This window comes from Adiantum capillus-veneris, chromosome 21, assembly GCF_014529385.1.
Source record: "Adiantum capillus-veneris isolate H3 chromosome 21, ASM1452938v2, whole genome shotgun sequence".
Taxonomy (NCBI): Eukaryota; Viridiplantae; Streptophyta; class Polypodiopsida; order Polypodiales; family Pteridaceae; genus Adiantum; species Adiantum capillus-veneris.
The window spans coordinates 34301071-34373159 of NC_140951.1; the positions used below are offsets into that span (position 1 = coordinate 34301071).

General features: G+C 43.5%; 1 protein-coding gene across 1 annotated transcript; it reads left to right on the forward strand.

Moving 5' to 3' along the window:
* Positions 1–6905: 6905 nt before the first annotated feature.
* Positions 6906–39772, forward strand: LOC147430761 (uncharacterized). The gene is made up of 9 exons (XM_086493327.1): positions 6906–7251; positions 7747–7914; positions 8226–8795; positions 9857–10012; positions 36305–36805; positions 36937–37161; positions 37373–37405; positions 37523–38484; positions 39357–39772. Exons 1-9 carry the CDS (start codon positions 6906–6908, stop codon positions 39567–39569), a joined length of 3174 nt encoding a protein of 1057 aa, XP_086349453.1. The 3' UTR covers positions 39570–39772.
* The last annotated feature ends 32317 nt before the right edge of the window (positions 39773–72089 follow it).

Sequence of the window (72089 nt, forward strand, 5' to 3'; positions counted from 1 at the left end):
GAATCTCTCTCCCTTTATGAGTCCTCTCTCTCTCTCTCTCTCTCTCTACTTGTCTATGTTTTCTTCTCCATTCATTCAATATTAAGATTAAATATTCATGTGTTTAATGCAGGTATGGATGATGATGAGTTTCTTTCTTCTTTGTCACCCCAACAGAGACAGTGGTACGAGGATCGTCATCGCTTTGGAGCACCATCACGCGTTCCTACTCCTTTAGCGTCTCCCTCTGTTTCGGAGCATTCACCATGCTCCGAAGCTTCGCTATCGACGAGATGATCTTCACACTCATCTAGGCACCAACGCTCTAGTGGTGGCAACGGCGGTTGTTGTGGGGATGCCACCGCCGATACCTCGACACTGCCTTGTGTTCGACAAAGCTCTTTACCCTCTCCTTCTTTGCCTGTCCCCACACCAGCCACGGCATCGCCATCTATGCCAGGTTTTGCATGGTTGACGGACGTTCCTAGCAGCTACACACCACTACCTACTCCTCCGAGAGTCACCCAATCGACACTCCTCGCTTCGAGATCCAAACTCCGGTGGAGACACCTCACGTTCGTACCCCCATCGACATGCCTCTAGAGATCCCTGTCGGGACACCTAGGTTTACGCGTCACCGGCAAGAGGGCTTGCCTTACTCCATCAACTTCAGCGACGGCATCATCTTGGATGATGAAGTCAAGAAGGTGATCTCGCGCATACACGGTCTTTGCACTCAAGTATTTAGACACTACATACTAAACATTTGGAGTGAAGTACCAAGTGATTTAAAGACAGAGTCATCAACGTGCTGCATGACGAGTTTCTCGTTTCAACACGGGATGACTGCTTCAGTGAAGACCTGATGAAGGTTTGAATGTGCGAATACTGCAAGCACAGGCGTTCTGAAGTGCAAAAAGCAATAAAGCATGGGTGGAACATAGTAGATTGGCTATGGTTGAGCAAGAATCAACCTACTGTGGCCACTTCGAGTTGTGAGGCTGAGTACAGGGCAGTCTTCACAGCTACGGTTGAGTGTGTATGGCTCAGACGCCTTATGGCTGATTTGGGTGTTGGACAGGACACTACCAACACTATCTACACTGATAGTCAGAGCGCATTGGCAGTTGTGAGGAACCCAGTTTTTCATGCTCGCACAAAGCACATTGAGGTGAATTACCATTATGTCAGGGAGAGGCTCTCAGTAGGAGAGATCAGCTTGGCTTATGTGCCAACACAGGACAACCTTGCAGATCTTTTCACAAAGGCATTGTCTCGTGAGAAGCTTGAAGCTTTCCGCAAAGCTTTGGGCTTACTCCCCTTTGTGGACTGATCATGTCCTTAGGGCACGGCACTTCCCTTTACTCATGTGCCAACTCTCGTTCACCGCATCACTCCAGGGGGGATTTGTTACCATATACATGTGGTAGTGATGTGTGTGAACACACTAGGACCGCAGGGGCATTTTTTCCCTCTTTAGGAGGTTTTTTCCCCCGAGCATTATATATACGCCCATCACTCGAGGGCTATCCATCTTTCCATTGCTCACTAAGTTATACACTCTCTATTGTGTGCCTTGAGCTTCCTTCGTCTTCTCCAAGCTGTGTGTGTTTCTCTACAACCCTAATTCCGCTATCCATCTTTCCATTGCTCACTAAGTTATACACTCTCTATTGTGTGCCTTGAGCTTCCTTCGTCTTCTCCAAGCTGTGTGTGTTTCTCTGCAACCCTAATTCCAACAAGAGAGAGAGAGAGAGTATTAGAGAGTATTTAGTAGCGTACTTGAACACAAAGAGGATACAATCGAATGTAAACAAAATAGTTAGCTCAATGCAAATGGATGGGAATGAGCGGGAAAACCATGAATCTTGCATATCAAAAAAATATGTTTGCATTGAGTGTAATTTATGGCACGTTTGCTTTACATTAGATTTTGAGAGAAGGAAGATTCAAGAAAATCACAATGTATATTATTATTAAAGTTTTTAAAGCAACGATAATTTGTGTGCTAAAAATGCAAAAGAAATAATAAAAATAAGAGCTACTATTGCAGTAGTCTGCCATCCATTGATTGGACAACATTCTCTCTCTAATGCCAAAAAAAATCAAATTTGAATCCAAAAATTCCCTAATTTGTTTAGTAACTCGCCTGATATGATACACGTTTCGAAAAGTGACCACCCTAATGTCTAGATAATCAGCCACATATTTGCATTATGAGAAAACTGACAAATGACCACCTTCTGTTTATTAGAAATGGAGGAAGGACATATTCCTCTATGATGATTTATTTTGGGGGAGGATTGTGCCAACTCTCCCCCATAATTTATATGATCTTTGTCTGTTTTCTTTAATATTCAACCACACACACACACAAAAGGCACGATGTAGAAAACTTGGATATGCTTATCATGTTCTCTGTGACTTTCTCTTATACATCCACAAAAACCTGATCAAACTCTTGACACAGAAGTTCATCAAGCATTTTACTAGCTAATTGTTAAAGTTAGTACCTTTTTGAGAACATATTCTAACTAAAGTTTCATTTTACATTTCCAAAGTGCATTATTAGTTTAGCAAAAAACAATCCAAGCAACATGTTACACAAGGCCACCCAAGTTCCCACATACTAGTTTGGGTCCCAATTGACAACCTATTGGTTCAATCATAGCTTTTAAGTGGGGGAAAATGGTTCAAGCCATAACTCATACGGGGATGGCGAGATGGGATCAAGGGCTTGAATGCATCTAGGGCATCGACATCAATCGGGAACCATAGATCTTGTGGTGAAAGTAATCTCGAGGACTTTCTCTTCGCAACATATTCGCATGCAAAAACTGACATGGATGCCTACATTTCATAAAGATGTGCGCGGGAGACGCGGTTAGGGCACAAGTGGGGGTCAATCCTTGGAGGTGGTGGCAAAGTAATCTTGGGTATCTTGAATTATCTTGCACAAGATCTATGGTGTTCATTCATCCCAATGTAGATCCCATGCGTACATGCCCATAGAAGATATAGTGGTGGGGGTTGAAACTTGAGGGCTGGCCAAACTTAAGTCGGCCCCCTTTTTTTTCCTGAGCGATAGTTTTTGACGCCCTTCTGCCCTTCAAATGGCTTTTAACCCTGCGTACGAAGGGTTGAGTCGTGAAGAACCCTGCATTTGAAGGGATTGAATTAAAGTTGCCCTTCAATTGCGAAGAAGGAAAATTGCTATGATCTGTCATTAGAAGGGCCGGCCATCGAATTGCCCTTCAAAAATCGATTTCAAATTTTACAAGTTTTTTAGACCAGGTTTAGTGATGGGTTGCAATTTCATGCTATTGTGACTCGTGAGCAGTTGCCTTCAACTTGCCAGTTGTTGGCAGTGAGCAATTTCCAATGAGTCATGAGTTTGCACTTATTTTTAATTTTGGCCATGTGAACACTAAAGGTGTGAACACATGTACATTGTACAAAGCACAAATTCCTAAATATTTCGTTATCTACTCTCAAAAGTTAGTACTCCATTGCTCACGATGCGCAGTGCGTAGGTTTTGTTTTTGACCCCCTGCCCTCGTCCAAGGCTTGAGCAGTCGAGCTGCTGCAGCCTGCCGCCGTCTAGACTCCCCACCCTGCTATGTCAACCTGCTCAATGCTGCGTCAACGAGTCTCCGACCTGCTGCGAGCTGCATTCTGCGACCTGCAGACCTGCGAGGATAGAGAGTTGTTGTGTCTCCGACCTGCGGTGGCTGCGTGAGCTCACACATCCAGCGCCCACCTACCCAGTGCCTTCATCTCGACGAATCTCAACCTGCGCGCTTGACAGAAAGCGTAAGAATTGAAAGAGTTTTTTTTTTTGGGACTTGTCTTTAAATTGATTATTGGGGTAGACTACTGGTCTTTAGAGTTTAAACAGTGCACTATAGTTAGTTTGAAGGGTGGTGCACAATGCACATTACACATTGCTGCAGCTTGCAGGGATTGCCAACATCATTTTTAATTCTTAACTAAAGAAAATAGGGGCGAACAATCAACTTGAAACTATTCGGGTTTTTACATCATAATTTGAAGCATTTGTTGGCGATAAATTTAAATCTTGCTATATTTTGTCGTCTTTTTTCAAGGCAAGTTTCGACTCAAAAGTTAAAATGTGCATCCCACGTTTAAAGTGTTTTTATGCGTTAAGTCTTAAACTGTTTCAATCTTTTTTTTTCATACTCACAATTTTCAGTGATAGTGTGGTTTTAACTCAATAAAGAATGTATATTAAGTCTCAAGCCGGGGGTGTGACGTCGTAGGTTTCTATCAAAGACTTTGAGATTTCTTTCTTTTCAAGTTTTTTTGAAGTAGCAAAAGTGGTCAGTCTGTAAGCGTTTCTTCTTGTAAAGATTTGCTTAAGATTTTAGCAATAATTATTAATCGTATACATATATGTAGGTATTGGGACAATCCAAAATTGAAATAGACTTATGTAGAAGAAATTAGAATAGTTTCAATTTGCCACATGGTCATATGGTTTGACCGGGTGTGTTATCTTGAGCTATCCATTCTTACCAAATGATACTTTGTGCCTCTTTTTCCTATTGTTAATTACTTTTCTATGCAGTAACAAATTCTATAGTCTCAATTTTCCACATGGTCATATGGCTTGACCGGGTGTGTTATCTTGAGCTTTAGCTTCTTACGAAAAGATAGATTATGTCTCTTCTTACAATAACAAGGGTAGCAGACACCTTGGGAGTGTGTGTTACACATACACAATGTCTTTATTTTGTATATAATTACAAATATAGTCTTAATTTGTCACATGGTCATATGGCTTGATCGGGTGTGCCATCTTGAGCTATCGAATTTTGCCTTTAGTTCTTCTATGCAGTTACAAATTCTATAGTCTCAATTTTCCACATGGTCATATGGCTTGACCGGGTGTGTTATCTTGAGCTTTAGTTTCTTACGAAAACATAGATTATGTCTCTTCTTACAATAAAAAGGGTAGCAGACACCTTGGGAGTGTGTATTACACATACACAATGTCTTTATTTCGTATATAATTACAAATATAGTCTCAATTCGTCACATGGTCATATGGCTTGATCGGGTGTGCCATCTTGAACTATCAAATTTTGCCTTTAGTTCTTCTACCATTCAAAGTGATTTATGGTATACCATTGTGTCACATTAGATCAAGGTAGAAGCATTAATGTGATTGTTTAAGGTACACTCGAAAACATCTACACATATGTAGGTTGACTTCTCTTCTCTCTTTCTTTATAGGACATCTATATATAGTCACTATGGAAGAAGGTAAGAAGAAGGCATTTCTTCAATCTCTAAGGTCAACTCTCTGCAAGACGATACGTGACTTATCGGAGAAGCAAGTGCAGAGTATTGTGCAGAATGAGACGCTTATATCAAAAATGCTTGAAAAAGCAATTGTAAGCATGGTCTCCAAGGAAACCTTTGTTATAAGTAAAGACAAAGCTCACCAGTCTGCTTATAGCATCATTGGTAATATGGAAAAGTGCACTTGTGATTTATATGAAGCTCTTCCCGAAGGCGTTCAATTGATAAAGCTCAAGGCTTGGGATTTGGCTTGGCGTGCTGAAAGAGAGAAGAGTAAGCATGCCAAAGATATAGATACACAGTATGTGCTATCTAAAAAGCTACGAAGGGAGCAAGTCAACCATGCGGAAGAGAAGATGGAGTTAAAGATAGATTGCCATGGGCATCCATTTGGGAACCCTCTGCAGAGATCTGCGAGGAACTCGGAGTGTACCATGACTCTTGGAATACCACATGATGCCATCAACTATTTACAGAACTTGGGTGTCGGCTCCTTTGGTACATGCTTCCAAGTAAGAATTGATGGTATTTCGTACCTTCCAAGTGAAAATACTTATGCGGCAAATCAGTATCGAGGAATGCTAGGACAGAAATTAAAATCCTTCAAGGACGAGTTCAGCTTTGATCTTCGACACAGGGGGATTGTGCGTAGTATTGCACATACTTGCTATGAGCCTTTGATAGCTATTTTTCCATACTTCAATGGAGGAAGCATTGGAAAAATGATGCATAGTCTATCTTTTGAGAAAGGTACCTTCAGCAAAATTGTGAAAAAAGAAGAGAAAGATGGTGCAGGTTCAAGTAAAGGCAAGGCAGCTAACTCGAGTAAAGGCCTAACTCGAGTCGTGGCTTTTGCGAATAGTCTTCCAAATATTATAGCTGCTTTAATACACACAATGGCCTATACCCATCAAGTAGGTGTTGTTCATTGTGATCTGCATCCTTTCAATATTATGTTGGATTTTACAAGGGATTCAGATCTTCGAGTAGGCATCATTGATTGGGGATTAGCGATGAGGCGTGAATCAGAGAGACGTCAATCACTCAATTGTTGTCAAAGCAAAGCCCATAAGCATAAACCTTGGATTGCTCCAGAGCTATTGAAGGACACACATAATGACCATGTGTATACCAGAGAGGTTGATGTATATGCATTAGCTTGGCTTATTGATCAAATGGTCATCTTCTGTAGGGAGTTTTCTATGGAATACAGAACCGACTGGCTAGCATCTCGTTCAGCAAGTGAAGCATACCATATTCAGGAGATTATAAAAGTTGGGTATCTTCTACAGGACAAGAGTAGAAAGTCATTTGAAGGATTTCATGTAGACTTAAGCCACATGCAATTGGATGACCAAATGTCTACGGCCATTGATAGAAATGATGCCAGCCTTTTATTGAGTTAAAGTGAAATTTCCTTGTAATAGGATATTGGCTATCGAAGATGTAACTTTCTTTTGGACACCAAATGTTGGCCCTCAAAGATGTATTTCTTTTGTTTTCAATCAATGTATCTCAAGTGTTTTTATTTTGTATATTTTAAATATATCTTTTGTAGTCGCAAAGATAGTTTATGCTATGTTTTTGAAATTTATTGATAGATGGCTCCTCTTGGACGACCTAAGAAAAATAAAAAGCAGAGGACCATTCAAGAAGTCCTTGGCTTGCATGATCCTCAACTCTCTCTTGACAAAGAGGCTGGTGAGGCGGCTACTACAGCTTTAGGTAACACTGAAGCTGAAGGTAGCTCAAGCAAAAAGAAGTATGCTCAACGATGGATAGAAAGCTGGAGGATACCTCATCCTTGGGCTTTTCCAACAGTTGATCATGATGGAAAAGCGAGAGTCAAATGTAGGTGGTGCATCTTTGCACATAAAAAGACTCAATTTAGTGGAGAAGGATCTTCAACCTTGCAAAGGTTTTCATTAGATGAGCATGCGACGTCAGGTCTGCATTCAGATGCGAAGGCAATATGGAATTCTCACACTAAAAAAACCACAATTCCCATAGAGAAACACATTGAAGTGCTAACAGATGAGGAGAGAGAAAGAATCATCTCAGTCATGCAAACTTTGTGGTTTGTGGTTCATAGAAATTTGCCTTTTTATGAGTTTTCAAAGCTTTGCAATTTCCAACGTTTCATGCGGACACCAAATATGCCAATTGCAAGTGAATATTCAGTTTATATGAGCACAAGTGCAGGAAAAGAGTTTGCAAATGCCATCAAACAAGCCTATTGAGAGAGACTAAAAGAGGAAATTGTTGCTAGTCCCTTTTATTCTTTGCAGATTGATGAGAGTACAAATGTAAGCACTCAACAATACATGATTCTTTATGTTACTTATACGCGGGAAAATGGCAATGGCTGAATATGCACGTCATTTGTGGATTTGTTGCATGTCAAAAATGCTGAAGCTGAAAGCTTGTATTCTACCTTGATAGAATTTCTGGACAAAATGAAGCTGCCATTGCATAAAATGATAGGCATTGCAACTGATGGTGCCAGTGTTATGATAGGTGCTAATAATGGTGTGGTTTCGAGATTGAAGAAGGTTGTGCCGCATCTTTTGAGTTTTCATTGTGTTGCACATAGGGAGTCTTTAGCTGCAGGTGATGCATTCAAACTATAGAAGGAATTCAAATTTGTGGACAAAGTGGCCAGAAAGTTATATGAATGGCTTCCAGATTCGCAAAGCGACATCTATCATTGGCAGAAGTTGTAAAGGACTTCAATCTTGGTCGCAATGGAAAACTGAAGTTGTTAAAAATACATGAGGTTCGATCGCTCTCAAAAGGGCAAGTTATGATAAGGGTAGTGCACTTAATGCCAGCTTTATTAACTGTCTTGAAGGCAGAAGAAGCGGACTTGTATGCATACCTCACAAACTACAAAATATAGTTCCTTTTACACTTCTTTGCAGATGTCCTTGGAGAGCTCAATGTCTTGAGTTGTAAACTTCAAGAGGATCACATTGATATTTCTGCTATTGGTAACCATTTGAAGGCTTCTATAAAGTCTTTGCAAATGGCTTTTCTAGGGAATGTATTTGGGTGTGAGGCTATGTACACTCAACTTTTTTTGACAAAGGTGATAAATCAACATGGCATCATTGATTACATTGATTCCTCAGGAAATTCACATTCTCATCAACTTCATCTTGGCTTTATGTGTGACGAGGATGTTCTTGATCCACATGAAACTTTGCACGGGGTGGTGAATAATCTGGCTTACATGGCAATTATGTACATCAAAGGCTTGGTGGATTCATTGTCAAATCGTTTTAAGGTTGATTTTGATCTCTTTGAAGCGGCAAAGTACTTTAGCCCGAAGGATTATGATCAAGACTTGCAGAAACTAGATTTCTTTACGATAAGGTGGCTAGATGTATTGTGTAAACAGTTTGGAAAAGGAGCCAACTCTTTCATTAATGAAGAAGAATGCAAAGGAGAATGCATATCTTTTATCACACGAATTCGTAATTGCTTCAAAGGTAAGAGTATGCATTCAGCTTGGCAAGATTGTTGCAACCATGAAGAATGGGAGGTTTCTTTTCCATGGACCATGAAATTATGGAGAGCTCTACTTTTACTTCCACTTTCATCAGTTGCCTGTGAAAGAGGCTTCTAAAAAATGAATAAGATAAAAAACAAGTCTCGTAATAGATTGTCTCTTCCATCATTGGTCTTAGCAATGTTTGTTGGACTCAATACTCTGAAGGCTTCATGTCCTCAAGATGTATTGTGGGAAGAATGCTTTGATATGTGGAAATCTATGAGGAAGCGAAAGATAGCAAGCTTGGAAACAAATTGATTGTTACTATGGAATTTTATTTGCTTAGATATTCAGCCAAGCGATATGATTTTCTATCGAGGACTCTTTTGCATTGTATTGGTATTGAAGGACTTTTAATTTTATTTCAAGACAGTTTTTATTCTCCAATTTTGTACTTTAATGATAAAAGTGAATTCATATTCATTATGTCATTGGTTTCATTTGCTCTATTTCTATGTAATTTTAAAAATTTATCAAGTTGTGGTCCGTGGACTGTGGTTTGAGAATACGTTGTTCAAATAATGAACTTTGTCAAAGTTATACTAAAAGAATGGTTAAAATGCATAGAAGAGTGTGAGATAAGTGAAATATTAATGTATGAGAATATACAATAAGTGAACTATTAATTTTCTTGAAATTTTGATAAAGAAAGGTGCAAAATTTTCCTTTTGTTCATTAAAAGAGCAAATGAAAAATTTGCCCTTCATTGTAAAAGGGCATAAGCTTCACATGCCGGTTAGTAGGTAGCCCTTCAACGGGCAGTATGAACGCTCCTTCGTAAATTCAATACCATTTTTTTCCGCTCTAAAACAATACACGCAACGAGAACGTGAAAACCTCCACGACGTCAACAGTCTCTCTCTCTCTCTCTCTCTCTCTCTCTCACACACACACACACACACACACACGATTGGTACATGGATACGGCAGCAACAGCTGGTTGGAAATGTGCCTTGATGGCGGGATTTCTGTACTGGCTGGTGAGTGCGCAAGTCGCAGGGGATAATCAGGGCAGTAGTGATGAGAGGGTGTCCGAAACGTACGAGGTGGGGGGAGCGGACGTGTTATGGGCATCACCCGTGGAGAAGCAGTTGCCCTCTTCCTTCTACCAGGACTGGGCCAACGCTCGCACTTTCTTTATCAATGACTCCCTCTGTAAGTTCTCTCTCTCTCTCTCTCTCTCTCTCTCTCTCTCTCTCTCTCTCTCGTGGTGCAGTGTTTCGGAGTAAGAGGATAATTGTAGAAGTGGGTGAGCATGGTACATTCAATTTTAAAAGAAGAATTAGGTCTCCACAATTTCGGAAAAATAAAAATCCTTTACCTGAGTAGTAGTCTCGGTGAAGCGAGCTTGACTCGAGAATAATTTCCAAAATACGGCGGTTGGTTCCCCCCTTGGGTATAATAATGTTGTGGAGCAGGAAGAATGGGGTTGAAAATGTTGCTGCTGATGACTTCGTTGTTTAGGTGCTTTGAAGACGAGATTGAGAGAGTCTCCTTCTCCTGATCCTTTGCAATCTGTGCCTGCATACTAGAAAAAAGTCGCAACAACTCTTTCATGCGTTGGTTGCTCATCTCTTTTCTTGCTTTGTTCTTGCAATCAAATTCTGCTTGTCTTTCTTTGTTTTCGCGATCAAATTCTTCTCGTCTTTTTTCGCGCTCACGATCCAATTTGGCTTTTCTTACTGTGGCTTCCAAGCGTGCTTGCTCGTGCTCACGCACTATGGCTGCCATTCTTTCTTCATATTTGCGCTCTATGGCGGCTATTCTTTCTTCGCTTTCTAACTTCCTGCTTATCATCATCTTGTCGAAAGCCTCCATAGAAGTTAGTGCAATCCTTGGCGTAGATGGGGAAGGGGGAGGGTCGGAAAAACCTCCTGGTGGGGAAAATTCTTCTTCACCTTCTTCATGCTCATCACCTTCATGCCAAGTATCCATTCCGTTTCGGGTGATGACCATACACTAAGATCTTTGGTTCTTAAGTTCTCGAGGAACTTGGGTTCTTGTGGGTCTTGGGTTCTTGTGGGTCTTGGGTTCTCGAGGTTCTTGTTGGAAAACGCTAGGGCTCCTGCTGAGGTGTTGTCTGCGTGCCTCCTTGTGTCCCTGCTTCTTCTGCTTTTCCTGAGTGCCCAATGGGTTTCTTTTATAGATCTTTAGCAATTTGCCCTACCTACTTCTCCAACAAACTTATAAAAAGAATTCCAAAAGTCACTTTCAATCAAATGACTTATAAGAGGTGGCTCACGCATTGAAATTCCTGCATGATGAAATGAATGTTCTTGTGCAAGAGAGGGTATGCAAGTGTGACCAGCATGGACATGTACGTCCTGCTAGAGGCTCACAAAGGTGCCAGGCTCAGTCCTAAGCTAAGACTCATGCTAGACTATGGTAGAAGCGTGTCCACGTGGCGCAAGTGAAGTGCGTACGTGACATTCCCCCCCCGTTAAAAGTGAGGCACAGCTGTCGAACTTCTGTCTGTACTTCTGATGCTGACTAATGAATGCTTCTAATGTTGTGGATGCATCAACAATGAAAATGCCTCCGAAACCAAGGACTATGGTACTGCAAGTGCTGTGGGTATTGCTTGCGATGCAAACATCGTGTAAGGGTCACTGTCCAGACTTACTACGATTGCCAAATATCAGCCTGGGCTCTACACCAGATAGTGCTGACTCTGCCTGCTGTAGCAAGAGCTGTTCCCCGAACACTAACTGTGGTGAAAACATTACCGGTGTTGATGGACTGAGGTTTGGTTTCGGAGTCCTTTTCAAAGGTTCAATGACGAGGGAAATGGATGCACGCTACATGCGAATGCGAATACAGAAGAGGCTAGGGAACCTGTCTCCAACTCCTTCCATATCCGCATACAAAGCTAGGAGATCTTGGTACTCAAGATTTGGGTTTTCGTGGATCCGACGTCGACCCTCCTTCAAAGACATGACAATGAAGATGGGATCCGGTAAGTCCATGGTCGGGACTCAAAGATTCTTCAAGAAAAAAAACTGGGAGAGGTTCTTTGGTTCAACTAAAGTTCTTGATGGTTCTTGGTTCTTGAGGTTCTTGATTCTTCTGGGGTTCTTCTTTAGGTTCCTCCCTTGAGTTCGTGAAGCCGAAGCACGCATAGAGCTCTGATACCAATGTCAGATGTAGCGGAAGTGAATGTTGAACTTTGCTCAAGATGAGTGCTCCGAATTGTGCTCAAGGGTTCTTTTTACTTACGGAAGGGAGAGCCTTCCGTTCCTTTAGTGAGAGAGTGCAAATGATCACAAACAAAGTGGTAAACACTGTGAATGAAGGTGCATGAGATTGAGAGATAGAGGGAGAAGAATACGACACCAGAATGTTGTCAAACCCTCCTCTAAAAGGCCCCACTCTCTATGGCGACAGCAATCTACTATTGATTGCACAAATCTCTACAATGCTTTAGACTTGCCGACGATGTCGACGACGAGACAGGCTGAAATCTGAAAACGCTAATGGCTGAAATCTGCAAATCTTTATCTGTTGAATTTTGACTCTATGTTGATGACGACGATGCAACGACGCCGCGCTGAAAATGCAGATGCTGAAATCTGCGTTTTCCGGGCTGAAACTGCAAACTTCGGTGGATCTGACCATGCGGCAAGGATTTGCTGCGGGAAGGTGAGATCTGCGAGGTTTGGGGGTTCTACTGTGAGTCTTGATGCTGAAAACTGGAAACGTGATGCTATCCGAGGACTTGTGGAGATGAATCTGCAAAACGCTAGATGGTTATGCTGATGCAAAAACGCTAGTTTTGAAAACTGTCCTACTGTGGAGAACTGCTAACGCTAGGGCTGATCTGCTGTTCTGCAACTGCCGGGGCTGATTTGCTATGCAAAACGCCAAGGCTGGTTTGTTATGCAAAATCGCTAGGCCTTGCTGCTGATGCAGAAAACGCAAGGGTCTCTTGTGGGGGTTCCTGTTGAGAAGGTGTCTGTTGAACGCGAAGTTCCTGCTGCCTCTTCTGCCAGATTTGCTAGCGTTAGGTTTTCTTATATACTTCACTTGCTAATTTGCCCTACCTAGTTCCCAACAAAAGTCACTTAAAATTAATAACTGAAAAATGTCAAAAATAGGGAAAATATGTCTATGCACGGTAAAAATGCTCTTGATAGGTTCTGACTGAAATCTGATGGTCATGCTATGTGCAACCAGAGGATATGCATCTAATCTAAGTGTCTGGACATGCACGGTCTGCAAATAGACTCACAAAAGTGCCGGAACACTTCCTAATCTAACTAAACTGAACCCATGTCATGAAGTAGCTTGTCCACGTACACATAGGGTTAGATGTGCACGTGACCCAATAATCTAGGAAAAGTAGATCCCATTGAACTAGAGTAGGTGCCTCTAAAGTCGGCGACGTAATTGAAATAAATTAAATGTGAAATCTAAGTCGATCTAATCTTCCAGTACAATTCAACACACAAGACCTTTACAATCAATCAAGTAAGGTTGCAAAATTACACCAAAACCCAAATGGATCACCAAAACTAGATAAATCAACACTTTTGCTTAAGTAGAACAATCATCACTAAACCCTTTATTTGCCTCTATATATTCAGAACTGTTGACTTTGGCTTGCAGCACTCACAACTCTAGACCAAGTGCTCAAGGTACAATGAGGATGTTGAGGCTTAGACCATGCAAAGAGAGTGTTGTGTGCTCAATGACTAGACTCTAGGCAAGATACTCGTCCCAAATTAATACCAGACTTACCATATATACAATGGTTATACATCATCCATAACTCAAGCAAGTATCTTTGAAGAGAGAGAGTGACAGGTTTTAGGGTTAGGGTTTCTACGTCAAGGTCATAGACGCATTTGATCCATGCTTTCGTTTGGCCAGTCACAGATTCACTCTCCCTAGGAAGGTGGTCCATGCCAATCTCTTGGTCAAAGCCATAATTATTTGTATTGTGAACTTTTCTCTCTGTGGTATTGGCATCCGTGATCATCTGCGTGGCACTAGGACATATGAGTGACGTTCGGGTCGTGGGCTAAGTTGAATGTGTTTTGCAGATTCCGATCGAGGGGCCTAAACCCTAGAGAAAAGATAAGGTACCTACTTATGGGGCACCCACCGAGGAGCCCAAGTTAATAAAGAAGAAGGCACAAAAATCTTCCAACTTATAAGTCCTACCAAGGGGCCTATTTTGTTTTGAATGATGACATAAGATTCTAGTGCATCAAGACTTTTGGAAGAATGAGATGAGTAGACTGAATGATTGAAAAACAGTGTTCAATGTGAACTAAGTGTGTGATTTGTGAGTTGCATGTACAATGAATGTACATTGTTGTGGACGCTAGTACATGAATACTTAAGAGTCGGTGTCTACTGAAGAAAGTTTATGTCCTATAGCTGTTTTGCAGGTGTAATTGAGGATGAGTACTCTTCTTTAAGAGAGGGGTATGTGATAAGTTAGTGACATGTGGCAGCATCTATATGGACATCCGTGAATTACACTAAGAATGATGATGTGGCACTGTTGTACGGACGCACGCAAATTGCACAGGTAGCTCTTTGCTGTTTTGAGCGCTAGCTTTTGGGATCAGATGATTTTAGACTTATGCTTTTTATGTCAAATGCTTTTGGGGCTCTGCTTTTAGCAGGCTTTAGCATGCCTTGTACTCTTTATAGGTGCCCCTAGGGTCAGTCTTTCAGGCATATGGATGCAGAGCTGGAAGATTGGTTCCGAGGGCAATTGTGTCCTTTGCAAATTAATGAATAAAGAAATACTGAAATGAGTACTAGTCTTTGGGGCCAATACGTCTAGGGGGTGGAACTCCGCCACTCCATGTGTACCCGTGTGGATTCTCTATTTCTCTGTTATTTCAACCGTTTTGAAGTACTAAAAGTGTTGCCAAGTGTGTAGATTGCCACTCTGTCTTCTTTCCATCCGATCGCTCCCCGGAAGTGATTATAGAGAGGCTACACGTATTTGACTGTAGTGGTGGTTGTAGGCTAGACACGGTGTCCACTTGACTACCACTCTTCGGTGTCCTGCCATGTAACTAGCCAGCCTATTGCCCAGGAAGTGCTAGACAACACAAACAATACTTTTAGCTTAGAAATTTAGAAATTCAACACGTAAATAATAGAGAAATCCAACACTTTTGCTTAAGCAGAACAATCATCACTAAACCCTTTATTTGCCTCTATATATTCAGAACTGTTGACTTTGGCTTGCAACACTCACAACTCTAGACCAAGTGCTCAAGGTACAATGGGGATGTTGAGGCTTAGACCATGCAGAGAGAGTGTTGTGTGCTCAATGACTAGACTCTAGGCAAGATACTCGTCCCAAATTAATACAAGATTGACCATATATACAATGGTTATACATCATCCATAACTCAAGCAAGTATCTTTGAAGAGAGAGAGTGACGGGTTTTAGGGTTAGGGTTTCTATGTCAAGGTCATAGAAGCATTTGATCCATGCGTTCGTTTGGCCAGTCTCACAGATTCACTCTCCCTAGGAAGGTGGTCCATGCCAATCTCTTGGTCAAAGCCATAATTATCTGTATTGTGAACTTTTCTCTCTGTGGTATTGGCATCCGTGATCATTTGTGTGGCACTAGGACATATGAGCGACGTTTGGGTCGTGGGCTAACTTGAATGTGTTTTGCAGATTCCGATCGAGGGGCCTAAACCCTAGAGAAAAGATAAGGTACCTACTTATGGGGAACCCACCGAGGAGCCCAAGTTAATAAAGAAGAAGGCACAAAAATCTTCCAACTTACAAGCAAGAACCCCCTTGGTGGTCTCCCTCCAAGCAAGAAGATCCCCGGACCTAGCCTTTTTCCTCAAGCTCCATCGCCATACAGCCCAGCAAGGGCAGCGTTTTCTCCTGCGTTTTCAGCCGCAGCAGATTTCAGCCATTAGCGTTTTTGGACAACAGATAAAGAGTAGCAGATTTTCAGCAGGTAAAGATCATCAGTTTTCAGCCCTAAGAACCATCAGATTTCAGCTGATAATCACCGACAGTTTTCAGCCATAAAGACCAGCAAGGGCAGCGTTTTCTCCTGCGTTTTCAGCCGCAGCAGATTTCAGCCATTAGCATTTTTGGACAGCAGATAAAGAGTAGCAGATTTCAGCCCTTAGATCGTTCTCGCCATCCCCATCGTCGTCATCGATCTAGCTTAGACTTGCATCAGTCACATGCATTCAGTTTGTACCAGTTTGTGCAATCAATAGTAGACCACTCTCGCCGACGAGAGTGGGGCCTTCGGAGGAGGGTTTTACAACGTCTCTGGTGTCTTAATTCTCTTCTCTTCTCTATCTCTCAGTCTCATACACTTGCACGCACAGTGTCCATTCGCTTGTTTGTGATCATAGCACTCTCTCATTAAGAATGGAAGGCTCTCCCTTCCATAAGAACAAAAGGAACCTTGAGCACAGTTCGGAGCACTCATCTTGAGCAAAGTTCAAACATTCATTCCGCTGCACCTAACATTACTGCTGCTGATGTGGAGGGTTACCCTTGCTTGCCAGCAGCTGAGGTGGCAACACACTAGAGGAGCGCCTACAGGAGGAAGTGTTATTCCTGACAGCTGCTGACTTGTTGCCAATCTGTTGGTTGCGCCTTGAAATTACAGCCTATAATGGCCAATAGACGAACGGCTAGGAGGCTCCTCGACCCCGACCTTGACGGGAGAGATGCAGAGAAGGGCGAAAGCCACACTGGTCCGCTGTAGGTTTATTGGAAAAGTATATTATTAATTTTACGCTATTGGAAAAGTGTATTATTGAAATACTTTGCGAAGGTCACGTAGTAAAATTAAGGAGATCTGTAGAGTGAAAAGGGGTGATCCTTCTCTTTATGGGCGGGTTCAGACGAGCCCGCCGGCAAAAACACGCGTTTTTATTTCCTCCGCTTTGAAGGTTCACGAAGCACAAAACTTGTGCTGTAAGCGTGAAGCTTCTTAATACAACCAATTGGACTTGCCCAAGTCGTTAAGCCAAGCACTTGGACGGTGTCCATGAGAGGTCAAGCCTTGCAGTTCGCATTTCGTGCTAAAAAGTGCGTGGAAGTTTCGCTCTTCCAAGTGGGGGCCTCGCCTATTTTTAGAATGAAGGTTTTTTGTGCTGCCCAATCATCTCACGACAAGGTGGATGAACCCAGCCTATATGACACCCCATAAATATTGAGGGAATCAAGGGTAGGGGTGCATATGGCGGGGGCAAGCGAAATTGGGGCCGTGGATCTTGAGCCCCAATCTACAAATCTCATCCCCAATTTACAAATGCCGCCCCCAGACTTGAACCTATGACATTCCCCTTTACATCCATGCCCCACCATTCCACGAGCACACCCAACATTGTCAGATCACCTTCTTGATGGTTTTGGTACATTGTATAGACACATGACGGAGGATAGTAAATTTTTGAGTTTCTGAAACACCCACTCCATGGATTTTATACTTCACCAAACCAAACACTTGAAATAGCAAAGGGGGGCCATCATGACAAAAGAAAAGGGGGGCCACAACCCCCCATCATTCGCACGGATGTGAACGATACAGCCCCCCTTTTTTTGTCATCATGGTCATGGAGTGTGTTTGATACTCGAGGAATGTGTGAAGTATCAAAGCGTGAAGTACCACACTCATAAAAGCATCAAAGATTCCAAGAATAAAATCCATGGAGTAGGCATTTCAACAACTCTCAATTAAAAAAAAGAGGGGGGGAAGGGAGGTGGAGCCCCCCGATGGTCCATGTTTGTGCGGACGATCGGGAGCTCTGCCTTCGTCATAAGGAGAAATCATACTTGATGGAGGAGCCATACCATGCTGAAGAGTAGGAGCGAGACTTTGTTGTATATGTCTAAGCTCCTTGAGGTAGTAGGAGTCCTTGTCTTCAGGTCCACCTTTTTCGCAGAAATTGCAATAAGCTTTAAGAGGGCATTCCTTTGGAGGATGCTCGGGTGAGCGACATGAGCTGCATCAGCCTACAACCTTTGACTCGTGCTGTGCTTTGATCTCTTCTAGCTCCATTTTGAGCTGGTCCAATGCTTCTTGTTGAGGTGACCTTTCATACCGAACCGAGAGAGATCTTGTAGCAGGGCTACAATGTCCTTCACAGTACAGTGTCTTTCACAGGACAGGTCTAGGCTGGTTCACACCTTCACGGTATAGTGTCTTTCACAGGACAGGTCTAGGCTGGTTCACGCTGGACGGACCCTCTGGGCTGGGGAGTGACACGTGGCAGGGTACCGACGGTGGTCTAGTGGACCTTGTGGCCAGGTCACCACATGGCTGACATTTATGAGCCGTTGGTGGCTCTTTATGGTGGTACATATGAGTAGTAGCGGTTGGTTATTCGATTATCTTCTTCACCTCTGAGCTGGTACGTAGTGGTCTAGAGGGAGTGAGTCGATACACAGAGCACGTCTTCACCATCCCGGCACATCTGAGCCTCGACACCCCCATTGTACCTATGAGTCCTGGGCTGGAGCTGAGTGTGTTGCCACGCCAGAGTCTGTATCAATCTTTGAGATAGTCGAGTCATATGTTCTAGTCTGCTGTTGTGTTGTGTCTTTGTGAGCTCTGTTGACGTCTATTGTTTCCTTTCTGTTCAGTCTGTTTGAGTGAGATTGTCACGCACATTGCATCGAGGACCACCCATTGTAGAGAGCACGACACATTATCCGCGCTGCAGGTGCTCTCATTTTGGCGATCACGGTGGGACCTCAACTGAAATCTCACTCTGTGAAGTACAAATCTTGAAGCTAATTGGGTCTATCTAGCTTCGCCTACCTTGCCTTGCACTGTTCCTCTCTCGCCTGGTCCAACAGGTCTAGTCCCTCGCACTAGTCATTTCTCGCCCTGGTTTGGACCTCGTCCCTGGTCTAGCCTGGTCTCGCCCCTAGTCCAGCTTGGTCTCGTCCCTGGTCCAACCTGGCCTAGTCACTTGCCAGCCTAGTCTCGTCCCTGGTCCAGCCTAGTCTAGTCACTTGCCTAGTCCAGTAGAGTCTAGACCAGTCTTCAGCCAGTTCAAAGTTTTCTTGCCCAAAAGCTTGGTTGGTTTGGTGGTCGCTGCATGACCCATACAAGGAGGTCAGTCGAGCGTCAAAGCGCACTACTGAGTCCTCTGAAGTACTACAACAGAAGACAACCCTTGGAACCTGTTAGAAGCCCATCAACCTCATCAACCATACCTCCACATACAACAGCACCCATTCCTCCCTCCGGTTCCATATCTTCCAGATCACCTTCTCCAGTAAGGCCCTCTCCTATTGTGCTACAGCAAGCTACGGAGCAACAGGCTCAGCAAGGGGCCATGGACTCTGGAGCCGTTGGCTAGCGTTTTGGCTAAGGTAAACATCAAGTTCCCTACATTCAAAGAACTCTCTTCAGAAGATGCTGACGACCATGCAAGGAGGTTTGTATCTCTCTGTAGGGGTCGGGGTCTTAACAGGGAAGATGCCTATTTGGTACTCTTTCCATCCACCTTGGATGGCTTAGCAGACAAATAGCATAGCCAATTTGCAGAGAACCACTTTGCAACTTGGGTAGCCTTAAGACAACAGTTCTGTGCAGCTTTCAGGCCAGGTGACTACCAAGAGAAAGTGTTGGATGAGTTGGCCAACATGGTGCTCCAGCCAGAGGAGACATTTGTTGAACTCATGACGAAAACCAAGTCTCTGGTTGCCAAGCTTCCCCAGCAACCAGGTGAATTTATGGTTAAGAAGTGGGTAGAGAAGGCGCTTCCCAAAACTTCTCAACAAAAGCTACGAGAGTCTCCGACCTGATGCCACTCTGGAGGAGTTCATCGCAGCTGCTACGAGGATAGAGGGGGCTAGGAAGCTGTTCACCAACCCCCCTCACATAGAGACCCCCTCTGTGTTTTTGGAAAGTCCTTCTGATCCTTTAACTTCTTTACGCAGGGAACTGGAAGCCCTAAAGTTACAGCGAGCTCTTCAAGAGGAGAGGTCCTTCTCTCTTAGACATGAGAAGCCTCCACATCACAAGGCATTGGAACAGCTCAAGCGCGAGCTAGAAGAGCTTAAGGGTCAGCAAGAAACTAAGGCTATGGTTTGGTGTAGCTCATGCCGCTCTCCAGGGCACCCTCCACAGGAATGCCCCCTTCGGGTTTACTACCACTTCTGTGAAAAATCTGGACATGAGGACAAGGATTGTTACTACCTCAAGGGATTGCGACAAATACAGCAAAGTCTTGGTCCTACTCTTCAACAAGGGCCAGCACCTACATCCAACATGGTTTCGCCTTGTGGCCATCCACACCATATGCCACCTTTGCTGACAGCCCCTCCTATGCAAGGTATGCCAGGTACTTTTCCGTCTCAGAGCTTTTATCATACCCTTGCTCCCTCAGCATGTAGCGTGGATAATGTGTCGTGCTCTCTACAGTGTGGGTGTCCCCCAGTGCAATGTGCGTGACAATCTCACTCAACAAACAGAAACTCTCTCAACAGAATGAAATACAAGAAACAATGGATAATAACAGAGACACAGCAGTAGACCAGAACATGTGGACTCGACTAACTCAAAGGACCTTGTACAGACTCTGGAGTGGCAACACACTCAGCTCCAGCCCAAGACTCACAGGTACAAGATGGGGTGTCGAGGCTCAGATGTGCATGGATGATGTAGCAGTGCTCTGTGTAAGACTCTCTAGATGACTACGTGCAAGATAAGCCCCAACTCCCCCAAAACGACTATTGATATGTACAACCATAAGAGCCACCAACGGCCCATAAATGTCCAGCCAGCTAAGTCTATCTCCAAACTGAGTGGTGGTGGTGACCTGGCCACGACGTCCACTAGACCACCGTAGGTACCCTGCCACGTGTCACTCCAACCAAAGGGTCCATCCAGTGTGAACCAGACCACCTGTAGCTAACTGTCCAACTGCCTGTCCTGTGAAGTGACACTGTAGCAGGCTACAGGTTGCCCGCCACAAGACTGGTCACCGTCTCGGTGAGCCAAAACTGAATGAAACTGCAAAAGTAACTATATGTACCATGAAAGATGAGGTAAGAGCACAGTCCTGTCACCCAAGGGAAAGGGTCGTCCCCACTGCTGCTCCAGAAGCTTCCGGATCGGGAGGAGCCATCAGATCAATAGTGTAACCATGCGGTTGCTGTCCTGTGCTTTGCATACCTTGATTTCCTGTGGTTGTGGCAGCCATCTGCTGCACAGCGGATGGGAGTACCTGCCCTGAAGTGAACTCCGGATGCCTAGTAACGCAACCATGGCGGTGTGCACCAACAACACCGTCACAGCAAGGAACACTCTGGCTCTGCATGTGTGGCATCTGGATCTGAGACTCTTGCTGAGTGAAGTACTGGACCTGGGGCTGTGGGTAGTGTCCCATGAACTGCTGAGAGGGCTGAGAGGGACCTGCTGGCGCTGCAAAGGTAGCTGGACTCTGCACTTGTATCCCTGGCCTAGTCCATCCATATCCCACAGTAGCCTGGGTAGGCCTGCTATCATACATAAGCATTTCTTGAAATCCTTGCACCTGTGCTTTGAGGTCATCAATAATTCTCGACTTTATCTTCAATGCCTGCTGTAGTGCAAAAATCGTTGCATCTCGATCTGCGATGGCACTCTTGGCAACTCGCAGGGATCCCTCCATAGCTGCGTATGTGGCGGAGTGATGCTGGTGGGTTGCAGCTAGCTGCTCCACGCCTAGCTCGATGGTGGCAAATTGCAATAGCAGCTCTGGAGTCCTGAAGCAACTTCTCTGAAAGCTGAAACAGAGAAGTGGAGTCGGTCCTACCTGAAGATCCCTCAGATGGATGTGATGCTGGAGGGCGCACATGTGGCACTGTCGGCGAGCTAAAAGTAGGTGCAGATGGTGGCACAACCGGCGAGCTAGAAGTAGGGACACTCGGTGTAGAAGGTGCCTCAGAGATTGTTGTTGTAGGTGCAGCGAGTGATATGTTGACCGGTGTATGAGTGAAGATGGGAGAAGAAGGAAGAGGATCCTGTAAGGGTGAAGTGACCATCCTGTCCTGAGGAGCGGCAGTAGACACTGATGTCGGCACAACAGAACCAGGTGTAGCAGTAGACGTATGACGCTGAAGATGTACCCTAGTCTGCTGTCTCTCAGAAACTGGCAAGGAGAGTAGAGACTTCACTGTATCCTTCATCACTTTCTCCTTGATCTTCTTTTTCTTGGTGACTGTGGGGTCTAGTTGCATGCTCACGGGTTTCCTTTTCCCTTTCGAGGTTCCCTATTCCTCATCCACTTCATTTATGTTAATAGGTATGTTTATGATCCATGCCAAGAGAGGCGCCGCAAAACATCTAAAAGTTAACTGCACAGACTGCACTTGGGCCCGAAATCTTTTAGCCCTAGACTGCAGAGAGCTGAAGAGAATTTGGTGGAATCCACATGGGATAGTGTGGATTAAACAGTATAGCCCGTCGCAGTGGGAGAATGTAGTGAGAATATCTGTCTGTACCTTGTCTTCTTTGGCATCCCGAGCCAGAAAGTAATACCTGAAGATTGCGAGAAGCCGTCTGTTCCGCTCATAATTTGGGTGATCCGAGCTGAATAGCTCTTTACATGCTTGAATTGTCGCGTCCTTGGACAACAAAGAGAAAGTGCGAGTAGTAGACTTCACAGCTGGAAAGTTGGTCATACCCATGGCATGGCCAAGCCTTGTAGCTGTTAGCTTGTGGCCCCGGACCTTTGGAAAGTTTTTCAGCAGTTGATGTATCAGTTCTGCTGGAATAGTATCAGGTAAATTTGCATCAGCCAATTCTGTGAGGCCCAGAGTCCGTAGCTGAGCAGTCGACAGCACCTTGCTGAGAGATGGTCGAGGTTGCTGCATATGAAAATGTAATGAAAATGCTGTGCGATTTTTTGAAGAAGCAGGCCTCTTGATTTCATGAGTGATAATTTGCTGCTTTTCTTTTTTCTGAGCCACCTTTGAGTGTTCCTCTTGATCACTGGATGCACCTGACTCGGAATTGACATCGGAATCATCAGATGCTACTGAGTCTGCTTTGTAGCTCTCATCACTTGGGTCACTGGAGGTAAAGTTCTCTATATCATGGCTGCTGCTGCTTGCAGATACTTCATCTGCTTCGCTCTCTGATGCAACCAGAGCTTTCCTCCTCTTCAACTCTACCTTTTTCTTGCTACTTCCTTGCTGTTTCTCCTGTTGCTTGCTACCCCCTGCCATGTTGAGGTCGGATGACAAACCGAGCCTCTGAGTAGTCAAGTGATGGAAAAGCACTCAGATATAGGCCAGGTTGGAAGAAAAGGCCAGGTTGGATTTTCTTCTGCAAAACGATTTAGGCTGGCAATGGAAAAGCACGTGATGCTTTAGTTTTGCTGCAAAACACAATTTAGGGCAGCAAATTCGAACCAGTAGGGCGAACCAGTAGGGCAAGTAGAGGGCAGGGCGAGAGGGGTGCTGAGAGAGATTAGGGGCGAGAGTGGGAGGTTAGGGCAAGAGGGGACGGTTAGGGGCGAGGGTTGCTGTGAGAGGGTAGGGGCGAGAGGGGAGGATAGGGGCGAGAGGGGGTGCGGGAGAGGGTAGGGGCGAGAGGGGAGGGTAGGGGCGAGAGGGGAGGATAGGGGCGAGAGTATAGGGTAGGGGCGAGAGGGGGTGCGGGAGAGGGTAGGGGCGAGAGGGGGTGTGGGAGAGGGTAGGGGGCGAGAGAGGAGGGTAGGGGAGGATAGGGTCGAGAGTTTAGGGTAGGGGGCGAGAGGGGGTGAGGAAGAGGGTAGGGGGCGAGAGGGGAGGATAGGGGCGAGAGGGGTTGTGGGAGAGGGTAGGGCCGAGAGGGGAGGATAGTGGCGAGAGTATAGGGTAGGGGCGAGAGGGGGTGTGGGAGAGGGTAGGGGGCGAGAGTATAGGGTAGGGCGAGAGGGGGTGTGGGAGAGGGTAGGGCCGATGATCACACTCGGTACTCAGTACAAAGTGATAGCAGAAGCAAAGAGAAGGTACAAAGTGCTAATTTTTTAGCAGCTACAATTTTCGAGCAGATAAAAGGGAGGGTAATTTTGACTCATTGGGAGATTAAGGTTCCTGCAATAAAGCCTATATTCTTCCCATAGACAGTATGGCATTGGGAGTCCCATCAAGCCAAGTCCTTGATTACACCTTGCTCATTATCCCAATTGCCATCTAAGCAGAGTCCCCACTAGTCCCCAAGCAGATTCCAGTTGTCAGACTGAACAAAGTCACGCAAGAAGCTTGACTAAAAGCAGTTTGGAAGGATCTTAATACTTAACTGCAAATAACACTGAGGATAGAAACCATTAGAGGAATTAGAAGAGTGACTGATTATAGGAGGAGTCCAGTGAGGAGGAGTGACTCTTGCAGAAGTTCCCGATAATACCCAATTACCAAGAGGACTTAGTGGAGAAAAGATATCTTAGAGGAAAGGCGGAAACTTACAAACATAGCAAAAACTGAGACAGTAACAGAACATCTATTCTGGTGGAAAGCTCGAGGGGAGGAGAGAGATGGGCCAGAGAACCTACAGATGGCGGAAAGTTGCATACCCTTTACTCAGAGGAGTAATAGCACTTGATTCTGGAGCCATTTACCAGTGGCAAAGGGACGCCTTCCAAAGTGACTAACTGGACATCCCCCTGTGGCAAAACCTCCTGTACTCTAAAGGGCCCTTGCCAAGCTGAAACCAACTTCTTTGCTTTTTTCAAAAACTTGGCCTGATAAAGTAGCACCAGTGCTCCTTGTGTTATTTGCGGCTTCCTGAGATGGCGATCATGCCAGGCTTTACGACGAAGCTGCTCTGCTTCTAGAGCCAGTGAAGCCAAACCTCGGCTTTCCTCCAAAATGAAAAGACGAGAGACTGCTGCCGACCCCAAATTTCCATTGGCACGAAGACTTCCCACTCGCGGGGACCCTGAGTTGAATTCGAAAGGTGCTATCGCTTCCAACCCGAACGCCAATTGAAATGGAGTGTGATTGGTTGTGGCTTTGAAAGAAGTTCGATATGCCCAAAGTGTACCGTGGATAGCTTGAGCCCAAGTTGATGGATGAAGATGACATGCTTTCCGCAGGAGTGCTATCAGAACCTTATTAGTGCTCTCTGCCTGCCCATTTGCTCTAGGGTAATAAGAACAAGATTTTCTGTGAAAAATCTTGTAGTTGGCCAGCAAGGTAGAAATTGTTTCATTCACAAAGTGACTACCCCTGTCACTGGTGATTTCCAATGGACATCCAAACCTGCACAAAATATTTTCATAGAGAAACTTGGCTACTGTAGTGCCAGTGCAGTCCGTTGTGGCAAGTACCTCTGCCCACTTTGTTGCGTAGTCGGTAGCCACCAAGAGATACTTCCGATTGCCGGGTTGGGCAGAGGGAGTAATTGGACCTACAAAATCTATGCCCCACCTCTCAAAGGGTTGCCATGCCATAGAGACCTGCAGAGGACGGTTTGACTGTTTGCTTGGTTTAGGGCCACAACGCTGACATACATCACATACCTTTACATAGGCGATTGCATCACGGAAAATATAGGGCCACCACAAGCCACATTGGAGAGTCTTTTGTGCAGTAATATGGCCAGGGTAATGGCCACCAGTGGGACCACTATGGGCATCCTCTAAAATATACTCGACTTCGTGAGGGGAGACACACCGCCTCAGAACACCATCTTGCCCTGATTTGTATAACTGGCCCCCAATGAGAGTGAAAGGTCGAGACTTTAGCAACAGGCGTCTCTTCTGTAGGGGAGAAGCATTCTCAGGGTAGAGGCCCTAGAAAGCAGATGCAAAACATCGTCGTACCATTCCGGTGTGGTATCCACCTTAAAAAGATTGCTGTCCGAAAAGTCGTCAGCAACCCCTGTTGCTTCTTCACCAGTGTAAACGCAAGAAAGATGGTCGGCGAGGACATGATGTTTGCCGGGCCTGAGTACCACTTCGAAGTCGAACTCTTGAAATAAGAGTAGCCATCGCCATACTCTACCTGCAACCTGCGGCTTGTTGAGCAGATATCTGAGGGCATGGTGATCAGTAATAACTGTGAAGTGGACCCCTAATAAGTAGTGCCGAAATTTTTGCAGAGCATACACAATGGCTAAACCTTCCCTTTCTGTGGTGCTATAGTTACACTCTGCCTTGGTGAGTAGGCGACTTGCATAGTGAACAAGGCGATCCAGGTTATACTCCTTACTAGGCTGAGTCAGCACCGCACCCACAGCCAGTTGACTGGCATCTGTATGCACATGAAAGGTGAGAGACCAATCGGGAGCTACTAAGATAGACGCCTCTGTGAGGCGTTTTTTTAAGGTATGCAAAAGCTTCTGACTCTACCTTTGACCATTGAAAGGGAACAACAGCACTGGTTAGACGGGTCAGGGGTTGAGCCACCTGTGCATACATGCGTATAAACCTGCGATGATACCCTGTGTGGCCTACAAAGCTCTGTACCCCTTTTGGGTTGATGGGAGGTGGTAACTTTAAGATTGCCACAATCTTCTCTGGGTCAGGAGCTAAACCTTTAGCCGACACCACATGGCCTAGAAGTGTGCCTTCAGTAACCAAAAAATGACATTTGTTAGGATTTAGCTTTAGACGCGCCTCTCTGCACCTGAGGAAGACAGTAGAGAGCTGAGAGAGGTGTTCCTCTAGGTTTTCCACTGGGGTTGAACATTGAGCACCTGAGAAGGTCGAAAAATCGTCCATGAAGATGCGAAGATGATCCGTAAGTAGAGGACAAAAGATGAGATATACCGCCCTATTGAAAGAAGGTGGAGCATTTTTCAACCCAAAAGACATTCGAGTGTATATAAAAATACCCCAAGGAGTCACAAAAGCCGTTTTCAGTTGATCACCTGGATGGATGCCCAACTGATTGTATCCACTAAACCCATCCATGAAACTGTACAATACATGCCCTGCTACATCTTCGAGCACACGCTCGGTGAAAGGTGTTGGGAACCCATCTGGGATAGTTACCTTATTTAGAGCACGGTAATCGACGCACACGCGGATTTTGTTGGATTGCTTCTTCGGCGCTATCACCATGGGTGATAACCACTCAGAGTGCTCCACAGGTACTATGATCCCTGCCTCTTGCATTTTTTCTAACTCTGCCTTGACCGCCTCAGCATACTTCGGGTTGAGCTTGTAAGCTCGGCCTCTTACAGGCTTAGCCCTTAGCCCCTTCGACCAGAGGTATAGTGTGGACACCCAATTCTGGTGGAATCCCCTCTAAATCCTTGTAGGACCAAGCGAAAACATCTTTAAAAGAGTGAATGAAAGAGACGACCTGATTGAGTAATGCGGGATGCTCCCATAACCAAGCTGCTATCAGTACGTGCTGAGGGTTGTCAGGATCTCCCAGGTTGACTTCTCTGACCGGGTTTGGGGTTGTAGCTGGAGAGGGTGCTTCTGAAGATGAGAGGTGAGCTGCCTCTTGGAGCTTCAAGACATCATGAGCAAGGGTTTGATCGATTGGAAACTCTGCATACTCTTCTTGTAGCCATCCCTGTGGAAGCTCCTCGAAGGGCAAATCTTCCGATAGAGACAACCTGACAGAGTGCTTTTGCATGGGGTCCAACTTGGGAGATGCTCTAGAAAGAGGGAAATCTTTGGCTAGTGCATGCAGAGGAGATTTCTTCCCCCTTCGGTGATGTGTGATAGGTTCCCCAAGATCGAGGGCTTCCATCGGCGGTTCATTCGACGCATGAGAATGTGGGGCTGACACACTTACTTCTTCGACTGTTGTACTGTCTGCTTTAGGACTTTGGACATCGGTGTCCTCCTGAGGATTTTGAAGAGAGAGTGTAACTGGCGGCACAGGTAAATTTTGAGTAGAGACCATGTAACATGGCATTGAAGTGGTAGCTTCCAACCACTGTAGCAGGTCCTCGTCAGACCCGTCAGGTGCGATGGGCTGCTCAGGGTCAGGGTTGGATTGTACTGTCAGTGAGCTGTGCTGGGCCACTGGATCCATCCCTCCTTCAAGCCGGATTGGTTGCATTTGGGAGCCGGGAGTGGATATCCACATGGCGTCGTTTCCCCAATCATGAAGTGCCTTAGTATGCCATAACCAGGGTCTACCAATCAGCAACGGAAATCCTCCCTCCACCTGAGGAAGACTGACCACCACAAAATCCAAGCTAAAGGTGAAGTCTTGTACCTTCAAAGGCACCTTCTCTATTATGCCCACAGGATAGACTGTCAGGGCTCACTGTACTGTCAGTGAGCTGTGCTGGGCCACTGGATCCATCCCTCCTTCAAGCCGGATTGGTTGCATTTGGGAGCCGGGAGTGGATATCCACATGGCGTCGTTTCCCCAATCATGAAGTGCCTTAGTATGCCGTAACCAGGGTCTACCAATGAGCAACGGAAATCCTCCCTCCACCTGAGGAAGACTGACCACCACAAAATCCAAGCTAAAGGTGAAGTCTTGTACCTTCAAAGGCACCTTCTCTATTATGCCCACAGGATAGACTGTCCGCTGGTCTGCCAATGTAACAGTGAACGGAGCAGGGCGAGTAGGCTGCAGACCTAAGGCTGACATGGTAAATTCAGGCATTAGGTTGATTCCAGACCCACCATCCACTATGACGCCTGAGAACGACTTCCCTAGAATAGATACAGTAAGACGTGGACTTTTATAGTCGGTGAGGGGAGCAGCCGGATAGGAAATCAAATAGGACTCTGAGGGCTGTACAGGGAGGTGCCCGCCACTAGGCCCAGCCCCCGGGTACAGAGACTGAATGACTGACAGGGTGTCACTTCTAAGTGTTGCGTCGAGCCTTAGCATGTCGTATAGTGACACCTGCTGAAAAGTATTTTTCAAGATGGCTTCTGCTGTGGGCTTGGCACCTTCGAACTGGGCTCCTTTTGTAACCTTAATCTGTTCCAAGTCAGCCACTGCTTCTAAGAAGGCTCCATCAATGTCAGATAACAAGGAAGTTGGTTTGCTCTGAGCAATTTGGAAGGACTTGTCCTTTGGGTCAGGTAGACCAGAGTGAGGAAGTGGAGACTGGCGAGGTGGACCTGTGGGTAGACTGAGACCAAGAGCTGCTCTTTGTGCCCGAGTAAGGACACCAGTAGGCTCCTCCACTTGCAGAGGCTTAACCACATGAGTAGCAGGTGAAGGTTGAGGCACGGTGTTCACAGTAATCAAATTTATCTTCGGAAAGGTGAATTCGGGCTGGTTCTGAGTCGAGCCTAAAGACGTGGATGCCCTTTGCTTAGGACAATCCTTACTGTAGTGATCCTTCGAATCAGGGCAATGACGACAAGGAGGGGACCCCTCGGGTAAAGGACACTTGCTCTGATAATGCCCATATTCTCCGCATCTGTAGCAGAGTATGGGCCGATTGGAAGGACGAAACGGGGGACGAGGTGGTTGCTGCATGGAATTGGAGGCTGAGGTGTAGAAACTTTGGGGAACTGAGGGAGTACTAGCATGATAAAAACTGTGGGGTGCAAAATTGTTGTGCATACCTTGCTGCATAGGGGGTGTTGTCAACAGAGGAGGCAACTGGTTTTGATGGCCGTAGGGTGAGACCATGTTGGATACAGGTGCTAGCCCTTGTTGGAGAGAAGGACCAAGATTTTGCTGTATTTGACGCAATCCCTTGAGGTAGTAACACTCTTTATCCTCATGTCCAGATTTTTCACAGAAGTGGCAGTAAACGCGAAGGGGGCATTCCTGTGGGGGGTGCCCCGGAGAGCGGCATGAGCTACACCAAATCATAGCCTTAGTCTCTTGCTGACACTTGAGCTCTTCTAACTCGCGCTTAATCTGTTCCAATGCCTCATTATGTGTAGGCTTCTCTTGTCTAAGAGAGAAGGACCTCTCCTCTTGAAGAGCTCGTTGTAGCTTTAGGGCTTCCAGTTCCCTGCGTAAAGAAGTTAAAGGATCAGTAGGACTACCTTCTGAGAACACAGAGGGAGTATCTATTTGAAGAGAGTTGTTGAAGAGCTTCCTAGCTCCCTCTATTCTAGTAGCAGCTGCGATGAACTCGTCGAGAGTGGCGTCGGGTCGGAGACTCTCTCGGAGTTTTTGCTGAGAAGTTTTGGGAAGCGCCTTCTCCACCCACTTTTTAACCATGAATTCACCGGGTTGTTGGGGAAGCTTGGCCACCAATGACTTAGTTTTTGTCATAAGCTCAGCAAAAGTCTCCTCAGGCTTGAGCACCATGTTGGCCAACTCATCCAACACCTTCTCCTGGTAGTCACCCGGCCTGAAGGCTGCACAGAACTGCTGTCTTAAGGCTGCCCAAGTTGCAAAATGGTTCTCTGCAAATTGGCTGTACCATTTATCTGCTAGGCCATCCAGGGTGTTCAGCCCACGTCCCCTACAGAGAGATACAAATCTTCTTGCATGGTCGTCAGCATCTTCTGAGGACAGCCCTTTGAAGGTAGGGAACTTGATGTTCACCTTGGCCAAAACACTAGCTAGTGGCTCCATGATTCCTTGCTGAGAGCAAGTCTGTTGCACAATAACTTGCTGTAGCAGAATAGGAGAGAGCTTTTCTGGAGAAGGTGATCGCAAAGATGGGGAACCTGATGACGAAGGAACGGGTGATGTGATATGTGGAGGTATAGGTGATGAGGTTGAAGGATTTCTACAAGGCGTCAAAGGTCGTCTTCTGTGATAGTACTTCAGAGGGCTCAGTAGTGGGCTTTGACGCTCAACTGACCTCCTTGTATGTGTCATGCAGTGACCTCCAATCCAACCAAGCTTTGGGTAAGAGAACCTTGAACTGGCTGAAGACTGGTCTAGACTCTACTAGACCAGACGAGTGACCAGACTAGCTGGACCAGGGATGAGGAGGACGAGACCAGGGTCTAGACCAGGCAAGTGACTAGACCAGCTGGACGAGGGATGAGGGACGAGGAGGACTAGACCAGGGTCGAGGGGTATAGACCAGAGACGAGGCAAGTTGGACCAGAGCGAGAGGGGACCAGGCCAGCAAGGCGAGAGACTAGACCAGCTAGATTAAGCTATCAAGGGTGAAACTGGACCAGACCAGGAGGCTGCACAGGCGAAGCGAAGAACCGAGCTACTCAACAGAGTGAGACTTCAGTTGAGGTCCCACCGTGATCGCCAAAATGAGAGCACCTGTAGCGCGGATAATGTGTCGTGCTCTCTACAGTGTGGGTGTCCCCCAGTGCAATGTGCGTGACAATCTCACTCAACAAACAGAAACTCTCTCAACAGAATGAAATACAAGAAACAATGGATAATAACAGAGACATAGCAGTAGACCAGAACATGTGGACTCGACTAACTCAAAGGACCTTGTACAGACTCTGGAGTGGCAGCACACTCAGCTCCAGCCCAGGACTCACAGGTACAAGATGGGGTGTCGAGGCTCAGATGTGCATGGATTGTGTAGCAGTGCTCTGTGTAAGACTCTCTAGACGACTACGTGCAAGATAAGCCCCAACTCCCCCAAAACGACTACTGATATGTACAACCATAAGAGCCACCAACGGCCCATAAATGTCCAGCCAGCTAAGTCTATCTCCAAACTGAGTGGTGGTGGTGACCTGGCCACGACGTCCACTAGACCACCGTAGGTACCCTGCCACGTGTCACTCCCAGCCAAAGGGTCCGTCCAGTGTGAACCAGACCAACTGTAGCTAACTGTCCAATTGCCTGTCCTGTGAAGTGACATTGTAGCAGGCTACACAGCACCTCAAAGCTTCTATGCCTCCACCTCCAACTCAATGCACCAGGAGCAAGGACCACCTCGCCCTTCGACTCGCCCTTTGAATCGGCCCATTTTATGCTACAGATGCGGGGAATATGGGCATTACCAAAGCAAATGCCCTTTGCCCGAAGGGTCCCCTCCCTGCCGTCATTGCCCTGATATGAAGGATCACTACAGTAAGGATTGCCCTAAAATTCGTGCATCCACGGCTTCGAACCCAAGTCAAAGCCAGACTGAGTTTGCCTTTCCCAAGCTCAATTTGATAGCAGTTAGCATTGTTTCTCAGCCGCCCCCTCCTACCCACGTGGTTACCTCTCAAAATAAGCCGCCGCAATTGGCAGAGGAGCCATCGGGCGTCCTCACCCGGGCCCAGAGAGCCGCTCTCGGTCTTAGCATTCCATCAAGTTCAACTCTCCCACACATTCTCACACCAGTGGATACCCTGCATGCTGCTGTTAACAAGCCATCCCCCAGTGCCATGAAAGAATCCAAATCTTTGCTCTCCGATATTGATGAAGCTTTCTTGGAAGCAATTTCCGATCTGCAGAAGATCAAGATACCAGAGGAACAACAGGTAGAAAAAGAGAAGCTTACAGCAGAGACAGTCTTGAAGAACGCTTTCCAACAAGTGTCCCTTTATGACATGTTGCGGCTAGATGCAAATTTTAGAAGTGACACCCTTGCTGTTATTCAATCACTTTATCCTGGAGCAGGTCCTAGTGGCGGGCACCTCCCAGTGCGACCATCAGAGTCCTATATGATATGCAATCCCGCTGCTCCACTCACCGATTATAGAAGCCCTCGCCTGACAGTGTCCGTTTTGGGTCGGAAATTCTCAGGAGTGACAGTGGATGGTGGATCTGGCATCAACCTGATGCCCGAGTTTACTATGTTGGCTCTAGATCTACAGCCTACTCGCCCTGCTCCCTTCACAGTTACGTTGGCCGACCAGCGGACAGTCTACCCAGTGGGCATAGTGGACAATGTGCCTCTGTAGGTACAAGACTTTACTTTTAACTCGGATTTTGTTGTGGTTCGTCTTCCCCAGGTTGAGCGCGGATTTTCGTTGCTCATTGGAAGACCATGGCTACGACACACTAAAGCACTTCATGATTGGGGAAACGACGCAATGTGGATACAAACTTCTGGCTCCCCGATGCAACCCATCCTCTTAGAAGGAGGTATGGATCCAGTGGTGCAACAAGTTTCTTTGTCAATGGAAACCAACACTGAACAAGAACAACCTACTACACCTGAAGGGTCAGACGAAGATCTGTTGGAGTGGTTAGAGGCTACCAAATCTATGCCTTGTTATGGAGTCTCTATTCACTCTTTGCCTGAAGGAACACCCTCTTCAAATGATTCCACAGTAACTAAATCTAATGTGCCACCTGAGCCTATGAAGAAGCATAGAAGTAGTAAGAAATCTCCTCTATAGAAGTAGTAAGAAATCTCCTCTACAGGAGTTCACCCCCCCTCAAACATCAACCCCTTTGGTGTCTGCTTCTCCGACCAAAACAAAGCTCTCCTCTGTGTCTAGCAAACTCCCTTCACGGAGCCAGTCCTGCAAGATGAATTCCAAGATCATGATAGCTGTCTTGCTCATGATAGCTATGTGCTCCTTATTTGCACCTATCTACCCCTATCCCCTCGATCCTATACACAATCAAAATGCCCACATCCTTAGGGTTCACAATTGTAGCAAAGAGATCATCAAGAGCGCCGAACATTGTTGTTCCCATCATCTACAAGAGAGTCACCAAAACAAAAGAGAGCAGACACTAATGCTGTCCCCTGCTGTTGTAGGCTCCTGGCAGCAGGACCTCCTCCATTGGTGATGGCTCCTGCATTCAGTTGTTCAGCGGCTGGTGGAGGTGGAACTAGGCCCGGAGCAGCTGTAGGTGAGCTCCATCATCCCCGCCACTCCTCGTCCCCCTACTCATCCTTGCCCCCTACCCAGCTCTCGACACTCTCCCCCCCTAGTCCCTGCCTACTCGCCCTACCCTCCCCCTCACCCCCTCGCCCTCGCCCTCGCCCTCGCCCTCGCCCTAGTCCCCCTCGCCTCCTACCCCTAGCACTACCTCCTTTGCCCTCGCCCCCTCCCTAGGCCTCGCCCTCTCCCTACCTCCCTTGCCCTCGCCCTCCCCATACCTACCCCCTCGCCCTCGCCCTCACCTACCCCTAGCCCTCTCCCTACCTTCCTTGCCCTCGCCCTCCCCCTCCCACCTACCTACCCCCTCGCCCTAGCCCCCTTACACCTACCTACCCCCTCGCCCTCGCCCTCCCCATACCTACCCCTCGCCCTCCCCCCTACCTACCTACCTACCTTGGATTTCAAGCATTCACTTGGGTACTACCTACCCACCCCTCGGCTTTCAAGCATTCACCTGCGTTCCTTATGGCTTTCAAGCATCCCGTTGTTGTTAATGCTTTTTGTTATGCCATTAAGATAGAGCTTAACCTCACCTGCGTTATTACTCGAGCTTCTGATCATCAGTCTTTTCAACAATTTCATCTACAAGTGAGGACCGTGTCATTTTCTTCTCACTATGGTTATGGAGGATAAAGATGCGCTGGATCCAAACCGAGCATATCTCTTTGTTGAGGAGCCAAGCTGTCTGTTTTGCCGATTGGGATTCTTGGACTATGCAATCATATTGGGTTCTTGCCTATTAAAAGGCTTAAGGCGTTGCAAGTAGGGCAATGTTTTACTCCACTTTTGAGGCATGTAAAGTCATGGTTGGGCCTAGCACCTGCTTCAAGAAATGTACGGATGCAGTACCTAGTGGTTTTCTTTCACAGTTTTTTTCAGTATTCCTCTCACCGAGACGGTGAGCGGTCTTGTGGCGGGCAACCTGTAGCAGGGCTACAGTGTCCTTCACGGTACAGTGTCTTTCACAGGACAGGTCTAGGCTGGTTCACACTCCTTCACGGTATAGTGTCTTTCACAAGACAGGTCTAGGCTGGTTCACGCTGGATGGACACTCTGGGCTGGGGAGTGACACGTGGCAGGGTACCGACGGTGGTCTAGTGGACCTCGTGGCCAGGTCACCACATGGCTGACATTTATGAGCCGTTGGTGGCTCTTTATGGTGGTACATATGAGTAGTAGCGGTTGGTTATTCGATTATCTTCTTCACCTCTGAGCTGGTACGTAGTGGTCTAGAGGGAGTGAGTCGATACACAAAGCACGTCTTCACCATCCCGGCACATCTGAGCCTCGACACCCCCATTGTACCTGTGAGTCCTGGGCTGGAGCTGAGTGTGCTGCCACGCCAGAGTCTGTATCAATCTTTGAGATAGTCGAGTCATATGTTCTGGTCTGCTGTTGTGTCTTTGTGAGCTCTGTTGACGTCTATTGTTTCCTTTCTGTTCAGTCTGTTTGAGTGAGATTGTCACGCACATTGCACCGAGGACCACCCACTGTAGAGAGCACAACACATTATCCGCGCTACAGATCTTTCCTCTTGAAGAGCTGTACGGTGCCGCATAGGGGAAAAGAGAAGCCAACCACTGAGTCCAAGGCCTCTATCCCCCTAGCTGCAAGGAACAGTTCGGAACCAACCCCCATTCACCCGAGGAAGTAGGATGACCTTCGGGAGAGTGTGGGTGTCCCTAGCCAGAAGATGTACTGAGGGAATGCCGGCCGTCTTGGCAGCTACTGAGGCTGTCGTGCGAGGTGTCTCCAGGATAGTCCCAGTCTCTGAGCTTATCCAGTACAAAAGTGGTAGGTACTCCCTCCTCAAACCAGGAAAGCAGACGGAGATGTGAAGGTCCGCCTCCTCTACCAGAACATCTGAAGCTGGGTCAAAACCATGTCTCCACTGTCGAAATTGGGCTCGAACTGCTCGGATGGTCAAGGGGCTCATCGTGACGACCTTGGACGCCATCTCGGAGGTCTCAAACTCTATCTGATAGTAGCCGTGTCCAAGGAATTGAACATCCAAGATCTTGCCCACCTCTGCGAGAAGGCGGGCCTGGAGAAGATCACGCAGCTCTCCTCTGCTGGGTCTGGTGCCGAGAATCTTACGATGACGGAGGCGGGCTGAGGTAGCGGGATGGCGCGAGTGGGCATAGGGGGGGGGGGGGGTCTAGCGCGTGGGTGTGCACTGCAGGGCAGGGGCGGCGCAAAGCTAAGCGGGGCGAGGGGGCGATGGCGAGGGGGGCAGCGCACAGCAGCAGTGAGCGCATCACGTCCTGGAATCTTGATTCCGATTTAGGCAAATTTATGGCGGGGATTCGGGAACTTTGCTAGAGCGGAGTACAAACGTCAATTGCAAGTGTTGACAAGTGTGCGAAAAGATTGATGTACTCCCAGAACCCGAAATATGTAAAGCATCTGAAGACTTACCCGATGGTTGAGATTCTCCTTAACTGGCAAGAGGTCATTGATTCTCCTCGCAAGTCGTGGAAGAAAGCTGAAAGGACAGACGAGTGCAGAAAAGCGGAAACTGTTCTCGTAGAAAGAGCTAGACAAAGCTCTTGAATGAAAGGTGTACTATTCTTCTCCTTTCTAACTGCCCGAAAATCCATGTACTTCGTGTGTTATTTTAAACTATTGTTTTTTTGAGAATTTGGCCACATTTGTGTCCATTATGGGTGTGAAGTATTTATGTTGCTTGTTTTTGTACATCATTTGTGAAGTGTCTAGTGTATGTATACATCTTCTGGAGATATGTGTGTGTGTGTCTGTATGTTTGTTTGTATATGTTTTTATTTGAATGAAGAATCCTGTATACACCTCATCTCTATTGTAACGTGGCTGGATCTCTCTATATTAAAACAGATTTTTCCTACAACTCCTCTATACATGATGTGACATTTGTGGGGATAAAGGAGGAGCTTGTGGGGTGTGTATTCTCAAACATTACAGCGCAGGAGGGAACAGGCAGCAGCTACTGGACCTTCTACATTGCAAGCACATACTACATCATGAGCTCAAGAAGGGCCATCAATGGCACCAACATCAGTAGAGACTGTGAAGAAGGGATGAAGTTTGAACTGGTGGTGCATGACTTAAGTAGTGCCCCTTTGCATCCTCCCCAACTTGCCCCTGCCCCTCTTGCTACGTCTTCTCCGACCCGTGTTGTCACCCCTTCGTATCCTCCACTCCTCGCCCCTGCCCCCCTTGCTTCTACTGCTCCAAGCAGTGTCAACGGTGCTACACAAGTTCTTATCAGGGTACCGTGGCAGCGACAACCCAACATTCCAGACTTCTACAAGACATATATCCAGGATGAGCTCAAGAAAAGAAATATCTCTATCCTGCCTGCAGGATCTGCTCTTTGTAAGATATTGGCTTGTATAATTGTTTGTTGAATGAAGATTGATATGAAGCATTGATGATGAAGAAGCATGTCTAGGGTTACTCTTTGTTTCTTAAACATCACGTTGCTTAGAACTCAATGACTTTTCTAGCTTTCAGGTTTGCTGTGGACAAGCACAACGTTATTGGAGTACTCTCTGAAGATTATGACATTTGTCATATTCCAACCATGCCCAACTCTGTGCATAGAAGCTCAGATGTACCAATTAATCTTCCTGACGAAGGAAAGTACTATTTCATTGATGGGTTGAATGACAATTGTGCTTCTGGAAACATGAGACTTTTTGTGCAGGTTGGACCTAGTGATGCAATTTCAGGTAAACTATATGGCTTCTTGCCTTTAGTTTCCTATAGTTGCTTTCATTCCCTTTCATCTGCAAGCTTTCTATGCACGTAAGAGTATGTTCTAAAGGACTCTTCCCTCTTCTTTCTTCATTTTTGTTATGCAAGTTGCAATCATGAATGTCTGTGCTATTTCAATCGTTCGGTGGTAACGTTCTAGTGACCTTATGGTTTTTCTTGTATCAGGGCGAACCCGTGCAAAACGCTTTCCGATAACGGGTATGCTCACTTTTTTTTTTTTTTGGACCCAGAAGCCAATCTGGTATGGATTTTGAAGGTAGTTAATTTGTGTGACATAGGGTCCTAGAACTGACAAAGAACCACTGCTTATTGCAGCTGTAGTGGTACCTTCAGCGGTCATCACTGTAGGCATGATACTTGGACTCCTCTGTTTCTGTATTCAGAAAGCAAGAGCTCAAGGTCAATACACCACAGTCAATGCCAAAGATTCTGTTATGGGCAATCTTCTAGCAGCTAGTGGTGGGCGAAACACATGCAAAGTATTTACTCTTGAAGAGCTGCAGAGAGCAACAGACAACTTCTCCGCTGATAATGAGATCGGAAGTGGAGGTTTTGGCATGGTGTACAAAGGGATATTGCACAATGGGGTTATTGTTGCAATCAAGAAGATGAAGCATGCTGGGGGGGACGATGCTCATCAATTTGTCAATGAGATTTCTATATTATCGCAGGTTAACCACCGCTACTTGGTGAAGCTCTTTGGCTACGGTGTTGTCTTTGAAGATCCCTTTCTGGTGTATGAATACATATCCAATGGAAATCTTGAAGAGCATATTGCAAAAGCTCAGCAAGGGATCTCGATGGAACTCACTTGGAAGAGGAGATTCAACATCGCCGTTCAAACGGCAGATGCTCTCAAGTATTTGCATGTGCAGGCAAGCCCTCCCATCTTCCACAGGGATGTCAAATCTGCTAACATCCTCTTGGACAAAGATTTCAGTGCCAAAGTCGCAGATTTCGGGCTTTCCAAGCTCGTGGACATTGATGCAACTCATGTTTCTACCATGGTGAAGGGCACGCCAGGCTACTTAGATCCTGATTACTTTCAAAACTTTGTCCTTACTGACAAGTCTGATGTGTACAGTTTTGGAGTTGTATTATTGGAGCTCTTGACCTCAAGGAAGCCCATAGATACTTCAAGGCCTCTAAGTGAGCAGAACATTGCTTCATCTTCAATACCGTTAAACTTGGTTGGGAGGACCAGAGAGATACTTGATTGGCAGTTGATGGAGCAAGCGAGTGGTGATGATTTGCTGGAAATGGATGGTGTTGCTCAGGTTTGTGGCACTTGTCCTTAATCCTGTACACATGCATGAGGTAGCCATAGCCTTCTTTTACTTTACTGAAGAGAGCCTAATATGGGAAGACCAGAAGGTTGAGGTTATAGAAATCCGCAACCACCGGCTGTCATCCTTTTCCTGGCGGTTAATTTCACACACAGACAGGATGAGGTCCTTGAATTGATAACATGATTAGCACAACAGCTATCCCTTGTTTTTGTGAGTTTGTTAGTTTTGAACACATTGTTCGAGTTGCATATCATGTCACTGAGTGTTTACAGTTACCTCCACACACAAGTACATCTTGTACTTGATGAATGTCATCTTTTCTAGACACATTGGGTTGTCCATGTCCGATAGAAAGGACCCCTATGTCTGACTCGTCCAGACGTCCAAACTAGTACGTCAGGCGTCTAGTCTGTTTGACCATTGACTGACTGGCTGTTGTTTTGAGCAAATTTGAGTCCTTTAGGCCACTATTGTCACATGGCCCATGGGCCAAGTCTCAAGGCTCAAGGGTGTGGTTCCAAACTTCAAGCCTCATGTGCTGCAAAGATGCCATTTGGGCCTTTCAACTTTGGCATCCTAAGCTCTTTTCTAGTCTCCCTCTTTTCACTCTCTTTCTTTTGTCACATGTGTCATACTAGCTTTGGCTTAGTCCATTCCGTAGTATTACTAATACAGGACGGTACAACCACCAAGCGCTTGGGCATGTCAAGGCTGCTCACGCATGCACGTAAATCAAGCATGAGCAAGTGTATAGATGATGTGTGTGTAGGGCTTCCTTGACTGCATGTCTCAATGAAAGCATAACAAAATTCTTCTCATTGTGCTGTCTTGTTGCTCTTTTTCTTTTGGTTATAATGCAGGTTGCAGCCTCATGCTTGATCCATGACCGGACAGTGAGACCGTCGATGAGTGAAGGCGTCGAGATGCTGCAGAGAATCAAGGGTTTAAAGCAGGCAGAGCAATTCCTGAGTAAAGTGTCAAACAGAGTGGGACTTGCCACCCAAACTAGTGCAATGCTCTCAACCTCATCACTTCACAATCTTGACAATGAAAGCATGAATACAATGCACTAGTATTTATAAATTAAAAATGATGCACAAAACGAATTATGGTGATAAGACTTATGTCTATATCTATCTATTGTTATTAAAGCCTAAGAGGCTGACATTGAGGAAGCACCACTCTTTTGGCCTTGCCCAAAGGGCAGAGCCTTAGTGTTAACTACTCTTTTTGTCCTCAACTGAAATTACTTTTATTTCTCAATCAATTTTACTTCTTTAAATCAAATCTTACATTATGTAAAAGTATTATATTATATATATTTTTGATTGGTTATGTCAGATTGCACAGTTTTTCCATACGTCAACCACACGCCGGATGCACACGGAAGTACGGATCAGACTACCTGGAAATTCCACACGTCATAGAGCCTACTACATAGGATGCTTAAAAGCCTACATACTACACCACCATGCTTAAAACTTTATACACCAACACAAAACCATAGAAACTTCGGAAATCAAAATTTAGAGACTAGCTTGTGGGCGCGGGAGAAGCTTGAAGGTGAGCAAGAGAGGGTGAGAGGATGGGTTGGCCGTTGATTCGCAGCTCGTGGCTCGCTGATGTGTCGAAATCTCACGCTCCTTGCAATGCTTGCATAACAAAGTCATCAGCCCAACTTGCGCGACCAAAAAGTTGTAGGCGAAAAATTTTTGCCCCAAGTTTTTTGCCAGGGTATGGAATCGCTTTCCATATGCTTTCGTACTCGAACGAGTACGAAAGTACGACTGGGCAACCACACGGGTACGAAAAAACTTGTTCTAGATTGTGGTACATGTTTTGCGCATTTTCAACATTTCTCTACCGAGTTTCTTGCAATGTAGCTCTTTTGTATTATGCTTCCAATTACATGGCATAGGCCTTGTGAGGTTTTCACTTCTTTTTCTTTTTGGTAAGAGTGGCAAATAATCTACATGTCCAACTAGTTGATATGAAATTTGAAGCCACGATAACTTGGACGTTCAAAGCTTATGGTGCGTGTGATTAGATTTTGTAAGCTCGACTTAGGAGATGTTAAGAAGGCTTTGTATCGTTGAGATCAAGCTCCGCGTGCTTGGTATGAAAAGATTCATGCTTACTTGGTTGGCACATGGGTTTTCAAAATAGTCCAACTGAGAGCAGTTTTTATGTTAATAGTGCGTGTGATGTATTTTTTATCATTATGCTCTATGTTGATGATATTAGAATGTGGTTCAAATGTGTGTGCATTACGTCAACACAAGATAGTCTACCAATCATAAAATCCTTTGATCGTACCCTTTCAATGACCCTATACTCCTTTCTTTCTGTGTTGCAGTTTAAGTAAGAAGGGGACTATAGACCATTTTTGCATCGCATGTTTGAAGTGCAAGGAGGGGAGTTGTGAACCAGAGTCTCCACACCTTGTTTTTATACCTTTTTTCCCAATGAGAGTAAGATGAAAAAAGCCCTAGGCATTTTCATCAGCATAGTCTCGGATGGCACACAGAAGATACTAAGGCTGAGTTCAGACGAAGGCGGTGGAAGAATGGGTGGTAACATCATGCAAGGGCCTTTGCATCCATTGTGTGGTTCACACAAGACGGAGGTAAATGCTATAGGACCATCAAACACGGTTCAAATAAAGCAAAGGTTTGCTTTAACTAAAATAGGTGGTAATTGTTTTAAAAGCCAAAAACTAGGGCGTGCAAGGGGAAAAATTCGACGTGGAGGGTGGAAGAGCATATGGGTGGTGTGTGTGGTGGGGGTGGGGTGGGGTGGGGAGGGGGGAGGGGAGAAGTGGGTCAAAAGAAAAAACTCGATTTCTCTACCGTGACGTGGCACCTTGCAAGACTTCTTCCGCCATGCCCTGTGATCCCTTCTTGCGAGGGGGTAACTTCTTATAGACTCGCCATGTCTTTCTGTTGTTGTTGCCGTGCATATGAACCCACCCTAATAATGCTTGTACTTAATATCAAAATATGCTTGTATGCATACAATTACAAGCTGACATGAGCATACATGTCACTCAAAAGAAAGGGGAAAAATAGTCATGGCTAAAAAAGCTAAGCAAGGACAAGAGTAATGAGGATTATGAAGTATTTTGTGAAAATTATGCATGGAGTTGATGGGTAGACTTGTTGATGAGAACTATGAGTTTATAATTTGTACTTCCCTCTATAGGTCCGATGCTTTCATACATGCATTTAGGTATTTACACGGCTATCTTTTGTGCCCTTGCTTGCTTGATGCTTTGAAGCCATGTAATTGGCAAACATACGCACACAAAGAGAGAGAGAGAGAGAGAGAGAGATAGAGAGAGTAAATAGGATCTCTTATGAGACCAAGGACATTGCTAGCTTGATGCTTTAGAGCCATATGTAGTATCTCTTGAGAGCGAGCAAGCACATTGCTTGGTTGATGCTTTGGATGGGGAGAAGAAGAAGAAGAAGAAGAGAGTTTTAACGTCGTAGGAACTATCCACACACACACACACACACACACACACACACACACACACACACACACACACACACACACACACACACACACACACAAAGAGAGAGAGAGAGAGAGAGAGTACTAACATTTCTGGACCAAAATAATACATACAATAAAATGTAGTTTTCTGTTAGGAGCAAAAATAAGCAAAAAGCCTACAATGGCTTGGTTAATATGAGAGAGAGAGAGAGAGAGAGAGAGAGAGAGAGAGAGAGAGAGAGGTCTCCTAAAGGTAGGCTAGGAAGCCTATAAGATGATAATGGTTGGGTGGAGAATAGCATGCTTTAGTTCCATGGAGGATTCATTATTGGGCTTCGAAATTTGGCAGCATTATTTCTTGTCGTGTCACAGTTTGTAAAAAAATGTTTGTAGCTTATATGCGGATTAATATTGTTTTTGATCAATGATATATTTTTTGATTGAGAATATGTTTATAAAAATATGCGCATCTTGCCTTAACACTAGAATGGTAGCCTAACAAGACATAAAAGTGTCCTTCAGGGTTTTGGGAAAAATTTCCAAAACCATAGTAGATCCACTCATTTTGAAAAATCCTTTCATGAGCTTATAGTTCAATAACTAATACACATGGAAAAAATGAGAAACTTGTAATTTTTCTTATCCCTTGGTCACTACAAGCCTCCAAAGTTGATGGACTAGTGCCTTTTGCCCAAAACAACAATTTCTTACGGTTGATTGCATATAAATAAGAGTGGAGATTTTTGTAGGACATGAGATAAAATGCCCCATTAACTTCAATGGGTTGGTGACCAAAACATATGGTTGCTTTTACCTCACTTTTTTTTTGGGGCAAAAAAAATAGGTACAAAAAAGTTGCATTTTTGTCATTCTGCGGACCTATCATCAAAGTTTCTATAGTCACGCTCAATACAGATACTATATCCATGTTTTCTTAGTTCCCTTTGGGCATCTGGATTCAAAAGGAGCCATGGATCATGTCAAAAGGATAATGGATCTCTTACAATTGGAACCTTTGGGGCAATGATAAAGTGCTAAATACAGCAAACATGAAAAAATTGGGTTTAGCATTATGACCTCTAGAAACCCATAGAAACCACTCAATATCTAACCAAGTTTGTAGTCTATGATTAGATATGGTCACTACCTACAAAATACACACAATTGGCCTAAGAAACTAGCAATATTGAGAAAGTTATACTTGCTACTCTAAAATGTATCGTATTCTTCAGCAATCAAAAAACTCAACCATCATCATATACTATGCTATATAGCATATTAGGTCCCCCAAAACTCAAGGAAGATTAGCTTTATGTTATACATTACACTTAATCAAAATTGAATTTGGATATCAAGAAAGCCACCAAAAAAATCATAAAAGTGCTAATTTTGACCAAAAAACAGGATTATGCAATTCTTGTAAATTGGTCATAACTTCAATTTTAACACTTAGCTCTCCCTACAAGCATCAAAACATGTTGAGAACTATGAAGGAATAACCTCTAGCCATCTAAACCTCACAAACATGAAGTTTAGAGTGATATAGTTGCCAAAAATTAAAAAAAAGCCAAAAACAGGACCCGTTTTTTCACACAGTTTAGGTTCAAAAATGTTGTGCAAAAGTAAGGTTAATGGTGAGATCGATACTCAAAAAAAAATGCTAAGTTTTTTTCAACTCATAAGGCAACTTTGTGGATATATAGCACCTAGAAATTCATTTTCATACTCTTCAAATAATTCAAGCAAAATGGTCACTTAAGAGGATACAAAAGTGTCCAAGGACATAAAAGTGTCCTGTTACCATTCTAGTGTTAAGAAGGAAACTCTCACATTGCTTTACCCTATTGGCTATGCTCTACAGCTCCGATTGTGCCAACAAGTAAAAAAATCTTTTTTTGTAATTGTAAAAAATTCTTGTTTTTTAATTTTAAAAAACTAATAATTTTTTGTTGAAATATTAGGTCCATATAATTAACTAATAATTAGATAGTTAACTGAAGTAGAGTTTTGAAAAAGCATTTTGGCTTAATTCAGTTATAATGCGCATATATAGGATATGAAATTTTTACTTAATTATTGAAAAAGTGTTCTAGATGTGTTAAGAGCAATGATTCACACCTCTAAGTAGAATTATGTCAATCGTGAGCTACTTAGGGTTTTCTTAGAAGTGCTAGAGCATTTGTTCACACTTCTAAGGAGACTTTGGTCAATTTCTCTGCTTATGTTAGATATTACTTAGATGTGATAGAGCATTTATTTACACTTCTAAGTAGACTTAGGTCTATTATTAGGTCTAACTAGCGTATACAACATAGGCTTTTTGGTTGTGTTAGAGCATGCTACGTATTTAAGCATAAACATATATGGTACCATGCTCTAACACAACGTCGCCGGCGTGTTTTGGCGATGCTGGCGGGTATCTTAAAATAATTTTTCTGAGTAATTCCTCTACTAGTGTGAGAGAGTACTTTGCTCACGCTTCTAGAAGGATACACCTATAGGTTTGTCATGTTTACATGATTTCTGGAATGCTTGAGACAATTTACCTTATTGTCTTATAACACTTAGTGTTCACACGCTATGGTGAATTTTAATTTAAGGTTTAGGATTTTTCTTTATTGTGTGAAGTTGCTTTATCACACTTTAGAAACAAAGCTAGAAGTGATGGCTTACACTCTCCCTTTCGACCTTGATTGTGTAGAAAACATAAACTTTTGTTTTTCAAATCTTTTAGAGCACACCCCAATGTCCACACTTGTTTGCCAAGCAAAGCTTGTGTCGTCTTTGTATTGAACTTGTTGTCAGCAAATTGCGTCATTTTTTCTTAGTTGCTTGAGTTTTAATGTTTTAGGTTAGGCAATGCAAGACCATGTGTGCACATGCCATGTAAGCTCTACCCACAGTGGCTACCCTTAGAGAAAACTGACGATATGTGTGGGTACATAGGGCTATCAAGCACATTTTCTTGCCATGCTTAACGTAATGAGGCATCTTTGTTATGATATACATGTGGTAGTGATGTGTGTGAATACACTAAGATCGTGGGGGCATTTTTCCCCTCTTTAGGAGGTTTTTCTCCCGTGCATTGTTTATACGTCCATCACTCTAGGGCTATCTATCTTTCCATTGCACACTAAGTAATATATTCTTTGTTGTGTGCCTTGAGCTTCCTTCGTCTTTTCCAAGCTGTGTGCATTTCCCTGTAACCCTAATTCCAACAATTGGTATCAGAGCAGGTCACGTCCTCCCGGACTTAGTCGACAGTGTCGCCAAAACACACGTGCTCATTTTCTTAGATCTCAATAAGCTTTGGCAAGCGTCAGCGGGTTGGGTGAGCTTGTAGAGCTTGGTCTGCTCAGAATTTCATTTCAGGCTCATTTTGACCTCCGTTTCTACTACAATCAGGTCTGCACATACAATTTTGTCATTTTGTGTGTAATTTTTTTGTCAGTGCCAATTACTGCATAACAAGTCCCATACAGTCTACTGTGGGTTGTGCTATATAGCATGTGCTGGTGTCACTCAATTTCTCCTCATTTTAGACAGTTTTTACATCAGGTGGTGCAGACATTTTTCATGGCTAACAACAACACAGATGTGTTCAAGATGTTTGCCACTGCTGAGGACAGATTGGTGGGGACAATTACCGTATGTGGGCTTACATGATGCAACATGTACTTGTATCAAAGGGAGTTTGGAACATTGTGCAGGAAATTGATGTTCGTCCTGGTACTGTGGGATGCAGGCGATGTTGAGGATGCTCCAGGTTTTGCAGTTAGGGTTGCTACTGCCAGAGCTGTTTTGCCTACGGCTGAGCAGGCTCGTTGGGATGTAAGAGATGCACAGGCTCATGCATTGATTGCATTGTCTGTGAGGTGCACTATCACTCCTCACATCCATTCAGCAAAATCTATAAAATAGGCTTGGGATATTCTAGTAGGTCTTTATGCAAGCCGCAATGAGCTAAAATTTCTTTGCTGCGTAAAGAGCTGGAATCGAGGATTATGCGTGAGGAAGATGAAATGGACACTTTCCTTGCTAGTGTCAAGGATGTCAATGAGCAAGTAATTTTTGCAGGAGGTCATTTATGACAGTTTACTTGTGCAAACTGTTCTCGATGCTTTGCCAGATTCTTACCAGGCTTGCTAGTACTTGGAGAGTTATGACCCAAGGAAATCATGAAGTTGTCAAGTTTGATGCATTATGCACATAGTCGTTGCAAGAGTCACTTTCCAAAAAAAACAGAACTAGGCAGCGTGCAGCTTAACAGGCTTTTATTGCAGCTCAAAGAAAAGGTGAAAAGAGCAGTGTAATCACTTCTTATGGTTCTGCTGCAAGTGACAACTTTTGTTCCTAATGCTTCTGCTCGTAGCACTTTGTCTGGCAATTCTGGTGATAAGGGAAAAAAGAAGATGTGTTGCCATTATTGTAAAGCTAATGGTCACTTGATCAAGCAGTGTCCAAAATTGAAGGCAATAGAGGCTAAGAAGAAAGAGGCCGGATCCACTACAGGGTCCAATACAAGTGCATTGATTGTAGAGTCTTCTGTCAAAGGAGATTCTGATGCTGATGTTAATGCAGAATGGGCATTTAGTGAGGAGCGCACTTATGATCCTATCATACATGATGCATGTATATCAGTTACTGCAGATTCATATGTGTGGTATTTTGGCAGTGGTGCTACAAAGCACATTACCTCATATCGTGATTTCTTTTATTTCTATTGAGTCTGTCCCTCATGGGAATACAGTGACTTGTGCCAACAATGCCTCTTATCATGCTCAAGGAGTTGGAAAGATTATGCTTACTGCTGCAAATGAAAGTTCTTTCACACTGGTTGATGCATCGTATGCACCTGGGATAAAAAAGCACCTTTTGTCTATATTTGCACTTGCTAGACTTGATCTCGTAGTCAAGTTTGTGGATGACAGATTTACATTTTATGATCTCAGTTTTGGTGATGAAATTGTTGCATCTAGCCTTTTGTGTCGTGGGATGTATAAGCTCACTTTGTATGACAAGTGTGTACAATTTTGCAAATGCAACTGCAAATTCAAGGGTTGTTTCATATGCAAAACTATGGCATGCACGTTTTGAACATCTGAATTTTGTCAATTAGCATGCTGCGTTTGCAGAAATCTGATATGTTGCTTCTTTGCCGCCTCTTGAAGCACTTGTCAAACATGTTTGTGAAGGCTGTATTTTGGGTAAATGCAGCGTGCTAAGTTTCCAAAAGATGGATCAGTTCATGATACATGCAGATTGAAGCTTGTGCATAGTGATGTTTGTGGGCCTGTGCAAACTCGGTCTTTGGAAAATTACTTGTACTTTGTGACTTTCATTGATGACTACTCTAGGCATGCATGGGTATATCCGTTGAAAGCTAAGTCTGAAGTGTTTATGTGCTTCAAGCAATTTCTTGCTACGGCTGAAAATGTCTCAAAATGTACTATGGACACCCTCTATTCCGATCGAGGAGGGGAGTATTTGTCTCATGAATTTTGTAATGGAAATGGCCTATGAACTTTGAGAGTAGCGAAATTAGGAAATTAGATAAAGTACTTTTGTGAGATTACTTTGTGAGCATAGCGGATGAACTGATGATAGCAACAAAAACATGGTACTTAGTTAACTTGGCATGAACAATAGTTGAGGACCGGATCTATATGGAGTCGATCCCCCCTCCAATAGGCATTTGTATTATAGTTTCTCCCATCAAGAGAGACTTGGTACAATACAATCTTTGTGTTTCTTGTGACCTTGGTGATGCAATGAAGATGGAAAGCTTCATGCATCACAATCATAACATAAACTTTGTAGAAAGCATTGGCTATCCCAAGCCTCAGTTCCAAGGCCTCAAACACCTTCGAAGGTGGAGAGAGCTAGCGGGGTGAAAGCATGAAAAGATGGTCAAGAAGTAGTGTCTTTGACACTACCTTGTACACATATGGACTCTCAACTTAATGTTTAAAATAGAGATGTAAATGACGTGCCACATATGAGGAGAAAGCTCTTGATGAGAGGAATGTACACATGTAATCTCTGATATTTTTTAATCTTTTTTCAAGAATATTTTACCATGTGACCATTTTTCTAGGAAGTGCTTGGAAGGTAGAAAATAATGATCACCATTTCATGCTTTTGCCCAGCGGGGAATGAGGGTAGGGAAGAGAAAGAAGAAACATTCCATAGGAGAAAGAAATAGTTCCTCACTTATCATCACTCTTCTTGCTAGCATACATAATAGCAGAGTAATGAAGATGGAGAAGATGGCAAGCTTAAGCAATGAATCATGGCTCTTGGTTGGATTTGCATTCCATAGCCAAGAGTGTTGGTGTAGGCTCTCAATTCTCACAAGCTTGGAGATGGAGGTGGAGTTCCTCTATTTTCACCAAGTGAGAATGAATCCACAAAATGAGTGTATGAGAGGTGTATACCCCCCCCAGCACACCCCTTGCTTGCTTGGGGAGAGTTCTACTTTTTGCTCATGCCTCAAGCTCATTGGACCCCTCCCCACCTAGCCAATCATATGCACCATACATTTCAAGTACATGGGTAGTCTTTGGACAAGTGTCCTCCTTACCCCTTAGAGAGAGAGAGAGCTTGAAAATATCTAGATATTTATTGAATGGAACTAGAAGCTCATTGGACCCCTCTTTAGCCCAGCCAATAGCATTCAAGCACACCATGTGGCTAAGCATAGGGAGAGTCTAACATGTGTCCCATGTGCCCCTTGAGAAAAGGGTGCCCTTTGGGCGAGTGGGAGATTAAGTCAAAGATTTCCCTAACTTTGGGGATTTCCCCCTCCTTTGTAGGGTCTCTTTTTGACTCAAGCACCTTACCCCCCATGCATAGGAAGCTTCTCAAGCACCTTCCTCATCAAGCATGACAAGCACCTCAAGCACCTTAGTCATCAAGCACGACAAGGACCTCAAGCACCTTAGTCATCAAGCACGACAAGCACCTCAAGCTTAGGCCGGGTTCCCACCTCTAGCTCAGTCCTAGCTTGCCTAAGGTCAAAGGACTTTTAACACTAACTATTGGAGGCCTTTAATGAAGCTAACCCTAAGGTCTTTTAAGCTCCATTAGATGCACGTTGCTCTTTGATAGACTACCTCCTTTTGGACCCGTATTGAGATGTAACCATCTCTTCTCTTGGTCCCTTGTTGAGATAAGTTTAGAAGCACTTATTGCACATTGCTCTTTGGTAGACCGTCTCCTTTTGGACCCCTATTGAGATGCAACCATCTTTCCTTTTGGTCCCCTGTTGAGATAGGTCTAGAAGCACATGTTTCTATTCTAACTCTTGTTCCCGTTTATTTTTCCACATTAGATGATCATTTTAATATGAGAAAATCATTTGTATTAGCTAGATATTAGATTTTATGACATTACCTCTCTCTTGAAAGCATAGTCGTCCTCGACTATGAGGTAGAGAAGATAAAGCCTAGTCATTACTCCATGTTACTAAGCAGATAGAGGATCCCTTTTTACCCTACGACATCATTCCAAGATGGATGACTAATCCATTTGGTGCTTGGGAGACATAGCTGCCACAAGCATGTCTGCTCTTTAGTTCAAATCATACTTTCAAAGTAGAGTGACAAGTTCTACTTGGTGTTTGGGAGACGTCGTCACCACAAACATGATTCTAAGCATGCATACTATTTAAATTTGTGCACAATAAAAAGAGAACTAATCTCATAAGACAAAAACATTTTTCATTTAAAATGCATTTGCATATGCTTACTCGAGTGCAGCATTGTAAGCATTGACAAGGTTCATATTATCCTTAAGCTAGGTTCCTTGCATCCATTTAGCATCTTTAAAGAATAATTCTTTAACTTAATAAGATATAGTCAGATAATCTTACTGTTTATTAATACCTTGTCTTCATGTCATAGGATGGACTCAGGTTGAAGTACTTCTTCTTGATCTTTGACTTGTGGAGGGTCTGCAAACTATTGCTTCTTTTGATGGCGCTCCTTTGTAAGGCTTACCTAGGCTCTCATGGAAAACATGGTGCATGAGCCAATGGTTGGGCAACTTTAATTCATAAGCCATCTCATTGATTGGCTTAAGAGTTTAAAAAGGACCATAGTATCTTTTTGCTAGTTTAGCATAATACTCTTGGTGGCCCGAAGGATTCTTGCTCGTAGTATGCCTTAGATGAGCCTTGAGAAACTTTAGCAAGACCCAATCATTTTTCTTAAAGGCTAAGGCTCTTTTGTGCTTATTAACAGCAGCCCTTTTTGCCTTTGCTGTGAGATGGATATAACCATTTTAATCTTTGAAAAAGATTCTTGTAAGTCTTGGCTATATTCATCAGTAGCAAAGATCTTCCCATGTACTTTAAGTAGTAAGGGACTTTTGGATCTTCCCTCTTTAACCTCGAAGGGTGCTTTCCACATAGATATATGTACAATGTCATTGTACACATACTCTATAAGAGGTAGGTACTTCTCTAATTGAGAACGTTGATCTACGTCCATAACATAGGCTTTTAGTAGATTCAAGAATCATTAGATTAGTTATTTCACTTTGGTCATCCATTTGTGCATGATAGGCCGAAAGAGAAATTTAATCTACTTCCTAGGTTCTCAAAGAGACCCTTCCAAAAATTATTGGTCATTCTAGGATCTTTGCCCGACACTATGGATGTTGGCAAGCCATGATGCTTGAAAATTTGAGATCTGAAGAGGGTTGCCATTTCATGTGCCTTAATAGTCTTTTTGACAGGTTTTCTTCTGTTGACTAAAACAATCAAAGTTGCTTCCCTCAATCCAATTTCAACTTTTGGTATACCACACATTTTGAAACATACTCTTGTATGTTTAATTTTCATGGTAAACCAACAGAAATAAATTTCTACTCCTCGAAAAGTAGATTATGGAATCCCTCTTTGCCCCGCATAAGGAGAAGTATGGGATTCATACATGACTTTCGTATTGTATGGGTGAGTAACACATAGCCTATTGCCGTTTGGAAGATAACCATCCTTCAAGGTGAATGGTTATTTTTTTCTTCCCTATTGCAAAGGCTACAATTACGTACTTAAAGTCTCGGTCAGTAGCATACTCATCTATCATAAAAGATAGATCATTGTGAGTTGCTATAGACACCACATTTACCCTTGGTCGTTGTGAAAGTGCATCGACTACTTGATTGTGCTTACCAGCAATGTGAGCAATATGAAATTTAAATTGCAAAAGAAAATTTGCCCACCTCATTTGTTTGTCGGAGAGCTTGGTTTGCGTCATGAAGCTCTTAAGGCTTTGTGATCCATTCGTAGGATGAATGGAGTCCCCAAGAGATAGTGTTTCCACGTGTTTAGAGCATATACAATAGCTAGTAGCTCTTTTTCGTATTTTCCCAATACTCGCTTATCGGAGTTGAGTCTTTGACTCTCATATGCTATGGCATGCCCTTATTGAAGCAAAATAGCTACAAGGAAATCACCACAAGCATCACATTGGACCTCAAATGTCTTTGAGAGATGTAACAGTGTGAGCACACATTGAGAGATAAGCTTCTCAAAAGCTTCTTGCGCTTTTGCAGTCCATGAATACTTAACGTTCTTTTTTGTTAAGTCATGTAATGGGCTTGCTATTAGTGAGATTTTTTTTTTTAATGAAGCATCTATAGTATACACACATACCTATGAAGCTTCGTACCTCCTGTAGATTCCTTGGATTAGGCCATCCTTTTATTATCTCTAACTCTAGAGGTGTCTCTTGTACTCGAGTCAAGAGAATTTGAATGGCCTGAAGAAATTTTTCCATCATGAGTTTGAATGCATCTAGAGCATTTGTCATTCCAAAACTTGTAACTTATCAAATAGACCTATCCACGGCATGGGAAATCTATATTTGATAGTGATCTTATTTAGTGCTCTATAGTCGACACACATGTGATATGTGACATCTTTCTTTTGCACTAAAAGCAATGGTGAACAAAATGGAGAGGATCTAGACCTCACCATCCCTTTTTTCACCAATTCATGCACTTGCCTCATGATCTCCTCTTGTTGAGCTTATGAAACTCAATAAGGAGACTTGTTAGGTGGTGAGCTTCCTAGTAGGAGCTCAATTGCATGGTCATCATCCCTCATTTTAGAGGTAGTTCACTAGAGATGTCATCAATGAAAACATCTTGGAATACATTTAGGAAATTAGACAACTCTAATTCCTCTTGATTCCATTTATTGCAAGGATATGGTGTTCCCCAACTCATTAGCATCTATGTACATGCTCTTTTCCCTATAGGTGAAGTAGATTCTCCTTTCAGGGAACTTCATGTTGGAAGCCATGCGGTTAAACCATGGTGCCCTAAAAATAACATCCTCATGTTTGAGAGGGGAGATGAAGAAATACTCTTTGTCCACATAGCTTTGGACATGAAGCCTCAATTTTCCAATTAAGGGAGTAATTGAGAGGTCTTGTCCCTTGATAGCTCCAGCGGATTTCAATGTATCTCCCATCTTGTGGGCTTGTATGCCTAGCTTGGTGGTCAACTCCATGGATATGAAGTTGTGAGTTGAACCGGGGTCAAACAAAATAAAGGCATCATACTCTTGCATCTTTCCCCAAGCATAGGAAAGAAGAAATCCTTGGCAATGAGTATCCTCTTTTGGAGCTTCAAACATAGAGGCTCTAGGAGTCTCATTGCGGGCATTTCTCTTGGGGCAAGAACGATAACCATGGCCTTGCCCTCCACACTTAAAACATTTGTGGTCCTTACGAAAAGCTTCTAGCTCTTTAGGAGAGAGTTTATATTTACCTTTGTAAACTTCCTTCTCCTTGGACCGATTGTTGTTGTCGTTGTTGGAATAGCCTTGGTAAGAATTTTGGGCATTGGTTTTCTTCTTGGCATCACTTTTGTCTTTGTTTTCCATGGGGTTGACATTCCCTCTCTCCCCTTGTTGGAAATTGATGCATGAGCAACCATGGTCGTGTGGTGGATTACTTCAATGATAGAACTAGGCCATTGGGATTTGACATACTCGGCCATTTCTTTCAAGTAATCCGGCACATAATTGTTGCTTTTGCTCGACGAAGTTTATTTTTTGAAAGACAGTATCCTTGAGATGTAAATCCCAAAACTTGTCCGCATATTTGTGGATAGACTCATGAGAGAGAAGCTTCTAACTTCGCCATCTGATAAGCACTTTGTCCTTTGCATCGTTTGCAAGGAATTGCTTCATGATGAAAATTTCCATGTCTTTAGGGCTTTGCCATTTCGACGAAGGCTAGCCCACCATTGATGAGCCAATTTTTGGACCTACATAGCTACATGGCGTAGCTTGGAGGACTCCGTGAAGCCCTCGTCTCCAAAGGCCGCATCAAATTGTTGGATGAAGGCCAATACTTTGTCAGCAGCACCAAAGGTGCCATCATATGTGAGAAAAGAGATACTATTTCCTCCCTCTTTGAACTTCTTGAGCTTTTGTGACCTTCGCCATACAGGGTCAGATTTGTGATGTCTTCCTCTCTTGTATTCTTTAGGAGAATACCCATAGCTTTCATCGGTAGAGGAGGAAGGTGAGGAAGAAGGAGAAGAGGATGACCTCTTTCTTGCCCTTTTCTTCCTTTATTTCCTCTCTTCCCTTTCGGAGTGACGAGGAGAAGGACTATGGGTTAACCGTTTCCTCTTGGGAGGAGATGGCGATCGTTTAGTCCGCTATCTTCGTGGAGCCACATCTTTGGAGGAACTTAGGGATTCATTACTTTCTTGTTCTTTGGATTCCTCCTCTCCTATGGGAGAGAGTCTTCTTTTGGGGGTCTCATCAAGAGGCCTCCTAAGCTCTCTCTCCTCTTAAAGAGGAAAGGAAAACCCATAAGCACGAAGTTGTTGAGTAACTTCGGCTTGCAAAGCAGGGTTGCGCATAGCTTGCTACAACCTAGTAACAAGATAATTAACAAACATGGGGGCATCATCATTAGCACCTTCATGTGCAAAATCAAAGTTATCAATGTTCATTCTCCTCTCTTGGTTATTGTCAACCATGTTAACAAATTTTGTGTGTTTATTTAGTGTATCCTTTGGCAAGTCAAAACCTTAGTTGCTACTCCTCTTAGCGTTTGAAAATAGGCATTTAAGTAGCTACACCCACAGCTCAAATTGGTTAATTATAGAGAGTAGTGGAGTGGGTCTAACATAGAGAAGTTGCCGAGGGATAGCTCCTTTTGGACTTCTTATGGCTCAACAATGGTAAAGCCGTAGGCAAGTCTAAGAAGAATCTATTATTAAGACCAAAGCTCCCGAGGTGTGCACCATATCTCACATAGTGGGCTCAACAAAACCAATAATAGATCCCAGTCCCACTTACCCTGATATAATTAACAAAATCAACCATTAATAGGCTACTTAAGAACCTCTCTTCTTAAGCAAGAAAAGAGAAACCAAATGCTTTGATATCAATGTAATGGAAATGGCCTATGAACTTTGAGAGTAGCGAAATTAAGAAATTAGATAAAGCACTTTTGTGAGATTACTTTGTGAGCATAGCGGGTGAACTTAATTGATGGTAGCAACATAAACATGGTACTTAGTTAACTTGGCATGAACAATACTTTTGCAAGAGAGAGAGTTTAGAGAACATGACAATAGTTGAGGACCGGATTCATACGGAGCCAGTCTCTCTCCAATAGGCATAGTTTCTCCCATCAAGAGAGACTTGGTACAATACAATCTTTGTGTTCCTGTGACCTGAGTGATGCAATGAAGATGGAAAGCTTCATGCATCACAAGCATAACCTAAACTTTGTAGAAAGCATTAGCTATCCCAAGCCTCAGTCCCGAGGCCTCAAACACCTTCAAAGGTGGAGACAGCTAGCGAGGAATGAAGGTAGGGAAGAGGAAGAAGAAATATTCCATAGGAGAAAGAAATAGTTCCTCACTTATCCTCACTAGCATACATAATAGCAGAGTAATGAAGATGGAGAAGCTGGCAAGCTTAATCATTGAAGCATGGCTCTTGGTTGGATTTGCATTCCATAGCCAAGAGTGTTGGTGTAGGCTCTCACTTCTCACAAGCTTGGAAAAGGAGGTGGAGTTCCTCTATTTTCACCAAGTGAGAATGAATCCACAAAATGAGTGTGTAAGAGGTGTATACCCCCCCAGCACACCCCATGCTTGCTTGGGGCGAGTTCTACTTTTTTCTCATGCCTCAAGCTCATTGGACCCCTCTCCCCCTAGCCAATCATATGCACCATGCATTTCAAGTACATGGGTTAGTCTTTGGACAAGTGTCCTCCTTACCCCTTAGAGAGAGAGAGAGAGAGCTTGAAAATATTTAGATATTTGTTGAATGGAACTAGACGTTCATTGGACCCCGCTTTAGCCTATACAATAGCATTCAAGCACACCATGTGGCTAAGCATAGGGAGAGTCTGACATGTGTCCCATGTGCCCCTTGAGAAAAGGGTGCCCTTTGGGTGAGTGGGAGGTTAAGTCAAAGATTCCCCTAACTTGATTTTTCCCTCCTTTGTAGGGTCTCTTTTTGACTTAAGCACCTTATCCCCCATGCATAGGAAGCTTCTCAAGAACCTTCCTCATCAAGCATGACAAGCACCTCAAGCACCTTAGTCATCAAGCACGACAAGCACTGATAGCCGTTTTTCGGCTCTTTGTAATTGCCATAGTAAGCTACCTCACCCTATCAAATCACTCAAACACTATGGCTATCCCTACCATTTCACTATATATAGGCGTGTGTGAGTTAGGGAACTTTCCCCATATTTTCTTTAAAACCCTCAGCTAGCTAGTCACTGGGCTAGTTGAGCCAAAAATAATAAAAATAATAAAAATTATAAGTATATTATGGCCCATCTGTGTGTAAATATTTCATTGTATATAGGGCCTAAATAAAAGATTTTTTCATAATTATTTTGGTATTTATTTAAATATTTCTACCTAGGTGTGTGTTATTTATGCTTTGTACATTGCCTCACCATTACCACAATTTTTCTTACCATTTTTCATACTCTTTATTCCATATAGAAATATTTTCATGTAAGCTTCTCTTATTTTTGGTGTAACTCCATCCCAACAAAAATCCAAAAAAACTAGTTCTATTTATGTGTATATTTTTTTCACTATTGTGATTTTTTGCTTCCTACATATATTCTCTATTACTCTCATAAATTAGACCACCAAAAATATTCATCTTTTTATGGTAGACTTAAAATGAGAGAGATTTATTTTGACCCCTTTATATTTTTCCACCTATATTATTTATATTTGACATGTACATATTTTTTAGACCCCTCAATATTTGATTTTCTTAGTTGTACTATTCACTTATATCATGATCTCAACAATATCTTCAATTATAGACCTACCAAATAAGGTCAAGGGTAGGTGGCATGCATACATGCACTATGGAGGGCTCACTCTTGGAGGTATTCAAAAGAATCATCCAAAGAAGGACCCCACAAGGACCTTGTGCATTGGAATAAAACGGTCAATTTTGCTGAATTTTAAAAGTTCACTTGCTCTCCGAATTTGAAAAGGTGATACGAACAAAAGTTGTAGCTCGTGGGCTGAACTTTTGCCTCAAATTTTTTCATATTTTTTTGAGCTACGAGCTGTGAGCTATGATTTTATTAGTGGACCCCAGTTTTTCCATGCTATGCAGCCACACTCTCTCTTCCACTTTATCATTTTCCTCTTTCACACACACTTCTCCACTCATCATCCCCACCTCTCTCACCACTCCTCTCTGCACCCTACTCACCTTCTCCTCAACCTTGAAGAATAAGAGAAACCATGGTGAATTCATACCTCCCACACACAATTCCATTCCAAAATTGATCACCTAGTCTCATTTTTCCTCCTCCAAATTACCCATATCTATCAAAAAAACCACAAAATTCAGCCTCTTCTCTTAAAAGACAGCATCATGGTGGTTGATTACTCAGCTTCAATTACCTTGTCTCTCAAGGAAGGTCAAGAGTGGAGAAAAAATGTACCGTCAAAGCTAGTGGACCGTCAACAAGCGTCAAAATTGGCCCTACTCAAGACACTTGGAGCATCAACCTTGTAAGAAATCCACCTTTTCTTACCTCTTAAGAGTTTTTTCTTCCTTATTTGTATCCTACATGGATACTCCCATTGTAAATATCCAATTCCATTTGTAAATTAATACTAACTCTACTAACACTAACCCACTATGAAAAGTCCTATCACCTTCATCTCTCTCCTCTCTCTTTCCCCACCAACTTCTTGATAATTCCAAGCAAAAGAAATTAGATAAATTGCTGAAAATCTAGCCCAACCATGGTTAGAGGAGTAACCCTAGCCTTCAAAATTGCTATAAAAGGAGGGTGTAGCTAGCACAAAAGGGGAGCCATAAGCAAGAGCACTATGCTATAGCTTGAGAAGCCAAGTTCAACCTCTCTAGAAGGAGCTCTTGAGTGGAAGCTCATTGTCTTATGCATGTGCATGTGTTGTAATAGGAGATTAGCAAGGGAACTCTATGCCATTGTAAGAGAGAGAGTGATCATTCAATTGAGAGTAGGAAATCTATCATTTCTCCTACTAGTGTAAGCCCAACATTTGCTGAATCAAGAAGGGTGGATTTGGACTAAGCTTGGATACTTTGTCTCCCTTCCAACGTGAAGTAATGGACAACAATGATGCGTAAGTGTCTTGGTGTTTTTTGTTAAGTTCTTGATAGCTTGTCTCTGGTGTTGTCATCAATCTAGCCATAAATCCCACATACTGTAAGAGGGCGACAGGGTGGAGAGGACTCCCCTGGCTTTAAGACAGTGATTGGGGTGGCTTTTTTTGTGATGTGTTGTGGTGAAATTTACGCAAGCTATGTTGAACAAATACTAATCTCACTTTGATTTGTCATGACAGATTTGTAAGAAGGTATTAATGCAACAAGCACCCCCTCCCCCTTTCTCTCTTTTTCTTAAATATATAGTTTTGTTTGCTTGATCATTGCCGATACGTTTCAAAGCAGCCCGAGCACTATCTCTCTCTCTCTCTCTCTCTCTCTCTCTCTCTCTCTCTCTCTCTCTCTCTCTCTCTCTCTCTCTCTCTCTCTCTCTCTCTCTCTCGTGTTTTAGTGTGTGAGAGTGTTCCATTGGTGTTAGGGTTAGTGTAAATTCGTTGCTTGTTTGTGGGTTGCTCTAACGATTCTCCTCTTTTGCGTCCTAGTTCGCTCTTAAACTAGGTGGTGCCCCTTGTGTAGTTGGGATTTGGTTGTGGGTTTGTTGTTTTGGTTTGTGTTGTGTTGTGCCCCAGCCCCATTGAGCAGCACGGGAGCCTTGAAGGGTGTCTAGAGGTTGCTCTTCTTGTTGCGCGCCCCGGACCGCCTCAAATTGGTGCCCCCACGGAGGGCAGGCTTGTGTAGGTTTTGTGAAGGCTCAACCTTTAGCATAATCAAGTAGCTTGCATGAATCACGAGAATTTGTATGATCCCTTCATTCCCATTGCAAGGCAAAAGGTACACATAATTGTTAGTACTAAGTTGCAATTTCAGCGAGTAATTCGTAGAATTTTAGGTCCTCTTAGGTTAGCTGTGATAAACACTTCGGTAAATCCTTTTATTTTGCCTCTCATTAGGTACGATATTAGCTTGGACGTCTATATTTTTGTGTTATTTTAAGCATTAGGCCATGGATAATGGCCCAGGAATAGAGGTTTTTCCCTTTCATTTTACTCCACACATTAGAATAAACGTTGCAATTAGTAGAAAGATCCATTTTCAACAACGAATGGTGTTCATGTTTGGTGCCCAAAGAGCAGGAGAAATTCTTGCATCACCAAACCCTGTCATTCTACCTCTCATCAACTACCACACTTCTTTTGATGTACATGTGTTCATTTTATTTTAAAATGAAGTGCAGCCCGAAAAAATAGTGTGTATGTTTGTTTTTTCTTTGTCCAAGTTGTTACAAGAAACAAAAAAACGATCATTTGTTCTAACTGGGAATGTGTGTGCAGTGAAAGTTCAATCCTTAGAGATCTAGCTCTATTACCAATTGAGTTGCAGGAGCAAGTAGTAAGGCGTCTCCCTCATAACAAGAGGGTGGTGAAGTTAAGACGGAAGGTCCTACGCGTGGATTCCATTTTCCTCTTGTTGTTGGGCACTAAGGAAGACCGCGCATTCATCCAACTAGTGTGTGCCCTAAGATTGGTAAATAGAGTGAAATTTGGCGTTTGGCGAGTGCATTTCACCATTGAGGAAGACTCTTCAGGAAACTTGCGGCCAGAGTTCATGCTTCATAGACTCACATTTGGTGAATTTTTCCCTCATTTGCGTCTTATTAATAGTCTTCCTTTCGCTTTCAACAAAGGAGATAGGGAGCTATTCAGAGCTTGTCTTAATAAAGAGAGCATAAAGAAGATTGCAAATTTGTATAAATTCTCATCTTTCTCTACTTTCTATGACACTTTGTTCATAGAGACATTGTAAATCTCTTTATGCTTTTGAATGATTTAACCATAATCCTAAGGAGTTTTTGTCCAGGAATTTTGTAGCACAAGTGGAGTCTTTAAATCTTGCAAACTTGATTGGACTTGATGAGGATGTTCTTTATGAAATTGTGAGAAGGTTGCCTCACTCCGACTGTGTGGAACTCGAAGGAAAGGAGCTCCTAGTCAATTGCTACTTTCTCACGGCCTTCGACGAGCATGAAGATCTAGTTTTTATACAAACTGCTTGTGCATTGGGAATTGTAGAGCAAGTGCAATTTATCACTTGGGACGTGGTTGCTCTTTTGGATCCAGAAAATGAAGTTCTAGAGATTTCTGTTTATCGCCTTAGCTTTGAAGAATTTCAACCCTTCTTAGAGCTCATCAATAGTCTACCCTTTTGTTTTGATCAAACAAATCGAGACCTTATTGAAGCTTGGATAGCTGAAGAAGAAAACCTAGAGTGGTATTTTCTCACTTCTTCATTTGCAGGCGAGTGGTTCTAAATCTCTATTGTATCCCTTATTGTAACTCGTGTTGTAATCTTTCATAATAATGGAGAGCCAACGCCAAATGTCTGGATATCCTCTTTTCTTTGGAGAGCCTGGAGAGGATGCTGAATTATTTTTAGCAAATTTCAAGATGTCTTGCCGTATCAAGAGGATAATAACTGATCAAGAACGTGTAGAAATGTTTGAGGTGGTCCTTAGGAAAGATGCTAGCACTTGGTTTGACTCTTTGCCTGAGGAAGTTAAGGGGAATTACACAGAAGTTTTGAATCGTTTTAAGAGATACTTCTTTGATCCCCAAAACACTCAAAAACTATGGCAAGACATTGTTTCTCATAAGCAAAAAGACTTAGATGACTACTACTTGTACAAGCAAGAGTTTCTACGTCTTTGGGCTCTATGGATACGAAATGTTGCTAACCCTGGTGATGGTGCATAATTTCTAAAGAAGGAGAGGTTCATAGCCGGACTCTTTCTTGACCTTAAGGTAAAAGTTGAGGCGGGTGCACCTGCTACCTTTGATGCAGCTGAAACTAGGGCTGCTGAGAAATATAGGAAACTCAAGTGCTTAAGGGGAGAGGTTCCAATAGAAGGTCTTAGACCCAAAGGTAAGTCACAAGCATCAACATCGAGGGAGCTTCCTGAGGTAACGGCGAAAGTAATTGAGAAGTTAAACAAATCTTTAAGCAGCCTGTCAATTCACCTTGCACAAGCTGTAGGTCCAAAGGGACAAGCAAAGAAGTCTGAAGAGCGAGATCCACGACCTAGGAGAGTCTTGCAATGTTGGAATTGTGGAGAGTCTGGACATGGGATGCATAATTGTCCTTGGCCCCGTGGGGAGCCAGGGAGACCTAACTTGAATTACCCAGTGATGAATGCAGGTGAAGGAACTTGTCAACAACCAAGGCTTCTACAAAGACCAAATGGACCAAGACCACCTCCACAAGGGGTAGAAGGAGTTCCACCTTTGCCAGATCCAAATGTGCATGTGGTAGAGGTGACAAACTCAAATGAGGTTGACATGGAAGCAAATGGCATTAAGCGTGGCCGAGGAAAAGGTAAAGAGAAAGAGGGTGTCCCATCACAGAGTGACCATGGACAAGGCAAAAAGGCAAAGGAGACCAAGGAAACCAAGAGGATTCGACGTCGTATCAACCTCCAAGACTTCCCTCTTGGACATGGTATGGCTCCATACAACCTGTTGGAAGACATGCGAGGTAAGGGTCCTGATATCTCATGGCCTCAGTTTCTTGCATTATGCCCACAAGTTAGGAGGGATTTAACAAAGGCAGTTAGCACTAGGAGAAAGGTAAAAGAGAGTTTTCCTGTTGTAAAAATTTCACATGCTGAAATGAACGAGGATATTACACCTGTGCTAGATTGTTACATAAAAGGAAGATTGGTTAGGAAAGGTCTAGTGGATGGGGGTGCACAAATTTGCATCATTACAGAGGGACTCACGCAAAGACTAGGCATGCACATCTAGGAGACACCTGAAATCAAAGTCAAGATGGCAAACAATAGCAACGCTAGGTGTGTAGGCATTTGTAAAAATGTCTTTGTAGAGGCCTTTGGCATTAAGAAAGCGGTGGATTTTTATGTTATGTCGACCAAGGGAAGTGGTTATCCATTTATCCTAGGAAGACCATGGCTAATGAAAATGCGAGCTTTGCAGGATTGGGAGAGTGGAAAGCTAATTTGCAGGAAGGACAATCACAAGAAGGTTGTCTTTGACATGAAGGAGCAATGCCAAGAGGAGCTCCATGAAGAATCATCTCAAAGTGAGACGGAAGAAGGTTGGACCGATAGCACTTCAGAAGAAGAAAGTAGCGGCAGCATTACTGAAGAGGAGTCTTCCATCGAAGTCATGGGGGTAAGGTTTAAGCCAAGCAACCAAGAGACCTCTTGTCAAGGCTTGGAGGAGGTAGGTCCTCAAGAGAACGAAGGTGTTCAAGATGAAGGGATGCTGGAAGGTATGCTATCAACAACACTTACAAAGGATGAAAGAGAGGAGTTCAAATGTGTGCTAAGGAAGTTTCCTAGGCTTTTTGCTAAAGACTACACCGATGTGCGTGGAGTAGATGTTGTTCAACACAAGATTGAGTTGAAGCCAGAGGCCACACCTAAGGCTCAAAAGCTACGAAGGCTAGGAGTCATTAAGGAGCAGGCTCTACTCAAGGAGGTAAGAAAGCTTCTAGCAGCAGGTTTCATTTATCCAGTGGAGAATTCAGAGTGGGTCTCTCCCGTTGTTGTCACTCCTAAGAAAAACGGCAAGTGGAGGGTGTGTGTGGATTATCGTCCACTCAATGAGGCAACAAAAAGAGATCACTTTCCCCTCCCATTTCAGGATGAGATACTAAATGAAGTAGCTGGTCATGAGAAGTACATTGTGTGTGATGGCTACTCGGGTTACTTTCAAATAGGTATCGCATTGGAGGATCAATTGAAAACAACCTTTATCACTCCTTGGGGTTGTTATGCTTTTAGAGTCATGCCATTTGGTCTGACAAATGCTCCTACAACATTCCAACGTTTCATGAACATGGTGTTTCAAGCATTCTTTGGAAAGTCCATTAGGGTTTTTATTGATGATTTTTGCATTTATAGCTCAAAATCATTGCATCTACAAAGGGTAGAAGAAGGTTTAAAGAAGCTCTATGACATGGGAGGTCAACTCAACCCCAACAAGTGTCACATAGCTGAGGATGAAGTGATCTTGCTTGGTCACAAGGTTTCCTATAAAGGCATTGAGGTGGATCCTTCAAAGGCAAAGGCTCTTATTGAGCTCCCATCACCGAAGAGTCTTAAGGAGGTCATCTCTTTCATTCAGAAGGTGAAGTATATGTCACACTTCATTCACTTAGCCTCGGAGTTGCTTCATCCTTTGCAAAAGTTAACACAACAAGTAGAATTTGCATGGTCTAATGAGATTGAAGAGTATTTTTGTAACATTAAAGTCATTTTGTCAGAGCTACCAACACTCATGCCTCCTTGTTGGGAGTACACATTCTTTGTTAGCTCTAGTGTTGGAAGGGAAACAATTGGTGCTGTGTTGCTACAACAAGATCCCCACAGTACAAGGATGCGACCCATCTACTTTGCTAGTAGGGTCATGAATGCTTTGGAGAGAGACTACACAGAAGCAGAACTCATGATGCTTTCTCTCATGTTTGCGGTGAGAAAGTTTAGATCCTACCTGCTACCAAAACCTTTTGTAATTCTCACTGCAGAGAATTTGTTCCCTTGGGTGTCATCTCAAATGAATCTTAGTACTAGGATCTCAAAGTGGATTATGGAGTTGCAAGAGTTTCAATACTCTTTCAAGGTAGAAGATAGTGTGCGTGCACAATTGGCAGGGATTCTCACTTATAGGGTGCATGAAAAGGAGATTAAGGTGCCTGAAGTAAAGACCCTACCATTACCACCACCAAAAAGTATTCCTAATGCTTTTACCTTGTTCTTTGATGGAGCTTTTCGTCGAGCCACAGGAAAAGCAGGGGGAGGGCTAGTGTTGCTCAACCCAAGTGGAGAGGTGGTCATGAAAGAGAAGTTCAATCTACCAAGTTCAGCTAGCAACAATGAAGCAGAATATGACACACTACTTCATGGTTTAAAAATATGCATTGGCCATGGTATACAACGTCTCATGGTAAAAGGGGATGCACTTCTCATTGTGAAGCAGATTTTAGGCATTTGGGCATGCAAAAATGAAAGACTAAGGGCCAAAGTTCATACCATCCGTAGGCTATTTAATCAATTTGAGGAGGTGCAATTATATCATATTCCTAGGAAACAAAATGAAGATGCTGATTTACTTGCACAACAAGCCGTTGCATGTGTAAAGAAAGAAGTGCAGGTCATCATGGTGGCGGCTGTTGTGAAGCAACCGAGGTACCAGGGATTGGAGTCATTGGCTCCCATCATTGGCTACATTTTGGAGGGTGAGTTTCCACCAGACTTCACAAAAGCTCAGAAGAGGAGACTCATGAAGAAGGCAAGCGCATATCTCTTCCTAGAAGGCTCCCTCTATCAAAGAGGGAGGGATCAAGTATGCAGAAGAGTACCAACTATTGAGGAAATTCCAGCCATTCTAAAAGGTTTGCATGAAGAAGCATGTGGTGGTCATTTTGCCCAAGAATTAACTGTGAAGAAGATTTTGCTTGCGGGGTATGTTTGGCCAAGTCTGCATTTGGATGTCCAACATTGGTGTAAAAGTTGTCACAATTGTCAGGTAAATGGGAATAGAAGATTGGTTTATGGTCCAAGGCAAATCGTGCTTGCAAATGGACCGTTTGAAAAGTGGGGCATTGATGCTATGGGTCCTCTGCCTAGGACAAAAAATGGTAAACTCTACATTCTAGTGGCTATAGACTATATGACTAGGTGGGTGGAAGCACAAAGTGTGGCAAAGGTAAATGAGAAGACAGTGAGCAAATTCGTCTACACTCACATTTGTTGTAGATTTGGCACACCTTTGGAGATTGTTTCTGATAATGGTCCAGGGTTTAGAAAGGGATTGCTCACAGAAGTCTGTGAAGAACTTCACATTCTACATCGTCACAGTACACCCTACTATCCCCAATCAAATGGTTTGGTAGAAAAAGCTAATGGTGTCATTGCAGGCATCATTAGAAAGATGGTGAGAAACAAGACAAAGTTGTGGGATGACTTCTTGGATGGTGCCTTGTGGGCGTATCGAACCACATATAGGGAAGCCACGGAGTTCACACCATTTCACTTGGTGTATGGTCAAGAGGCTTTACAGCCAATTGAGCTAAACATTCCAACAATGCGACTTCATGGAAAATCAGCACAAGATGATCAAGAAGCATGGATGGATCAACTTCTTACGTTAGTGGAGCTTGAGTGGAAAAGAGAAGCAGCATATGAGTGCTACAAGAGGAAAGCCACACAAGCAAACGAAACGCACGACAAGAAACTGAAGGACAAAGGCATCAAGGAAGGAGAGCTTGTGTTAAGGTATGACAATCGACTTGACAATCGTTTTGATGCCAAGTTTGAAACTAGATGGCAAGGGCCATACATATTCAAGAAGGCTTTCAATTCAAGTTACTATCAGCTTATGGACATGAATGGTAAAGAGCACTCCAGGAAAGTAAACGGGTATCGCTTGAAGCACTATTTGAGTCGCATTCTACCAAAGGATCTACCAAAGATCTGTCAAAAGGCCACTGTCTCATGTAAGTATTGTTACATGAAGCATGAGTGTAACTCTAGCCAAAATTCTGAGGGGCCAAACAATAAAGATTTCGTCAAGGACTCTGAAGCACTCTCTTTGGAAAAGATGCTCTATGATGGTACATGAATATACCATCATCCAGGGGGAGGGCTAATGATAGCCGTTTTTCGGCTCTTTGTAATTGCCATAGTAAGCTACCTCACCCTATCAAATCACTCAAACACTATGGCTATCCCTACCATTTCACTATATATAGGCGTGTGTGAGTTAGGGAACTTTCCCCATATTTTCTTTAAAACCCTCAGCTAGCTAGTCACTGGGCTAGTTGAGCCAAAAATAATAAAAATAATAAAAATTATAAGTATATTATGGCCCATTTGTGTGTAAATATTTCATTGTATATAGGGCCTAAATAAAAGATTTTTTCATAATTATTTTGGTATTTATTTAAATATTTCTACCTAGGTGTGTGTTATTTATGCTTTGTACATTGCCTCACCATTACCACAATTTTTCTTACCATTTTTCATACTCTTTATTCCATATAGAAATATTTTCATGTAAGCTTCTCTTATTTTTGGTGTAACTCCATCCCAACAAAAATCCAAAAAAACTAGTTCTATTTATGTGTATATTTTTTTCACTATTGTGATTTTTTGCTTCCTACATATATTCTCTATTACTCTCATAAATTAGACCACCAAAAATATTCATCTTTTTATGGTAGACTTATAATGAGAGAGATTTATTTTTGACCCCTTTATATTTTTCCACCTATATTATTTATATTTGACATGTACATATTTTTTAGACCCCTCAATATTTGATTTTCTTAGTTGTACTATTCACTTATATCATGATCTCAACAATATCTTCAATTATAGACCTACCAAATAAGGTCAAGGGTAGGTGGCATGCATACATGCACTATGGAGGGCTCACTCTTGGAGGTATTCAAAAGAATCATCCAAAGAAGGACCCCACAAGGATCTTGTGCAGTGGAAAAAAACGGTCAGTTTTGCTAAATTTTTAAAGTTCACTTGCTCTCCGAATTTGAAAAGGTGATACGAAAAAAAGTTGTAGCTCGTGGGCTGAACTTTTGACTCAAATTTTTTCATATTTTTTTGAGCTACGAGCTGTGAGCTATGATTTTATTAGTGGACCCCAGTTTTTCCATGCTATGCAGCCACACTCTCTCTTCCACTTTATCATTTTCCTCTTTCACACACACTTCTCCACTCATCATCCCCACCTCTCTCACCACTCCTCTCTGCACCCTACTCACCTTCTCCTCAACCTTGAAGAATAAGAGAAACCATGGTGAATTCATACCTCCCACACACAATTCCATTCCAAAATTGATCACCTAGTCTCATTTTTCCTCCTCCAAATTACCCATATCTATCAAAAAAACCACAAAATTCAGCCTCTTCTCTTAAAAGACAGCATCATGGTGGTTGATTACTCAGCTTCAATTACCTTGTCTCTCAAGGAAGGTCAAGAGTGGAGAAAAAATGTACCGTCAAAGCTAGGGACCGTCAACAAGCGTCAAAATTGGCCCTACTCAAGACACTTGGAGCATCAACCTTGTAAGAAATCCACCTTTTCTTACCTCTTAAGAGTTTTTTCTTCCTTATTTGTATCCTATCATGACAGATTTGTAAGAAGGTATTAATGCAACAAGCACCCCCTCCCCCTTTCTCTCTTTTTCTTAAATATATAGTTGTGTTTGCTTGATCATTGCCGATACGTTTCAAAGCAGCCCGAGCACTATCTCTCTCTCTCTCTCTCTCTCTCTCTCTCTCTCTCTCTCTCTCTCTCTCTCTCTCTCTCTCTCTCTCTCTCTCTCTCGTTTTAGTGTGTGAGAGTGTTCCATTGGTGTTAGGGTTAGTGTAAATTCCTTGCTTGTTTGTGGGTTGCTCTAACGATTCTCCTCTTTTGCGTCCTAGTTCGCTCTTAAACTAGGTGGTGCCCCTTGTGTAGTTGGGATTTGGCTGTGGGTTTGTTGTTTTGGTTTGTGTTGTGTTGTGCCCCAGCCCCATTGAGCAGCACGGGAGCATTGAAGGGTGTCTAGAGGTTGCTCTTCTTGTTGCCCGCCCCGGACCGCCTGAGCACCTTAGTCAGCAAGCACGACAAGCACCTCAAGATTAGGTCGGGTTCCCACCTCAAGCTCAGCCCTAGCTTGCCTAAGGTCAAAGGACTTTTAACACTAACTATTGGAAGTCTTTAATGAAGCTAACCCTAAGGTCTTTTAAGCTCCATTAGATGCACGTTGCTCTTTGATAGACTTCCTCCTTTTGGACCCATATTGAGATGTAATCATCTCTCCTCTTGGTCCCTTGTTGAGATAAGTCTAGAAGCACTTATTGCACATTGCTCTTTGGTAGACCGTCTCCTTTTGGACCCTTATTGAGATGCAACCATCTCTCCTTTTGGTCCCCTGTTAAGAGAGGTCTAGAAGCACATGTCTCTATTCAAAGACTTGTTCCCGTTTATTCTCCCACATTTGATATGAGAAAATCATTTGAGTTAGCTAGATATTAGTTTTATGAAAAATTTAATGCATTTTTGGCTAGTCGTGGGATAAAACACCAATGTACAGTGCCGTATACGCCTTAGCAAATTGGTGTTGCCGGGCTAGTCGTGGGATAAAACACCAATGTACAGTGCCGTATACGCCTTAGCAAAATTGTGTTGCTGGGCTGGTCATTGTCATGTGTGCCACTTATGTACTCAACAGGTGTCCTAAGAAAGCGCTGCAATCTATCACTCCGTATGAATCATGGCATGATAGAAATCCATCTATTGAGCACATGCATGTTTTTGGCTGTTTGGGTTATGGTTTAATGCCAAAAGCGCAGTGCAAAAATTGGATGATAAGGCTGTCAAATGTATTTTTGTTGGTTATAGTGCTGAAAGCAAAGGTTATAGGTTGTACCATCCGCAAACAAAGCGTATTTTGGTCTCACGTGATCTTGTGTTTGTGGAAGATTCTGTTCAACCTTTGCTATCATGTACTAGAGATAGTAATGTAAGCTCACATGACATTTATGACAGTTTATTGCCTCTTTTCATTGATGGAAGTTTGAATGTAAATTCAAATGAGACAAATGTACAACATATGGGGGTTTCTAAAAATGTTACAGATCAGCCTATTACTGATGCAGATGTACATCATGTACTTGATGAGGAAAGGGCTAAAAATGAGCAGGCTAGAGGTATGCCAAAATGGCTAGTGCACACTTTGCGTGACAGTAAATTGGATGCACCTTTGCCTAGTCGTACTCATTCAGGTTCTCGCCATGCCTCTTATGTATCAGATTGTTATGCTTTGGATGTGTCTAGATTATGTGATATAGAGGAACCTCTATGAAGCACAAAATTCAAAAAATTGGATGGCTGTCATGCAACCAAAATATGATGCACTTATAGAAAATGACACATGGACTTTATGTGATTTGCCTCTTGGCAAGAAGGCCATTGGTACAAAGAGGGTTTACAAGTTAAAATGCAATCCAGATGGTGAGGTTGATGGCCACAAGGCTTGACTTGTTGCAAAAAGGTATGCGCAGCAAAAAGGCATAGATTATGAAGAGACTTTTTCTCCCACTTGTCATATGACTATTGTTCTTTTTCTATGTGCATTGGCAGATCATTTTGGTTGGGATGTACATCAATCCAATATTGTTACTGCTTTCTTGAATGGTGACATTTTTTAGGAAGTCTATGTAACGCAGCCTCGTGGTTTTGTCAAGAAAGGACAAGAGAACAAACTGTGTAGATGTAAGAAGGCTTTGTATGCATTGAAGAAATCTCCTTGTGCTTGGTATATGAGAAATCTGGCACTCATTTGGTAAAACGAGGCTTTCACAACAGTCCAACAAAAAGCACATTGTATGTCAAGCGTGAGGGCGATGTAGTTCTCTTTGTTGTTCTTTTTGTAGATGATTTGATGATCACTGATCCCAATGAGGCACATATTGCTGAATTTAAGGCTGATTTGAATGCTACTTTCAAGATGAAAGATTTGGGGTTGTTGCATCATTACTTGGGCATACATTCTAAGCAGTGTGATGGTGGTATTTCCTTGTGTCAGAAAAGTTACATAGAGACATTGCTATGTAAGTTTGGACTTGAGGATTGCAAACCTATTGCCACTCCCATGGAAACATGTTTGCAGTTGAGTCTACATGATGTTGGTGATCTTGTTGGTGTCACTCTTTACCAAACTATTGTTGGCTGCCTCATTTATGTATGCAACACGAGGCCGGATATTCAGTTTGTAGTCTCAGAGGTCAGTAGATTTATGCATAGCCCAGGGTCTAAGCATTGGCAAGTAGTAAAGAGGAATTTTCGCTACTTGAGTTGCACTTTGCATCTTGGCTTGTTTTATCCCAAGGAGAGATCATTGCCGCCAGATTTACATGATTTTTCGGACTCACATTGGGCTGGTTGTTATGACACGCGAGTGTCCACAAGTGGTTTTTGTTTCATGCTTGGCAGTTCATGTATTTCATGGTTGAGCAAGAAGCAACCTACTATGGCCACTTCCAGTTGTGGGTCCGAGTACAAGGTAGTCTTCAGAGCTACGATTGAGTGTGTATGGCTCAAACGCCTTATGGCTGATTTGGGTGTTGGACAAGACATTGCCAACATCATCTACACTGACAGTCAGGGCACATTGGCATTTGCGAGGAACCTAGCTTTTCATGCTCGCACAAAGCACATTGAGGTGCATTACCTCTATGTCAGGGAGAGGCTCTTAGCATAAGAGATCGACTTGGTTTATGTGCCAACACAGGACAACCTTGCAGATATTTTCACACCAAGGCATTGTCTCGTGAGAAGTTCAAAGCTTTTTGCGAAGCTTTGGGCTTGCTCCCTTTGTGAACTAATCCTATTTCAAGGGCATGAAACTTCCCTTTACTCTTCGTGTGAGCCCTCGTTCACCAGATCACTCTCATATGGGATTTGTTACCATATACATGTGGTAGTGATGTGTGTGAACACACTAGGACCACCGGAATTTTTTTCCCTCTTTAGGAGGTTTTTTTCCCTCGTGCATTGTATATACGGCCATCAGTCTAGGGCTATCTATCTTTTCATTGCACACTAAGTAATATACTCTCTGTTGTGTGCCCTAAGCTTCCTTCATCTTCTCCAAGTTGTGTGCGTTTCCTTGCAACCCTAATTCCAATAGTCTTTAAAAGGCTGGTTGCCCTAGTGATACTTCCCATTTTTATCATTTTTATGGGGTTTTTAGTTTTTTTTCCATAATCGTATTTTTGGGTGTTTGCCCTACTTACACCTCCTTCACTATGTTATAGTGGATAGTCATTCATTCTTTTGATTTACAAAGTTCTCTCTCTCTCTCTCTCTCTCTCTCTCTCTCTCTCTCTCTCTCTCTCTCTCTCTCTCTCTCTCTCTCTCTCTCTCTCTCTCTCTCTCTCTCTCTCTCTCTCTCTCTCTCTCTCTCTGTGTGTGTGGACAAAGAGATGCTTGTTGCTAGTTAGTCGTGGAAACAATATATAGGAATATACATAAGTGCACAAGATACATTGATTGAAGAGCTGGAAGCTTGTAAGAGTAAAAGTATTCCTGTAAAGGAGGGAGAGATTCAACCCTCAGTAATTAAGGAGATAAAGAAGATCAAAGCACATGTGAAAACTCTCCAAGAAGAGGAAGAGGAGAAGTTGCGGACAACCTATTCATAGGCGGATGTCCTCACCAAAACGCATAAAAAGGTTACTGAAGGTGAAGAGTGGATTGAGGTTGCAAAGAAGGGAAAAGAAAGGATGGTTGAAGCTACATCGGCAACCACCATTATCAATATGACCATTGTGGAAGAGAAAAAGAGGAAGACTAGAGCCCTTCACATGCATGTTACAGGCCTTAAGGACATTGGAAATGTGGAAGAAGAAGTGAAAGAACTCTTGGCATGCATAGGCATTTCTGAAGCCACACATAGATGTGCATATAGAGTAGGAAAGCAAGGGAACGATGGGGAAGGAATTTCTTAGAAAGATCACTCATCTTGAAAAAGAAAATAACTCTTTTAAAAATTGGGATATTTTTGTGCGATGACCTCACTTTCGCACAAATTGCACACATGCAAGAGCTTATGCCAGAAATCAAGGCTGGGAGGGAAAAAGGAAAAATTGCTTTCTATAGAGGGGGGAGAGTAGCAATCTTGGAAAGATGCACTACATCACAATGCAAGACCTAAGGGAACAACCTTAAAATGGCAGTATGGAATTATAATGGATCAATGAAGCTAGATTTTGGTGCATTTGAGGATAGATTCAAGGAAAGAGACACTACTTTCTAGTTTGAGACACATCAAACCCCTAGTTTCACATTTCCTAGAGTGACGGGATACCATTGGGAGACCACTCATAGACAAAAGGTGAGATCAAAGCAGAGTACATGGGTCAAGAGGTGTGACAATTCTATTCAAGGAAGAGTTGCACCCTCTTGAGATGAGCATGCTAGATAGATGTGAGTCAACGTGAGAGAAGAGATGGGGATCGCCCAAGGGGCAGTCACCATACATGATTTTAGATGAGGACATATGTGAGTTCTCTAGGGATGGGGATGTCATCCTCTTATGGATTTCAATGCTAGGCAGGCCACTCTCAAACAACCTTCTATGATACCTCACATGAGATGTTAAGAGAGCTGGATGTCAATGTTATGGGATTGGTCAGGTGCTCACAGGATGTGGTGCGTAATGAGTATGCGAGATATTTGACAAACATGGACTGGCCATCCTAAATGAACTACAAAGATTTCTAGCAGCCAATGGGTTCACTTGGTTTTTGCATAGACATGGGGCTAGCACAATGACTATGTTATGTCTCAACCAAGTATTATACCATCTATTCAAGATTTTATAGTTAGCCCCAATCTTGTTGGGGTAGAGTAGAACTTTCATTCCAGTTTATTATACAGCTTCTATA

What these genes read in the sequence shown, in the direction of transcription:
- LOC147430761 (XM_086493327.1), top strand. Translation starts at nt 6,906, where the DNA reads ATGGCTCCTCTTGGACGACCTAAGAAAAATAAAAAGCAGAGGACCATT. An exon ending in AATTCGTAATTGCTTCAAAG is followed by an intron (nt 8,796 to 9,856) that starts GTAAGAGTATGC and finishes CGCAAGTCGCAG; the next exon opens with GGGATAATCAGGGCAGTAGT. An exon ending in ACCTAGTGATGCAATTTCAG is followed by an intron (nt 37,162 to 37,372) that starts GTAAACTATATG and finishes TTCTTGTATCAG; the next exon opens with GGCGAACCCGTGCAAAACGC.